This window comes from Lissotriton vulgaris, chromosome 8 (genome assembly GCF_964263255.1).
Source record: "Lissotriton vulgaris chromosome 8, aLisVul1.2, whole genome shotgun sequence".
In the NCBI taxonomy this organism is placed as follows: Eukaryota; Metazoa; Chordata; class Amphibia; order Caudata; family Salamandridae; genus Lissotriton; species Lissotriton vulgaris.
Window position 1 is genome coordinate 1420736735 of NC_141696.1, and position 72089 is coordinate 1420808823.

Below are 72089 nucleotides of genomic sequence, written 5' to 3' on the forward strand. Positions count from 1 at the left end.
CGCACCGCATCTGTAGTGCCCAAGGACTGGGGGAAGGTTCCACATCGAGAGTACAGTTGGTGGTTGAGCTGATTCAAGGAAAGAGTGGACCACGTGATCCCTGATATTTTTCGCTCTTCTGAAGAAGTGAAGGGGAAGGGAAATCATCTCCAAGTCGTCGGCTATCAGGCCCCAGTATTTATTTACAAGTTTTTTGATAGCATTGCTCATTGTGGAAAACGTAGTCACGCATATCATGCGGTTAAGGGTGGACTCCCATCTCCACAGATCTTGCCGAAACGTGTGACGGCATCGTGTTAACCAAGGAGCGATTGTCTGACAATCCACATGCGAGTTATTTAGGGGCCACCCTGACTAGAGGTATTTCTCTCCCCACCAGTGGCGTCACGCGGGGGGTGCGGACCGCACCGGGTGACACCATCAAAAGGGGTGACACCATGGTCCGTGTCAACAATAATCTTGGCCGGCGGCCGGGTAAGGTTCGCCAGACTGTAATATTATTTTGCATTTTGGTGTCACGGAGTCCGTGATACCAAAATGCAAAATAATATTTCTGTCTGTCGAACCTTACCTGGCTGCCGGCCAAGATTATTGTCACAATTAGGCTACGACTTCGGCATCCGGTCCGGACGTCAATGACGTTGGAAACGTCACTCACGTCGTAACGTGACTCCCGGACCTGACGTTTTAAAAATACATCTGCTTCCACGTTCTCGAAAGTCCACAGCAAGTTCCACGAAGGACTGTATTATTCTGGTTGTTTACCTCCTATTAGAGTGGGACTCCACTTTATATGTCGATAGAGCTGATGAAGGGAAGCGAGGTAAGACTGTTTTGAAAAGTTTCCCGAAGTGCTTGTATTTGAGTGCAGATATCAAGTTTGGGCTGAAGTCGTTACAGAGTCTACATCCTCCTACACCCAGTTATCTGCCTCCATGCCATGCCCTTGTACAATCAGTTGTTAATTGGGTAATCAGATTGGCAGACACTGAGCAGAGGATTCTGGGATATTACGAGGAGTCAATTTCTGGAAGCAGCAATCGAGCCTAAAGTTTCCTCCCACCTTACTGAAAACTGCAACACACTAATTTGCAACATATACGTTTCGCGGTCTACAGTCAGTAAAGTATGGTGCTGGAGGTCCCGGCGCCAACAGAAGAAAGAGAAGGGCAGCCTCCTCCGGGGACTGGTCGCAACCATCGGACAAAAGAAACTACGAGAACATGGCTCTGTGTCTTGAGATGCCTCACAACTGTTGCATGTAATCTGACACAAATATGCACACCAGGTCATGAATTAGCAAAACACTAGCACTTTAGATGAGAAATAGCTCCATACGAAAGGAACAGCAACAAAAGCAGTCCTGGATCCCCGAACATCCTGGGTGGTGATTCTCTTCCATGAGATTAGCCACAGTTGGGTAATTGCCGATCGGAACTGATGCTTGCAGACTGAAACTACAACCAGAGAGGCTGGAGCACAATTTCCCTCCTCAAAGAGGTTTCTGAGAGGGGCTGGCTCCCTTTACGCTCTTACCACATGCAGCAGGCCAGGTAGAATCTACAGGGTCTGCTCTTGTTGCAAACCAAGTATATTTCCCTTAGAAAAGTCCCTGACACAAACTACGCGGAAAAGGAAGACGTTGGGAAAGGCGGTGCTTGTTCTTCAGGGGCGGCAGGTTTGCTCTAACTTGCAAATGGCATTCATACATACAGACAGCTGTCATCCCTCAGTAAACCACAAATCTATTTTTATTCTCACATTGTGGTTCCTGGTGATGGTCCCTGTTTCTGTCAGAGCTTATGTCCATTTTCTAGATAGCCGACTTCAGCAAAAACTTGAAGCCATTGGACTTTGCTTCACCAGCCTGCTCCCGAAGCAGTAAGTGTGTAGTTAGGGATATTTAGCAACAGTTCGGTTTTTTTTTGTTTGCGCTACTTCAAAAATTCCATTACTTGATGAAGTGATCAAGTGAACTCAAGATCATGTTCTGATGAAGATATTTAAGTGGGGCATTGGTATAGTCCTTCCCTGACGAATGAAACTTGAATGTTGGCACTTCTGAAGTACGTTATTTTCTTGTCATGAATTTTTCCCGAACTTTCCACTCTTTAACACTGTCCGATTCCATTCTAATATACATATAGATGCAATACAATGTAGATGCCAGGGCGAAGATAAAAACAAGCATTTTTCAATGCAATAGGTCTCGCATTAAAGAGAGTTAGAGCTATTGGCATTGTAAATGACAATGCCTTTTATTTTATGTGTTGTTTTCAAAAAAGATAAAAGGCATTGTCATTTACAATGCCAATAGATTAAACTCTCGCAAATGTGTGCTATCAAAATTTTAAAAAAAGCGTTAGGAGAGAGCGTGTCCTGCCTGCAACAGCAGGCAGGGCAAAGCTATTTGAGAAAACAGTGCTTGGATGCTGTAATTAACGCCTACCAAGCAACAACACACGTAACAGGGGGTGTCGCCATGGGAGGTTAGAAAATTAGACTAGGCAGTACTAAGGAGGGACCCACTAAACATTTTGACTAACTAACAGCCACAGTTTACAGTGGACAATGACACAAGCTGATGGAAAGTGTGGGCAGAGAGTGGGTGGAGCTTCAAGTCCCTAACTCAATACAGAATGCCCCGCAGAGCAGCACATGCGCTGGCCAGGATTGACCTAAAGATCAGCCTTAAAGAGAGTATTCACAATCTAACTGGAGCCTGACTTCTGCAAATGGACCAGTGTGATGCGGGAAAGAGGAATCATTTCAGGAAAACCAAAGGAAAAAGAAGTCCCTGCAGGCTGAACTCTGGCTAACCGACCCGGGGAAGTGAACCAGGGTTTTGCAGCGCCAGGTGCACGCTTGTCTTCCTCTGCAGCTGGTAAGTGGCATCCCCATTCTTCCCTTCGCTGTGTTTGAAAGTATGCCCTTTAGCGATTACAACCTGTGCTCCTTGTGTCTGAGCGTGCAATATACCCAGTAAACTGCTTTGGTCTGTAGTTGCGCTATTGTGTGCAAGTGTAACGTACTGCCCACTGACTATGAGTTGCACGTGGGTGTCATGTTTCCATAAGTTACTGTGCGCATCTTTCTGAGTCCGTGCAGACGTAACATGCTATGCCCGGAAACAGTGTAGCCCTGAACGGGCATGTAGGGTTCTTGTGCTTCCAGTAAACCTGTGTCTAACTGGGCAAGGGTAGACTGGTGCCATGCAAAGTGTGTGTGTACTTGTTAGAACCGGCTGTCTCTAGTTGGCAGAGGTATACACTTCTGACAAATAGGGACACTCCTTTTCTAGTCAGGGCAAGGGGATCACACCCTTTGATAACCCCTGCTCACCCCCTTGGTAGCTTGTCAGAGCAGAACAGGCTTATCTCAGAGGCTGTGCGTTAAGCATTTATGACCACATACAGTAATAAAGTGAATACACTACAAATGGACACGACACAGTAGTATTATAAAAATAAGGATTTTTATATAAGGCTTAGCACAAGACCAAATAACGACAAAAATATACACAATCTGAATAAATACTTTTGGAAGGGAAAAATAGTTCAAAGGTAGTTTCTTCTTTAGCACAAAGTCTTTAGTATCAAAGCAAATCTTCTTCTTGGAAACACAGTTCTTAGCAACAATGTAACCCACACGGGAGCTACACGACGTCGAGGTAAAGTTAATCCAAAGGTTCGGCGTCGACCGCGAGGAGCGCTACGTCGGGCCCGGAGTCACACGGACCCCCAACAACACAGTACCTTGGAAAATGAAGCACACGATGATCAGCGGCGTCGAGCAATCCGGCGTCGCGTCTTCGGTGTCGATCAGGCCTCAGCAGTCGTTGATGATGACGTTGCAAAGAGTGAGCAGCGCTCACGGCGTCGAGAGGGCACGAGGGCGATGCGATCAGCAGCGGTGCAGACACGAGGTCCCTTGGAGCTGGAGCCGTACTCACTACTCACTGGCGTTGCTGCTGGCGTCGATCGGGCCCGGCGGCCGGCGTCGAGGAAGCGGGACACTGGGGCCGTTACCCACTATGTCGAGCTGGATTCGGCGACGTCCGTCGGCGTCGAGGTTGCTGGTTCTTTCAGAGGTGCTGGATTCACAAGTTCCAGCGAATAGCACTTGAAGCAGATGAAGTCTTTTAGCCCTGTGACTTCAGCAGGAGACTGGCACTCTTCCAGTCCTTGGAGATTTTCTTAGCAAGCGTGAGAGTACACACACAGTTCCTCTCTCCTGGTTTCTTTGGCAAAAATAAAGAAGCACTGCAGGATTCCCCCCCAACAAACAGCACACTGGCAGAAGGGGTAGGCAAGTCCTCAGATCAGCAGGCCTCTTGTCCTTGGTTACAGGGTTCCTTGTCAGAAGTGATCTGATTTCTTATTTCAGGGGTCCTACTCTTATACCCCTTTTCGGCTTTGATCCCTTTGTCCATGCAGGGGACTTTCCCAACATCCTGGGTCTGTTGTGGGTGGAGCCAGGCAGAAGCACCTGGCCTATTCACTGAGCAGGGCTGGGTCCTCAGACGCCCAGCAGGAGGTGGAGCCAGCATTGTCACGGGCTGGAGCAGAGCTATCGGCCTCCTGGCAGGAGGTGGGGCTAGGATCGTCCATGGCAGGCACAGAGCCATCCGTCGCTTGGCAGGAGGTGGAGCCAGCATTGTATCAGGCAGGGCAAGCTATCAGCAACTACTCTCCCCCCTACTCTCAACGCAAATGTCCCACTCATCCCATACTGACTCGTCCAGACCTCTGGAGCCACCCAGCTCCTGTCACACACACGCAAGACCAGCAGAAACCAGAAATGGTTAGACAAGAAAATAGACACTTTCTAAAAGTGCTATTTTCAAACCCAGAGTCCAAAAACCATCCATACCAACGGATACGTAATTAAACCCCGAATTCAGGGATACCAAACTCGACATTGCACCATGCTCCCCGAGCCAACTAGGATCATAGCATTAATAATCCCGGCGACCCATTCTAACTAATGGAGAGCAGGCTACCTCGCAATAGTGAAGAACGAAGATGGTTGTAGTTCACTATCAGGACATGCCAACTTGGTCAGGCGTGTCCTACCTTAGACTTACAATGCACCCTGCCCGTGGGCCTACCATAGGGGTGACTAACATGAAGTTAAGGGAAGGTGTGAGGGACTGGCAAGTAAGTATACTCGCGCAGCCCGCGTGACAGTACCAGACTGCACGTTGGTCTCGCAATGACCGACCCGTAGACATTCTTTGACGAGGCCGCTCTTGTGGGTGGCACAACACGTGCTGCAAGCCCACGAGCGGCATTTGTATTTACAAGCCCCGGCACTCCTGGTGCACTAGACTGGGGACTGATAGTAAACCAAATAAGCCAAACATGGATACAATCGATACATCAATTTAACATCGGGAGCACTTGCGCTGTGGCACTGATCAGCAGTGGCACGGCGCCCAAAGCATTATCCAGCAAAACATCGAAAAACAGTGGAGGCAAACAGAAAAAATGGAGGAGAGACTCAAGCCAATGATGTCAGGTCTAACAGTACTGTACTGTCCAGGACATGTGTGTAGCTGCACATGACACGCGGGTGCCATGTGCATTTTAGTCCCTGTGTAAAGTCGTGTGAGGGTATCTGGGGGGCATCATGGATTCATGATGTAAGTCGTGAGGGGGTGACACCATGAGTTACCCGCACTGTGTGACACCAACCCTAGTGACGCCACTGCTCCCCACTATCTTCCCGAGATTAATGTAGTTTCCTCCACGTTGGTTTTTATTTCTTGCAGCCATACAACCGACCTTCATGGCGGCCATAACCACTTCTATTATTCATTTATGTGTGGTGATTATTTTGTATTAAGCCCAGTGAGTATTTATTTGTTAGGTCACTGAGCGTGTTAGTGATATCACCGTTCCACACTGTACATAGATATTACACTGTACCCTTTTATGTTTTGTAGACTAATTTGCGTCCGCTGGGATTGGAGCCGGCTGACCCAACCTTTGATGCTTCCTACATGGTAAATGCTTTCGGGCCACTTATCTTTCGATTCAGACCATTTTGTCAGAGGTGACAACCACTTTTTCATTTTTCTTAGAGCTACCTGCCCCGCCCCACCCCTCACGTTCTAATGAAGACCCCGCTTTAAGGCCCTACGGTTGCCTACGTATTTTTCTGGGGTCAAAATGTCAACAGACCTTACAACCTGCCATCAGCCTGCGCACTAATATACAAGATATATCTACAAGCGCGAGTAGCATGGTGTCGTATCTAATGATATATGAACATTGGATGTTTCTCTTTGTAGCTGGCTCTATGGTGAAGCCAGGTTTTATTAATTGCATGCATGTTTAGTCTTTAAACTGTGTAACTTTATTTACTGTGTTCTAAACTCGCACAACTTTTTCCCCACTTCACTACCCATCCCTCCTCACCCTCTCATCTCCTGGGGCACCAATCTTTTATAAGGATGTTGAAACGATATATTCATGACATTCTGTATTCCTAAACACACTGTGATTAAATAACAAGTGTGCTGATGCAATATGTGTATTTTTGTTTATATTTGCACAATTTAGACTTAACACTGTCCATTACGTACTGGGACCCCTCTCCTCCGGTTCTACAAAAAAAGAAAGCACTCAATTGGCCAAAAGCAGGTGCTTGTCCCACTTCTCTTACAATTTTTACTCCTATGGTGTTTTTGCTGTTGTGAGCAAGCAGCGGGGCGCAGGGTGCTATCGGTTGTATGTCGCTTTCACTTTCGCGGCCGCGCTTGTTAAGGGCGGGGGCTTGTTTTGAGTGCAAAAGTGTGTATGTTTTTGTGATGCCTCTTTCAGGCGTTTGCTTGTGCTGGTCGCTTTCCTAGGTCTTTTGGTGCAGGCGACGTGTTAATTTTGTGAGGTTGCAGTGTGTATTTACACTGTAGTGTGCTTCGCTGTGGCGCACGCGTCTATCACTGGAGATTTTTTGTTGCTGGTGGTGTGAGATTGGGGTGTTTGCTGATGGTGAGCGAATAGATGGGTAGTCCTGTTGCAGGTTGTGCGAGAGAGGTGGTAGAGGCGCGGTGTGTGTTTTAGCGCATGCAGCCTCCTCCTCACTACTGCTCTGGGTGTCAGTGAGGGAGATTTAAAAAGGTGCTGCGCTGTGTTGCTGTTCGCACGAAGCGGCGGGGTGGGTGTTGCACTCCATGCGGTTGGACGCTCACCCTGTCCCCGCTTCCCTTGTTTGGGACTCCAGCCATGCTGCCCCTGGTATCTTTAGTATTGTGGGGATTGTGGCCGTACAGGGTGCGCGGCCTCCGCCATGTTGGGGAAACAGGAGGCAGGCAGTGCTTGAGGGGCAGTGTCACCAGGATCATCTCCTACGGCTTCCCTCCCGCTCTGCTCTAAATTCTCGCGTCTGTTGTTATCGCTTGCAGGTTCTCATTTCCTCTGCATTTTCTACCCTCCTTTCACAGGCTTGTTGCTTGCTTATTCCCCTAAATGACTCTCCTAGAAGTGGTTTGCCTGGTTTCATAACCGTTCCAGGAAGTGAACAATTATAATAGTGAGAACAGGTAGGATAACTTTCGCCATCCTGTCTTGAGGTCTAGTCTCAGAGTTTTATTGATTTTATTTTGCAAAGCATTTTTATTACTTCACTTTCAGCATAATTTATTTAAAGTCTCGCCTGTGTTTTGAAGAATAAATCCGCAGGCGCGGTTCGTCCATTGGGGCGTGGGGGCGTAGCCCCCCCTGCCCGACGACGCCCGCAGCTCCCTCATGACAATCATGTCAATGAATCAACATGACGTCAGACCGCGGGCGGGCGTCATGTTGATTCATTGACATGATTGTACTGACGGCAACACAAGTACACATGCGTGGGGACAGAGGGTGAATTTTTACCCGTGCCCACGCATGCGTACTTGTGTTTTGGCGGCGTTGCGCATGCCCATCAGGAGCCCTAATGGGCGTGCTGCGGGCGAGAGGGTACCTGTGCCCCTTGCGCCAGGATTGGCCAGGGGCGCTGTGAGCCTGTGACGTGTGCGGGACCGGCAGCAAGGTAAGAGTGTGTGTTTTTCGGTGTTCCAGTAAACTAGCTTGCACAAATGACTTGAGATAGTTCAGTGTGTTAAAGCATCTGCTGCAGAAATGTGTGCACCTATTCCAGGTCACCCGTTTATTTCACGGCATGGGGTTTTTGAAATGTAAAAATTCTCAGAATTTCTTTTTTGATAGTTGCAACAACAGCCTTCAACAGATTTCATTTTATAAACATTTTCCAGAAAATGAGTTAACAACTGTCACCACAAATATAATGTACTCTTTGAATTAAGGTTATAACATTTCAAAATGTTAACAAACGGTAGAGGCGGAATAGCAGGATATATGCATTTATTATTGCATGCATGTTGGTGTATGTTTGTATGTGAATTTGTATAGCACATACCTAGGGCTTACTGGATGGCAAATACATGGGCGGTAGAAGGTTTCCAGCATAAAAAGGTAGGGGTGATGTACTATGTAAACTGGCCATCCTTCAACATCGATCCTAAAGGCTTGTTAGAGTCCATAATTTATTTTTATATGGTCATAAAAATACATGAATGATGGATGGATGCAGGGTGGGTGCATTAATGATTGTTTGGTGGATGGGTGGGTGGATGGGTGCATGGATGGATGCATGCATGCATGCATGATGGGTGGATGGATGCATGAATGATGGATGCAGGATGGATGGGTGGGTGGATGGGTGGATGCATGAATGAATGATGTATGGATGCAGGGTGGATGGATAGATGCATGGATGCATGCATGATGGGTGGATGCATGATGGATGGGTGGATGGATGCATGATTGATGTATCGATGGATGCATGGATGCATGCATGATGGGTGGCTGCATGATGGATGGATGGATGGATGGGTGCATGAATGAATGATGTATGGATGCAGGATGGGTGGGTGGATGGATGCATGAATGATGTATGGATGGATGCATGCATGATGGGTGGATGCATGATGGATGGATGGGTGGGTGCATGAATGAATGATGTATGGATGCAGGATGGTTGGGTGGATGGATGGGTGGATGCATGAATGATGTATGGATGCATGCATGATGGGCGGATGCATGATGGATGGATGGATGGATGGGTGGATGGGTGCATGAATGAATGATGTATGGATGCAGGATGGGTGGGTGGGTGGATGGATGGGTGGATGCATGAATGATGTATGGATGGATGCATGCATGATGGGTGGATGCATGATGGATGGATGGGTGGATGGACGGATGGGTGGGTGCATGAATGAATGATGTATGGATGGTGGATGGATGGGTGGATGCATGAATGATGTATGGATGGATGCATGCATGATGGGTGGATGCATGATGGATGGATGGGTGGATGCATGAATGTTGTATGGATGCAGGGTGGATGGGTGGATGCATGAATAATGTATGGATGTATGGGTGGGTGCATGCATGATGGATGGGTGGATGCATGAATGATGTATGGATGGATGCATGCATGATGGGTGGATGGATGGATGGGTGGGTGCATGAATGAATGATGTATGGATGCAGGATGGTTGGGTGGATGGATGGGTGGATGCATGAATGATGTATGGATGCATGCATGATGGGCGGATGCATGATGGATGGATGGGTGGATGCATGAATGAATGATGTATGCAGGGTGGGTGGGTGGATGGATGGGTGGATGCATGCATGATGGGTGGATGCATGATGGATGGATGGGTGGGTGCATGAATGAATGATGTATGGATGCAGGATGGGTGGGTGGATGTATGGGTGGATGTATGAATGATGTATGGATGCATGATGGATGGATGGGTGGATGCATGAATGAATGAATGATGTATGGATGCAGGGTGGGTGGATAGATGGGTGGATGTATGAATGATGCATGCATGCATGATGGGTGGATGCATGAATGATGTATGGATGGATGCAAGGTGGTTCGGGCTCGCTCGCTGCGCTCGATGGTTGCGGTGCAATATGCAAATTAGTTTATGCCTCACCACTTTCAAATGTCACCAGCCGCCCCTGTAAATCCGTATACGTTTACAAATATTGGATTGCATAGTGGAAAGTTTTTAATAAAGTCCTTGGGCAGTTGATTAAGGCTGTTTCCCCTGCGAGCCACTGGCACCAAAGGCTCGTCTTCTCTTACCCATTTCTTTTCCCTCTTTACATCTTGTCTTTTAGAGCAATTTAATCTACTGCTATATATTTAGCCTTCATCTTTACATCCTTCCAACTCCCCCCACCCGCTGCACTCATATTACGAAGAACCTAAACTCGCTTTCTCAAACCCTAAATCCCATTGCCCCTCGTTTCCCTGGTTTAACCCCACTTTAAGATTTGCCTTTGTTCCAACTACCTCATAATGTGGCGCTCCAAGTTTTGTTTTTTCCTTACTCTGGCCTTCCTGCAGTTCTGGTTCATTACCTTTGAAACTTTGCACATTTGACAGAATTTACCAATTTTCTGTAGTTATCAAGCCATTTAGTCACCACTTTGCCAGTCAACTCTACGTAAACGTGTCTTGCGTCGCTCTGCACAGTGCACTTCACAAAAACGTGAAAAAACAAATAAATAAATCGCTTTCTAACTACAGCTGTATTGTTCAAAAGTGGGCTACTATTAAGCAGTGTAAATGCATTTGCATAACTATTCCAACATAAGAAACAATAGATTCAAAAGAAACAAATGTACATTTATTAAATTATACAAATTCACAGTCAACAATAAAATAAAGGCAATTCTGCGTAATAGAAAGCTTACTACAAAAAGATACAGCGTAACATTACACAAATGTATAATGTGTTTCATCTAGATTGGAATTTCAGTGTTAAAAAAGTAAAACTGAATATCAAATTAAAACTGATGTACTGTAACAAGAAATATACTTAAGTTATAATATATTCATCATTGGCGTAAAAATTCAAATTTTTCCTAATTTTGTATGTGAAACGGTTGGGAAATTAAATAATTCCAAGCAAGTTCAATATTTAGGAGAACAAGCATTTGGTGGGTTGGAATAGTGTTTATTTTACATGTAGGGTTGATGTGAGATTGCCTTGTAAACAGAGAATATTTTCCCATATACGGTTTATATTTTAAGTATTTTTTAAAAAACCAGAAGACTAGTATTCTCAGTTTCCAATTGTAAGTCATGCACAAAAAAGGTTGTAAAAAGCATTTACATCAACATAATCAATGTAAGTATAATTAGTAGGCATTACCAATGCATCAGTCAAACCTTTTAGTTTTAATTTCTAAATCATCCCATCATTTGATCCTTTACAATCTTGAAATATAAAACAGTGGTGCTGAGCGGCACAGTAAGTAACCTAAAACTGCACTTATATTAAACAAGAAATGTTATAAGGAAAAAACCCATTAAATAGAACCATATTAAATACTTAACAGCTTCTAAAAAAACACAACCCATTTGTCAATTAAAATTCGCGGCCGTTTTGGCAGTTTTTTTAAATCATTTTATGTTCAATAGGTACATATGGAGGTCATGTTTATTCTCCAATTAAACATTATTGCCCTTTGCTAATATCAACCGATATTAAGTGCCCATCACACAAGTGGAGACCTAAGCCTAAAGGACCCACAACAAGGGGAAAGGGGAACTCACAACAATGCATGTGCCACAATAAGGCTTTGAGTGCATATCTGCCAGACACCCACTATTTTAGGACTAGTTTGGTAACAGCTAATTCCCTAAATTCTTGAGTGAGGGGAAAATCTTAAAGAGAAAACATTGGTGTAATGTTCCCCACTACACAGTCATGTACTACAGAAAATCCCACTGTTGGATTATCTTCTGGATTTAGCACCACTTCCATAAATTGAAGATTTTCTAATGACATGTCACTGTGCCGCGTTTTTAAACCTACAATGCAGGCAAACAGTAGTAGTTGTGTCAGCATATTCCTGTCAAATGGTGTGCCATTCTTAGCCTTCCTTGAGGGTGCTCAAAAATTAATGTTTGGCTGCACCAGGTAGAGAATGATCCCATTTTGCAAATGAGGACGCACCAGTTGTTCTCCATTTTTAACACAGAATATCAACTGGCTGTGCTATTAAGGTAAAAAAAATGGAAAAAGATGTACCACATGTACACCAAACAATTGTGAAAACGCATATTGAACACATTAAATGACATGCATCTGTTTTACCATTTAAGTTAATTACATAACTGTACAATTATGTTTTGTTAACCTTAAACTATTAATATACATAGGAGTTGTACACATTTTTGTTGTCCGTTTAGAAAATATGCTAAGAGTTAATTTTACAAAAGATTATTTTAAAATATCTCTGAATGTACTCTTTCCATACGAAAAGATGTAGAATCAAGCAAATACAAAATCTACCTTTCAACTTTAATGCATTTGGCTATGAATGCAGTTCACACTAGTTGCCCACCAACAAAATGTAATCAATGCATTCAGTAATACAATACGATGTACATAAAATATCAATTGCAAAGATTACTTTGTTGCAGTCTTGATGAAATATACTCACCCTCTGGCTCAGGGATTCGTAAACATGATGCACTCACATGCAATCCTGTTTTGGTTCACAAACCATCTATTAAGTATGGAATGCAAAAAAGTTAACTTGCTACTCTGGTGTGCTACCAAAGTTACATAATAGAAAAAAACACAAACAAAAGCAATTAAATCCAATTTAGAGCAAAGGTAGTAGCACAAATAATTAGTAAAACCTCAGTGTTTCCCAAAAAAGGGATACAGCTTATGCTAAAGAACAATAATTGAAATCAAGTGCTAAAAACATGTCCCACTTATCAATGTTTCGGTCAAAATCAAAAATGTAATATATTATGAAAACAGTGTTTAAATAAAATTGGTTATTATTTTGATACTTTGGCAAATATTTTATCTCATTATTACATTTATCATCCTGAGTGAATGTTCCATTCGCAGAGAAATAGGCATCAAAAAAATACCACCATTTCTGCAAATGAAAGACAACACAGGTTGTTTGAGATTTTAAACTGTGATGTTAAAAAAGTTGCTAACTTTAGAAGAGTTTAAGCTTAAGGTGCTTGAAGTTACCTAATACTTGTAATTTGTGAGATATGCTCCAAAGCCATTTAAAAAAAGTATGGTATGGGTACATGTGCATACAGCCTTAGGACAAACTTCAGTTATGATAATATGTGGATGGATGAATAAACATGTTCCCAGGGCAGAGCCCTGGAGCCAATGCTGACCAGAAAAAGGGGACAACCTGAAAAAAGTTACTGTGATGGAGAAATTGAATAAGACAGATCAAAATAAGGGATCAAGCAAAAAATAAAGGGGGTACAGGGATAAGGTAAGGATGAATTGCTCATGCAGGTATGGAAATATTGAGCAGAATTGGCCTTCTGGACCTGATCTGCCACCAGATTATAGTTTGCACTAGTACTATAATATTGGCCTTAATGAACATCAACAATTGTACTGGCATATAGAGAGTTGAAGAAAGATTACAACAATTAGAAGTTTAATCTTTAAGGTTAGGAATAATTGGGACAATGTTTGCCCTTCTTTGTAGATCACACATTTCTAGGGCTATGCGAGGAATCATTTTAGTCCTTCATTCATCACTCAAACCACTTGCAGCATGTTTTCTAGAACAATGATGGCACTCTTTATACAATGTCCTACGCTAAAAAAAGGTATAGAAAGATGTTTGTTCAGCAGACTCAATATTATAAGCAGTCATTTCTTTTATTACCTGGCTCCATGTGATCGTGCGGTCCAAAAGGCAAGCAGACACTATCAACAACTGTTGAAAAAGGGACTTTTGTGACTATGAAGATTCCAGGGTCCTCTAGAGTAGGGCTGGTGAAGACTTTTGGATGGTAGCATTGTTAGACTTAGTACTGAATATTGCCAAATAAACTCCAGCATTAGAGCGGTGGAGTCAAGTAGAGGGGAAACTTATGATTTAAAGAGAAGCTGGATTTATATTCTTCTTTTAGCTCTCTTCCTGGTTTGCTTGCTCTGTCCTAAATCACTCTATAAAGTGAAAAAATGCATGATCAAGTTTAAGACTGATGACCATTGCTTTTGCAAACTAATGGCTGTATCCTCACAACAGGTAAAATCATTAGACCTACTTAAATATCAGTAAAACATGTTATAATGCTCGAAAGCATGATATACTGCTTTAATTTAAGGAAAAGGACTCTTCGATTTGCTGCAATAAGTTTGAAAATAATGGAATGTTATTTCCTGAAAATTATAGCAGTAGCAGAGTTGTTCTAAACTATGAATACCATGAACTAAAGAAAATTACTATCCACAAGCTGTGCTGTTTGTGGAGATATATTAGGATTAAGAAAACGAGGAAGCATCAAACAAATTCATAGGTGGAAATGGTAACTTAACTGCACCAATGATTACAATCTTGTGAGTAAAACCAAAACATGGAGAGGATTTGGGGTGTATCTTTGGTATGAACAGGTGGCAGGAATATGCATGTAGTTCATAACTCATGTATGTTCATTGTTGCAATCTAGCCAAAATTCCCAGAATCTACAGAGCCAGAGGACGCTCATTTTCGTACAATGTATCCAAACTCTGGAACACCCTCCCTCTGCAGTTGAGAAATAACCCCAACCTAACCCAAACAGCTAAAAACCCTCCTGTTTAATAAATAGTAACCTTATGAGGGCTTCTTCTGTTTCTTTTCAGCGCCTGGACGCCTCAGGGCAGCTGCAGCGCTCTACAAATCCCATTTTTATTTCATTTCATTTCATTTCATTTAAACTGTCCTACTCTAACTCATTTACACATGTGCGCAAATGAAGTGTAAAGTAGTAATTACCCCATAAGACTTAAAAACTATCAATACCAATTTTCAAATTTGATACACCGTGTTCTCATTCGTGCTAGATTTCACAGAAAAGAGTGAAGTCTGGTCATGGTGAAATCGGGGAGACTTAATTTGTGACTGAGGTGTGTTTAGCTATGAAAAACCTACGGGTCACAATTATGTGACATGCAAATTATCACCTAAAACATGGGTTGCCATTGCTGTAAATATCTTTGTATCCAACATATAAATACTTCAAATTTTCCTTAAAATCATAAAACAAACCATTTCTGAACAATAATGACTCTTCTTAGTCCTAACTGTCCTTACAGACCCACAAATATACAGCGTTTTAATTGCAGACATTACTATAGATGTACAATATTCGTTGCATACAATGTAACAGCCTAGAACTTTATTAGGGATATTCTGTGCAGCAAAGTAAGTACCCAATATTTGGTATAATTTACATAAAAGGAAGGAAAACAAAACAATTTGCCAAACTGTATCTTCAATTTATAAAAAGATGTGCAGGAAAAAACACTTAAAAAAGGCAGTTTTTAATATTCATTTATTCACAATGCATTTTGTTTTGGAAAGAAACTAATTCTCACCAAATTAACTAAATCTGAATAAAGCAGATGAAAATGAAGCACTGGCTGGATTTACCAAAAATAAAATGTGATGTAATTAATACATTTTAAGGGAGAGTAGACAGTCCTTATTTTGAATGATAGTTGTTTTTTTAAGCACCCAGTTCAGTGTGTGTAATTTTGTTCAGAACTAGAAAATGACCAACTGCATTTAAGCCTGTTTTTACACCCAACCAATTCCTAAAACTTTTTTGGGGGTATACGTAGAGGCAAAACTATATATATATATATATATATATATATAATTTGTTAAGGTTTTTCATACTTTAAATGAGACGCTCAGTTAATTTTTTCCCTGGAACTGGTTATTGTGTTGTCATTAAACAAAATAGAAACATTTCCTCTAAAATATATGACTACATTCCCTCTTTTGTTGGTGCCCTATACTCTCTAATTATATCACTTTATTAATTATAAAATGGGGTAACGTCACCTTGTGTTTGAATTAGTAGCACTGACGAGTAGAAGATGAAAGGCAACTAAACCAATAAAGAAAAAATATTTTATTTCAATAACAACACTGTAGAAAAACAAACTAATCCAAATAACCACAACATGGGGCAAAATGGGTTTATAATACGTACCTGGACAAAAATATCTCAGCTGTTTATTTTATAATCCAATTAAAATGTGTAGGTTCAGTAGTGCCATTATATTTAGTGTATTAGCTCAACGTATAGCTCTTAGAAATGCAAATGAAAGCACAAGAAAGGAATCACTGACAGCATATAAATGCAAAGGTAGTGAACTAAAAACTCAGGGCTTCCAATCTTCTAATCGTAAATGCTGTATGCAGTCAAAATCTAATTTGTAAAATGATCCTGAACACATACCAATATTAATTACTCTTGTCCAAAACAAGATCTTTACCGTGTGTGTTGGCTTCTCAATTTCTAACAACTATTGTAGAAGTTTATATTCATCTTCAAAGGAGCAGTTATTATAAACCACAAAATCCGTTTAATAGCACATGGCTTAACCCATAAAAAACAGAACGCTTACACATTTGTTTTAGGTTATCCTTTCAAACTTGAAATAAACTTGAAAATCTGCCAGCATTCGTTAAAACCATAACACAAATAGAAAAAAGTAAATGTTTGTAAGTTTATGCACAAAGTCTTTTTCCAGGTCATAAAATAATCATTGAAAGTATAATGTAAAATAAGTACTTTACACAAAGGCAAATGCATTTTCCCTCAAGAAGTTGGTAATTCTTGAAAATACAGGCAAGAATATGACGTTTCTGCACCATTTGTTGATATAGAAAAAAGGGTTTAATATATATTTCTATTTAGCACTAGCTGCAAAATGATTGAGTGAAATTATAAATGCCTTCTTTTTGCAGCTTCTTAATGACAAAAATTGAAAGATTTAATTTTTACCAGTTGACCTGACATGGCTGTACCAATTCCCGTGTATCTATATATTAATTCCACTACTTTAATGTGTTGAAAAGAAATTCAGTTCAAAACCCATTTACCTTAAAAAGTTGATTGTTCTTTTGGACCCACATTTTACAGTTTATCACGTACTCTAAAACAAAAATACAATCTGATTTGGAAAGTAGAAGCATACACCTTTTTAAGAATTAAAAACTAAAAATAATTTGAATGTGGCCAGAATTTGTAGAAAATGTGCATGTATTTAACTGCAAAAAGGAAAACAAAAATTAGGTTAGGTGCTCACCACCAACTCATATTTCTGAGGTCCGTACACTCATTTCAAAATGTTCAAAGTAAAGTTGAATTTCGTTGTACATGAAATATACCTCTACCAACAATAATTGCACCCAAACTTGGATCAAATGAGTTACTAGTGCAATTAAGTTTAAAATGGAAACCCTGTGCTACCAACTTCTTCTTAATTCCTATGGTCTTGCTTTTTACATACACATTTTCATAAATTCACTTAAATACAGCTACTTACAGATCAATAGGAAGCCAAAAGATACAAGAAAAAAGTGCACCAGTGAACACACGTTCTGAGCAATGAAGTTTTGTAGTTTACATTATCCCATAATTCAACCCTGCTATTTACAAATGCAGTAAATTAGACTTCAGATATATTAACCAAGGAGCCAGCATAATCATCAGATGCATACAATCCCTCAGTGCTGTACTCTGTATAAAAACAACAAATATTGCTGCTCTCATTTTCATTACACTTCGGGCCGGCAAAAGGATAAAATAACTTCTTTCTTCTTAACAGTTCATCAACATGTGTCAGGTTAATACTTAGTTGAGGTTCGTGTTCATTCATTATTGCTAAAGAATACTAAAATCTAAATAAATATAACAATATACAACCCCCACTTCTTAACTGATCAGTTGACTTAAATGGAACATTTAAGATAGTGTTCATGGTATTCCAAACAAGAAGTTTATTACGTTATTTCACTAATTTAAAGGCATCAATTCATACTTTTACCGACACCATGGGATGAACATACATGCGTTTCTCTAAGATGCGCTCTAATTCCAACATCAATGAAACTACTATTACGTCCTAGAACATGCAACTCCAAATTGTTTAAAGTTGTTACAGTTCCATCTGATGACACCATAGTTCATTTATATTAATCTTCAAATCTAAACATCACTGTTCCTATCAAAAACGCTTGCGAGGTGTGTTGTCTTTGTATCCAAGGCTTCTTATGAAAGTGTTCAACATGATATTTATATATATGTACATTTCTTGTCAATTGTTTACATTTTTGTTACCATTTAAACCATGTGCTGAAAGTCACTAAGACTCAAAGTTTCTAATTATGAGTTTGTTCATGACTCCACAAACTAAAAGCAGTTTTGAATGTCCTATGGCAAAGTTTGCACATATATTGTCGTTTAAAGGTAATTGCTGAAAGTGGAGGTGCATGATAAAAGAGTGTGTCTGATTCTTGTGGAACAAATAACTTCTCAGAAGTATTTGGACTTTCAGGGAAAGATGTAGGACTCTCAGGCTTGACAGTCTGAATTTTGGGTATCAATGGTGGTGGTGGTGGAGGAGGTGGTGGTGGAAGTGGAGGGGGTGATGGAGACTTTGCTGGCAGACATGGCTCAGGCTCATTACATGGTGCTTCTTCCTCAGCATGAGGCATGTGTGACTGAAAGTGGCTCCAAAGACGAAAGTTTGTGCGGAAAGCTTTGTTGCAAACATGACAAATGAAAGGTTTTACAGAACACAAAAGCTCCTGGTGACGTTCTAACTGCTTGTGCACTGTAAACATTTTCCCACATTTTTCACATGACCATATGCCACTTTCTTTATCAGAGATTTCCTCCTTAGGCTCCAAACTGCCTTCACACATTTCATCTTCTAAATCATCGGGAATATCATCAGGAGGTTCTTCTTTAATTTTGATGTTAAAGTGTTTGGAAATACTTAAATCTTCAGGAAGGTATGACGAATCCTCAGAGTCAAAATTTAATTGCTCTGAAGAGTCACTGAAAGTACTATCATCTTTTATAGAAGCATAGTTATTCATTTTAATAGACTCAGGTAGAGACTGCGCTCTGGGAATATATGATGTCACAGAGCTACTTATTTCACCATTATGATCAAGACCTGGTAAAGAAAAATTTTCAGTTGGGGCCATTGTGTTCTGATTATGAACTTCAACCTGGTGGCGCCAAATACTGAAGGAGGATTTAAAAGTACGCATGCACTCAAGGCATGTTAGCTTCTTGTACTCACAGCGGTTTTCATGGTCATGCTTCATATCTGGGGAAGAGAATCTAAGACTGCAGTATGGACAAACAGTGATATTTCTACAAAGTCGTTCATGATTACCCAGTTCTATTAGTGAGTAGAGCTTAGCGTTGCAATGGCGACACTGGTATGTTTCCTTGTTTTGAAAAGGAGTCTCGTTATGAGCAAGTTCTTTCGGTTTAATAGGTTTGTTCCCATTTGGTTTTTCCCCTGGGTGCATCTTGATATGTTGTTTAAACTGTGAAAGAAACCTATATGCTTTGCCACAGTAGGAACAAATGTAAGATCCCTTGTTTCTTGATCTAAAGTTCCTTTTCATGACTTGTACTTGGGAATTTGATGGTCCTGGGAAGCCTTGCTTGCCACGTCGTAATTTACCAATCAGTGCTTTCTTAATTTCTCTCTCTCTTGCTTTTTTTATTTCACGCTCTCTCACAATGTCAATCAATTTTCTTTGGAACTTTTCATCCAAGACAGCATGAGAGCTTGTCGCAGGTGATGGGTTCTTTACAATGCCATGCTGTGTCTGGCAATGAGTCCATACTTTGAAGTTTGTGTGAAATCTCTTATGGCAAATGTCACATGCATATGGTTTTTCTGGGTTATGATACATATTCATATGCCGATGAAGACCTGCAGTAGATCTAAAAATTTTAAGGCAATGTTTGCATTTAAATTTTTTATTTGGTCTCATATCTTCCAGCTCAATAAAATCCAATTTATCATCATCTGACTCTGCAAAATCATCATTTAGACGGGAAGGGCTTGAACCTTCTGCAATATGTCCTTGTGACATCATAAGGCTGCTTTCTTTGATCTTGAACCTTTTAGATACTTGTCTTCTGATGTCTGCTTGAAACCTTCGCTTCAATGAAAATTTACCAAGGTTCCTATGGCTTTCTTCTGTTTTCAAAAGAAAATCTCTAGTAGTAGATGTTGAAGAATCACCTACAGTGACTCTTAATATTTCTGAAGGATCAGAAGGCTCTGAGAGTGGGCTGTTCGGCTCAGTTTTTATTTGTACTTCTGTAACAGGTGAGGCATCGTCCTCATTGGTTGAGTGAGAAGCACTGAAGGACCTGAGACGATGGGGCTGCCTTACTTGTGCTTTATCCATAATACTCAATTTCTCTATATTGTCACTGGTAGATGGCTTTCTTTCATCACGGAGGGACTCTGCTGAACGATTATCAGGTAGTGAATCACTTACAGGCTGAAAATCAACAGAAGATAAATAAGTTGGAACTTGACTATCCATAGACAATGATCTTCGCAGGAGGCTCTTAACAAGTGGACCACTTCTGTCAACATTTTGGTTATCTGACACAGACCCACCTGCTGGAACAACAAGTCCCAATTTTGAGAAATACAGGAGGTTCCTATCATCTTTTTGATCCAAATGGGTTTCTTTACCTGTGTGGCGGAATAAATATGGGGATTCCAAAGAACCACGGAGAGATGCAGTAGTAGCGGAGTCCTGCCTTTTTGAAGGATTGTCCATTGTTTTTCCCTTTACATACGGACTACCCTTTTCATCCGGTGTTTCTTTATCTTTCTGAGACCTGGGTTCCACAGTGTCATCCCCTCTCACCCAGCAGCTCTTGTTTTGGTTGTCTATTGATCTAGGGGGGTCAAGAAGTTTAGTGTAGCCAGCAGAACTATTCTCTTGTAGCTCTCTTCGTTCAACAGATGGTGAACTGAGCAGAGGTTCCATTGTTCTAGTTGCATGCGGTCTATTGGTATTTGATTTGACTGTAAAAGTGGGTGATAGTTTAGAAGAACAACCAATGTCATGTTGAGTATTATTTAAATGTTTCTCTAGTATTTCATTCCGGCTTTGGCGGACAATTACACTTCTTTTCTGAGAACTACTTTCATCATCATCTTGAAAATATTTCTTCTTATTTGAACACGAGGAAAATGGGGCTTGTGGTGTCTTTGATAGTATGTTAGTAAGAAAGGAAATACCCAGGCTGTAGCCTAGTTCTTGCACAGCTGCAAGGCTACTTTTCTCCACAAACAAAGATGAAGAATAAATGTAGTTCAAAACGTTATCAAATGCATCTGGTTCACAGAAATCGAGCTGAAAAACAGTCTGAACGTCATTGTCCTTATTTGTGAATAAAGCATGAAAGTATTCACTACTGGCTGCCAATACATTTTTATGGGCTCGAAATTTCTGGTCTCCAACAATAAGATGTACATCGCAGAGCTGTCCTTTCAGTCGTTCCTCATTCAAAGCACTTAGCAGAGAAATTGCATGTGCTGGATTTATGTAATGTACCAGACTCTCCATGATTTGCAAAAGTCTGCAAGGAAAAACAAATTTTTCTTAGGTTTACTTTTCTTATGAAAAACTATTAATATTTCTTAAATTACTGTCATACAGAATATAAAGCAGATCTTGGAGTATCAGCGATTAAAAAACAGTACACTGAAATCCTTCACTAAACATTTAAAATGGCTTCTTTAAAATATATATTTGTGTTTTAAGCCAGTGGTTCTTAACCTTTTGACTTTTGTGGGCCCCCCTTTAATCATTACTGGAAACCAGGGTCCCCCACTGAATCATTATTAGAATCCAGGACCCCCACTGAGTCATTACTGCTAATAATATTTAGTTTTATGAGCTGGCGAGGACCCCCTAATTAGCCGTAGCAGACCCCCAAGGGTCCCTGGACCAAAGGTTAAGAACCGCTGCTTTAAGATACTTCAGTGGCCAATTGCTAACCTACTTAGACAAACAAAACATGAAAGTGATTAAATGTTTTTATTTTTCAACATTTCGTGGTACTTGTTCCCGCTGGCATGTCGCAGTGCAAGTGCTGTACCGATTACCCAACTACAACATTTTAATTTGAATAGACACCAAATACAAGTTATAACGAAACAAGGACATTAGGGTATGTTTATCTACTTATGAACCACCCATGAGTTTTTATGCAGTAACATGATTTTTGATCCTATGAAAAACCTTTACAGTCACATTCCTTCTACTACTAGCACCTGCAATGTCTATAGTTTATATCTTACGACTGTAGGATAACCCAGGGTGCATCAATAATCATAAAGAAAAAATATTTACTTGTAATGGTAATTATCCAGGCAGAGTGTTGTCCGAGGAACCATAGACTTTTGTTATGTTATGTGAATTTGTAGAGTGCAGCTGATCACCTGTGACTGCCACTCCTGAAGCTTAGGTCTCAATGTCAAGGGCAGATAATAAAGGATATTTAGTGGGTTGGGTCCCTGCCTAGGCAGTCATCTTAGCCAGTGTTTGGCTATGTCCCGCTGGTGCCAGCTCTTGTTGATGCTGTGGTCACTATTGTTATTAAAGTGTGGTTGCTAATGCACTTGCAGTTGCTAAATCACCTTAGTCAGTGTTTGGCTATGTCCCGCTGGTGGCAGCTCTTATTATTGATGCTGTGGTCACTATTGTTATTAAAGTGTGGTTGCTGATGCACTTGCAGTTGCTAAATCACCAGGAGGTCCCTCGTGGCATCTTTCTGCTACAATGGATTAGCAATGCATGACCAAATTTCCTACATGCAGTGGCTAAATCTGAACACAGGTCAAATTCTAGCTGTCAAAATTTTGCAGGCTCTTTAGTCCACTGGAACCCCTTCCTGTGTGTATTTTTCGACTATTACATTTGTGCTCTCATGACCTCTGGAAAAGATTTACAATTTGCAACTGTGTTTTCAACGTGCGGTGGACAATCCCTAACACCCAGGTACCAGCCTCTGTCTGGTTCTCATAGCTGGTTTACCAATAAGGAGCAGTAAGAAACTGGATTACTCTTTGAGGGGGTGAAACCCCACTAAAGCAGAAGACAAAAGCCACAAGGAAAAATCATGAGCAATCCCCAAATTACCCTGTGCTCCAACCCTCTGGTAGCTTAGCACAGAGTAGTCAGGCTTAAGTTAGGTAATGTGTACATTATTTATGAAGAACTTTAAACAGTAATAAAGTAAAAACACAGCATAAGAAAAATCCCACACCACTTTAGAAAATTAGAGCATATTAAAACAAATAATATGACACCAAACATTTAAAACCTCAATCAGTAGAACTGGAGTTATGAGTTTTTAAAGAATTCAGTGAAAATAGCACCAAAAAGCCCAAAGAGCCAGTGGCTATCGGGTCATGCGAGACTATGAAAAAGTCACTATTTCAGGCTGATGGAGCAAGGCTCGAATATATGGACCAGGTTAGTCCAGCTGAGTTACCTTCTCAGTCCAGCCCCAATAGCTCTGTTAGCAGCGTAAGGGGTCACGAACGACAGGGAGAGCGCTGCGGGTGTCTGCCAAACTAGCGCACAGAGCCGGCCGGGCATCGCCGCAGGTGTCCGTCAAAGTAGAGCGAAGAATTAGCAGAGCATTCTAGATGGGCTATGCTATAGCATTAGTGATGGGCACAGACTGCAAGGTTTTGACTCCAATGGGCCCAATCGGAAAGGGCCCAAAAAATTCAGGGAAGCTCACTGAGCCAGACCAAGGGTCCACGACCTCAGTGGCATCACTTGAGGGTCAGGAACTCACTTCAGCAGAGGTCAGTAGGACTCAGGCAGGTCCAGTTGCAGGTGCAGGCAGAAGGGCAGTTGCAGGGACTCTCTAGAACGTATTATGTCCCTGTAACTAAGAACAGGAGGCCACCTGCCTGACCCTCCGAGTCACTTCATCCTGGGATGAAGGGTGCAGGTCCAATCTTGCTTCTCAGCATACAGGGCAGCAGAGTGGCATTCCGTCTGGCAGCAAAGCAGCATTGCAGTCCTTATTCTTTAGCATACACAGTTAAAGTTAAAGTTAAGGGTTGTGTAGAGCGCTCGTAGACCCAGCGGTTTCTTGGCGCTAAGGACGAACGTACAGGGGGGCAGAGATGCAGACTACTCAGCAAAAGCTTGCAGGAAGAGCCAGGTCTTCGGCTACCTGCGAAAATCCATATAAGAAGCAGAGACCCTAATGGTGAGGGGTAAAGAGTTCCAGAAGGAAGGGGCCAGAAAAGAAAAACTCATGCCACCATGTTTCTTCATTCTGCAACGGGGAATGCACAAGAGGTGTTTGGAAGAGGACCGAAGGTCACGGGTGGGGATGTAGGCCTTGAGTTTAGAGGCTATGAAGAATAGGAGCAGTGCCGGTTAAAGCTTTAAAAATCAAGCAGCCGAGTTTAAAATGAGAGCGCTCAAAGAGAGGTAACCAGTTTAGTGCTTTTAAAAGTGGGCTGACATGATGGTGTTTGGGGAATTTGTAGACTAACCTAGCCGCCTGGTTCTGGATTAATTGAAGACGGCGAAGCTCGTACGCCGGAATACCGACGTACAGAGCATTGCCGTAATCAAGGAGTGATACGACCATGGCTAACAGGATTAGTTTCAATGCCGCATTGGAAAAGAAACGAGCAATTTTACGTATAATACGTAAATTGAGCAAGCAAGATGAGACCACCGCACTGACTTGAGAGTGCATGGAGAGATCACTGCTAACTCTGATGCCAAGGCTCTTGACAGAAACTGAAGGGGAAGGTGATGGACCGAGGGAAGAAGGGCAAAAAAGAAGGGGACCAGGGACTGGAGACACCCCCAGTAAACACTAGCTCGGTCTTATCAGGATTGAGCTTAAGTTGGTTGGCACTCATCCAGTCACTGATAAAAATCATAACTGATTGAAAGTTAAAAACAGAAATGGAAGAAGAAGAAATATTGAAAATAAGTTGGAGGTCATCAGCGTAATTAAATACTGTGACGTCCAATTTTTGAAGAGCGGAGATGAGAGGAAGGATGTACAGGTTAAAAAGAAGAGGAGAGAGAGAAGACCCTTGGGGGACGTGATAGGACAGGCAACAGCAGAGAAGCCGGCCAGCTGGAGGGCCTGCTGACGATTCTCCAGAAACAAGGAGACCCAGGCCAGGGAAGGGCCCCGAAGGCCAGCGCCCTTGACACGATCGATCAGAATGGTATGATTGACCGTGTCAAAGGCAGCTGACAGGTCCAGAAGGACCAAGGCCTGGGAAGAATTGGCATTGGCTCCGCATCCGAGTTCATCCAACACGGAGAGGATGACAGACTCAGTGGAATGCGCAAGACGAAAGCCTGCCTGGTGGGGATCTAAGAAGTGTGTATTTTCGATGAAGGAGCTGAGGCAGGCTGTCACATGACTCTCCAGGATTTTTTGCCGAAAAGGGAAGCAGAGAGATGGGATGAAAGTTACAAGGAGAGGATGGATCAGCTCCAGCCTTATTCAAAATGGGAATGATTTTAGCCGATTTGAAAAAAATCGGGGACCGTCCCTAATGAACGAGAGTCATTAAGAAGTGAGAGAGGGGGGTCCAAACAAACAGAGAAGACCTCTTTTAATATGTGAACAGGACAGCTATCGGAGGGGGAACCAGATTTAACCTTATTGAGTAGGGAAAGGAAAGTTTCCCTAGATATATGAGGGAAGTTTTCCAGGCAGCAAGAGTTAGAGGGGAGATCCGGGCATCGAAAGTTGGGAGAGGGAAGGGGAATATTAACTTTGATTGTGCTGATTTTGTCAATAAAGTACTGCTAAGAGAATTGCAGAGGACTTGTGAGGGGAAAGGCTTGAGAGTGACTCTTGCAGAGGTGGACAAATCGTGAATAATCGAAAAAATGTTTTTAGACTGATTGGCCGAGAGAAGAATTTTTGACGTAAAGTGATCTTATTTGGCCTGGAGAATGGATTTCTTGTAATCCTGTAGTAACGAAAGGTACAGAGATTTTAAGATGGAACAGTACCTAAGCCTCCAATGACGTTAAGCCGGCCTAATAGCCAACTTTTTGGATTTTAACTTGGGGGTAAAGCATCTGTTGGCATCATGAAGGTGGCGGGTCCTAAGGCATTTTAGAGGGGCCAAATGATTGCTGGCTGAAGAAAGCCAGTTATTAATTGCAGTAGCCTGAGAGTGGGGAGAAAGATCAAGTAGGTTAGGACGTGAAGAGGAGAGGGAGGAGCAGAGAAGAGGTATATCTACTCGTCCCCAATTACGGACCCAGGTGTTAGAAGGGAGTGAGAGTTTACAAGCCTCTACAAGCTCAAAGGAAAATGAAATAACGAAGTGATCAGACCAAGGACATGAGCTAATGGTAGGGGTAGCAACATGCAAATTGACTGACCAGACCTGGTCCAGGATGTGACCATGAATATGTGTTGGGAATGCAAGTGCTGGGAGAGATTCATGTTACAAAGCAGGTCAGTAAATTCCTTAGAATGAGAATCCTCCTGTGGGTCAGAGGGCCAAAAATGTTAATCGCCCAACACCAATAAACGAGAATTATTAACGACCAGCGTAGCCAGCAATTCCTCGACTGCCTGAAGGAAGAGGGGCATGGACTGCGGTGGGTGATAAAAAAGCACACGTTAGAGGAGCAGTGGTGGAAGTAGAGCGAACAACAAAAAAATCCACCGCTGCAATAGCGGGGAAAGGCATGGGCAAAAACTGAAATTTGGAATGGATAATTATTGCAACACCACCACCAACTTTCCCATCCGGACGGTCAGAGCGTAGGATATAATAAGGCTTGGGAATTGCCGCTAATATGTCCGGGGAAGAATCAGATGAGAGCCATGTTTCAGTAACAGGTCAGGCTTAACAGTGTCCAAAAATGTAAAAAGTTCCAGCTGATGTTTAACTGCTGAGCGAGTATTGATAAGATAAGCTGACACTGTGGTGGGGGGGGACTGGACCGAAGAGGGTTGAGAAGGCACAGAGGCCGTGTCATGGGGCGAGGCGTGAGCATACTTGCCCATGTAAGGTGGAAGGAACGCAATGGGACTGGAGTTTTAAATGCCAATACCTTTGATGCATAAAAGGACTTGGCCAGGAAGAGTCCAGTTGCCATGAAGTGAGACTAGCTCTTGGGCAGTATACGCAAAAAAAACAGCATAGTGCCTGGCCCCTAGCCACGGCCGGCCGCAGACGGGCTTGCCTTTGGCACGCCCGCTACACGCGTCCGCTGCGCATCGACCAACACATCCGTTTTAAAGGGTGAGAGCGGATAAACAACTAGACCGCTCACCCTTCCGCCGGAAGTGTATGTTTTCCAGGAGCAAAGAGATAGAAAGAATCTCCCTCCACGACAAACGAGCGGAGCTCGCGGTGGAACGGGGAGAGTTAAACCACTGCAGGTAGGATGTTAAAATTGATTAAGAAGCCGTAATACTCAGAGTGTCAGGTTAAAAATATTGTGCAAAACGAAGCAAATCAGAAATCTAAAATGTTCGTACCCTCATAGTTCGAGCGTGTCCGCTGCGCGTCGCCTAACACATCCGTTTTAAATGGTGAGAGCGGATAAACAACTAGACCGCTCACCCTTCCGCAGGAAGTGTTTGTTTTCCAGAAGCAAAGAGATAGAAAGAATCTCCCTCCACGACAAACGAGCAGAGCTCGCAGTGGAAATGGGAGAGTTAAACCACTGCAGGTAGGATGTTAAAATTGATTAAGAAGCCGTAATTCTCAGAGTGTCAGGTTAAAAATATCGTGCAAAACAAAGCAAATCACAAATCTAAAATGTTTGTGCCCCCATAGTTGGAGCGCGTCCGCCGCGCGTCGCCCAACACATCCGTTTTAAAGGGTGAGAGCGGATAAACAACTAGACCGCTCACCCTTCCGCCGGAAGGCGATGATTTCCAGGAGCAAAGAGATAGAAAGAATCTCCCTCCACGACAAACGAGCGGAGCTCGTGGTGGAACGGGGAGAGTTAAACCACTGCAGGTAGGATGTTAAAATTGATTGAGAAGCCGTAATTCTCAGAGTGTCAGGTTAAAAATATCGTGCAAAACGAAGCAAATCACAAATCTAAAATGTTCGTACCCCATAGATGGAGCGCGTCCCGGGGTCCAGGGTTTTAAGGGTTGGTGTAGGAGGTCCAATATTTATACCTGGTGCATCATTTAAAGTGGGAGAAGCTTCTACAAGTGTCCCTTTGCAGTGTACAGGTTTCCTGCCTCCCCTGCCCTGTCTCCAGAATTAACTACCGGGGGTATGCAATCCTTTGTTCTTAAAGCAGGACACAGCCTATTTAATTGTAATTTATTTATTTATTTAGAGATTTATAGAGCGCCTGGTGACACGAAGGCATCCCCGCGCTATAAAGTCAAAAGTCAGAAACGGGCAGAAGGAAGCAAAAGGACCTATTTAGGAAAAAGAAAGGTTTTAAGCTGCTTGCGAAAGCGTAAATGGCAAGATTCCAGCCGCAGGCCACGGGGAAGCGAATTCCAGCGTGCGGCTGCCCTCACAGAAAAGCGACGGCCTCCCGTGCGTACCTTCCTAAACTTGGGGACGGTTGCCAGTCGCTCACTATCCGAGCGCAGAGATCTCGAGGCTTTGTACGGGGTGACCAGACCCGCTAAAATCGGAGGGCCTTGCCCATTCAGAAGCTTGTGGGCGATACACATAGCCTTAAAATTGATCCTCTCTCGCACAGGAAGCCAGTGGAGGGCTTTGAGCGCTGGTCTAGCAGAGGCTTGGGATGAAAGGCCCAACAACATCCTGGCTGCCGCGTTTTGTGTTCGTTGAAGTTTGCCAAGAGTGTCTTCAGGGGCCCCTAAGTAAATCACATTGCTGTAGTCCAGTCGTGAAAGTACCAATCCTTGGACTAGAAGCTTCCTGGACAGAGGGGGAAGCAGAGGGAGAATCTTACGGACAGAGAGTAAAAGTCCAAAACAAGTTCCTGCTGTTTTTTTTGCCTGGATTTTTATGGATAAGTCCTGATCGAGCCAGACCCCCAGGCTCTTGATTTCTGTTTTGGGAGCGGGAACCTCACCCATAGTATCGGGCCAGACAGATGGTGGAATCGCTGTCCATTTTTTTCCCAGCAGCATAATTTCTGTCTTAGACCCGTTAAGTTTGAGTGAGGAATCGCACATCCAAAGATGAATTTCCTGAAGGCAGTGTAGCAGATTGTCTGAGCATTGGTCAAGATGTGAGAGAGAGACGACCAGTTGCGTGTCGTCCGCGTAACTCATAATCTTGATACCAAAGGGGGCAACCACATCTTCCAGAGGGGCCATGTATGCATTAAAAAGAGTGGGACTAAGTGAGGAGCCTTGGGGCACCCCACTTAGAAGGGGAAGATGGTCAGAACGAGAGTTGCCATCCCAGACCTGGAACGTACGGCCCGACAAGAATGACTCTATCCAGGCTAAGGCAGTACCCCCGAGCCCCGCCCTGGCCAGCCGATGGATCAAGACACGGTGATTCACCGTGTCAAAGGCTGCACTTAGGTCCAGGAGGATCACTGCCACTGATCCCCCTGAATCCAAAATGCACCTAGCTTCCTCGATGACAGTGAGGAGGGCAGTGTCCGTGCCCTGGCCAGGGCGAAACCCCGTTTGGGAGCAACGCAGGAGTTTGTTAGATTCCAGGAACTGGGTCAACTAGACAATCAGTTTTTCGGCGATTTTACTAATGCCAGATAAGAGCGAGATCGGCCTATAATTAGCCAGATCGGCCGAATCCAGCTGGGGTTTCTTTAATAGGGCTTTAACTATCGCCCCCTTCCAACTAGGAGGGACGGAATCTTGTGATAGTGAGGAATTGATCAGCTCCAGGACTGAAGGAACAATCACGGGAGCAACTTGTTTCAAAAACCTCATGGGAGTGGGGTCACAAGGAGAGCCACTTTTCATCTTGGCCAGGGTTTTATCAAGTTCATCCAATGATACGGCCCTAAAGGCATTAAGTTGTGGTCGAGGAGGCTCTGCTGAGCAAGTCTCAGGAGTCACGCTATCCCAGCAAAGTAGCTGAGATGGCTGAGGAAGTGAGGTCAAAATATTGGAAATTTTAGAATCAAAGAACTACGCGAGTTCCATACTCCTATCCGATGAAGCCAGGGCCGATGTAGGGGGCTGCGGAATCTTTAAGAGTTCTTTAACTATGAGATAGGTCTCTCTCGAGGAGTTTGTGGCATTTTTGATCCTATCATCATAGTAAGAGGCCTTGGCTACTTTCAGGGCTAGTTTGTAGGCTCTAACAGCCGTCCGATAGGAGTCTTTTTTTGTGTGGAGCCAGTCCTTCCTCCACAGACGTTCCAATTTTTTGCAATCCTTTCGGAGAGCTCTCAGTTCCGAATTGAACCAAGGGGCGGAGCCTATCTTCCCACTCTTATTTTCTCGGGTCTTTATGGGTAGAATGGAATCAAGTGAACCGATAATCCAGTTCCTGAAGTTGCTATCAGCCAAAACAAGGTCCGCAGTAGGAGCGGGAGTCGTCAGTTCCAGTGCTCTAGACCAATCCTCAATCGAGAGTCTAGACCAGGCCCTGTCATGGGTATAAGTAACGGGCTTATAAGGTTTCCTGAAATCCCCTGGCCAGGAGAGGGAGACTAAAAAATGGTCTGTCCAGGGGAGGGGACAAGGGGGTTTTGCCTGGATAGAACGGACATTCGTAAAAACAGGGTCCAACAAATGGCCCTGATTGTGGGTGGGCCCATTATTCACCAATTGAAGACCACATGCGGCCACATTCAACCTCAAATCAGCGGCTGGGGCTGTGCGTGACTCTGCCCTCCCATCCTGCCAGTGATGGCCGAGCCAGGAACACCTCAGCTATTTATTGTGTGTGGCCGTCTAGGGGGAATACAGAACACCAACTGCCAACTACAGTCATGTGACCCAGGGACAGGCTGCAAAAAGAGGAATATGCCAACTTGCAAAAAGTGGCATTTTCAAAATTGAAATCAAAAATCTAACTTCACCATAAAAGATGATGTTTCATTACAATTTCGATGACACCAAACATGAACTGTTTCCTGTTCCAATTTGGAAGTTATAGCTTATTAAGGGCAAAAAGGTAACTACAATGTTATCTACGAGAAATGCTAGCCTTGTGTTAGACTGGGGGTCGCTAGTTGGCTGAGTTAAGTACCTTCGGCCAAATAGGGACCCTTGCTTCCACGTCAGGGAAAGGAAGGACACCTTCTTAGATAGTCCCTGCTCACCTCCTCAGTAGCTTGGCTCGAGTAGCCAGGCTTACCTTCAAGGCAAGTGTGTAAAGTATTTGCAACCACGCTCTCAGTAACCCAATGATGACACCACAAATTGACTCCACACAAGTTTCTTAAAAACAAGTATATATTTATATAAAAAGATATGAGACCACACGATATAAATCCAACATGTGCTTATTTGTAATGTTCCTCCTGGCCGGTTATTAGGCCAGCCAGCCCTTGTAGCTTCTCACAGCATTAATGAGTAATTCTAGATGATCCAATGCAGTCCCAATGCAATGCTACGCAGTTCGTTATGCAACAATCATGCAGTTCGTAATGCCAAAATAATGCAATGCGTAACGGAACAATCATGCAGTTCGTTATGCAAACTAAAGCAAAGCGTAATGCAACAGTCAGGTAGTTCGTTATGCAAAAATAGTGCAATGCCTAATGGAACAATCAGGTAGTTTGTTATGCAAAAATAGTGCAATGCGTAATGCAACAATCAGGCAGTTCGTAATTCAGAAATATTGCAATGCGTAATGCAACAATCAGGCACTTTGTAATGCAGAAATATTGCAATGCGTAATGCAACAATCAGGAAGTTTGAAATGCAGAAATAATGCAATGCGTAATACACTAATCAGGTAGTTCGTAATGCAGAAATAATACAATGCATAATACACTAATCAGGTAGTTTTTAGTAGAAATAATGCAATCTCCATCCCCGATCACGGTGCTTTATACGGTCTCTCCGCCACTCGTACGGACTTGCAGTCAGCTTCCGCCAACAGATGCCCCCAACACGGATATGGTGTAAACCAAAGTGCAGCTCTGACTCCGGCCTCGGTACTGCCACTCCTCTGCAGGTACGGGCCGCGATACAAGCTGAAGCAGAGGCTAGCGCTGCAAAAAGGGGGGGCTCGACCGTCCCTCTCAGAGCCCGCACCCCGCCCCAGCCGGCGACACACGTTACCTTGGGGGTGCAACCTCCCTCTCCTCTCCTCCTCTCGCGACTTGGGCCTCCGATGCGACTTTGTGGATTCCGGGCTGTTGCGATAACGAAGATCTCAGGCTGCAAGAAGCACACGCACACAGCGTCGCTGAAACTCACTTGAGTTCCGGGTGCACACGATCAAAGGGCAATACTCACAAAGGTCTCAGGCTGCACAAAGCACACAGCTTTGCTGAGACTCACTTGGACTCCGGGTGTGCACGATAACAGGGCAATCCTCACGAAGGTCTCAGGCTGCACAAAGCACACTCACACAGCGTCACTGTGACTTACTTGGACTCCGGGAGCACACGATCACAGGACAATCCTCACGAACGGTTCAGGCTGTAAAAAGTACACGCACACAGAGTCGCTGAGACCGGCTTGGAATCCTGGTGCCAACGATAACAGTGCAATTCTTAAGAGGGTCTCAGGCTGCAAAAAGCACATGTACACAGCGTCGCTGAGACTCTCCTGGAAATGTTTGTGTTCCTGAGTTTCCACAACAGGGAGCCAGCTCTCTTCTGACCCATGGGGTTCAGTTACTTCAGGACACAGAACACGTCAAAGTCCTTTGAAGCAGGGTAACAACATACAGCAAAGTACCTTTAGCCTCTCCTTGATTAAATCAGCAAACTGTAGGACAGCCCCAGAACACACAGCAAGAGTCAGTCCTTTCCTTCAGTCTCTTCTGCTGGTTCTTCCTTTTACAGAGGTTCCTCTTGACCACGAAGTCGTTAAAGTCCTTTTCAGTCTTGAGCAATCTAACGTTCAGGGGTTTCAGCTCTCATAGTTGTACCCCTAAATGTCTTTGAAGTCTTTATGTTCAGGAAGGCACTGATCCCTGTCCAAACCAGTTCTGGGTGTCTCCTTGTCAGTGACACCTTCTTCCTTTGATAGTGGGGGTCTGGATCCTTAATCACTCAGCAGGAGATGTCAGTGACACACACCTTCTTCCTTTGATTGTGGGGGTCTGGATCCTTAATCACTCAGCAGGAGATGGAGCCATTGTTTAATGGCGGCAGCCCAGGCCTCATCACCTCTAGGGGCTACTCCTCCCCCTACACTCCAGATGCAGGTCAGCCTGTTGCGGTCTCACCTCCTCCCCTGGGTCAAGACATTTCCTAGATCCTATCACTTTCAGATCCAGACAGTCAATCCACAACCAGGCAGAGACACACAGAAATGTTGGAGCACAAAAATCTAGCCACTTCTAAAAGAGTTTTCTAAACACACAATGCAAAAACCACATTCACAAAAAGATGTGGTATTAAATTGTGATTTCAGGCATACTAAACTTCACCTCTCCATCTTGAGCCTTTGGGAAGATAGTTTGGAAACATATTACACAGCCTCCCGATTCTATCCTATTAGCAAGATGGCCTTTCAATAGTGAAAAACGAAATGGAGATTATATCACTGTCAGTACATGTCCTACCTTTCACATGCACTGCACCCGACCCAGGGGGCTACCTTGGACCTACCATAGGGGTGTCTGATGTGCATAGAAAGGGATGGGTAAGGCCTGGCAAGTGGGTGCACTTGTCAGGATAACATGGCAGCTTAAGAAACTGAGCGCAGGCACTACAGTGGCAGGCCGGAGTTCTCTCTTTTAAGGCTACTTGTGTAGGTAGCACAATTATTGCTGCAGGCCCACTAGTAGCTTTTACATTACCAGCCCTGGCACACATAGTGTGCTTTTTTTTTTTTAACACCTTCACCGCGGGGCTAATTCCCCCGAATCGTTAGGGGCGCGCGCAGCGCCAGGGTGCTCGTGACGAGCTCGGCTCGTCACACTGCATGGTGGCGCTGTGCTCATGACCAGCTGAGCTCGTCATGACCACGCCCATTTCTTAGAACGATCAGCACCGCGCGGGAATTAGTCCCGCGCGTGAGCGCCGCGCGTGTCATGACGAGCTCAGCTCGTCATGAGCACACAGCAACCGTGCCTCATGACGAGCTGAGGTCGTCATGAGCACGGAAGGGGTTGAACAAAGTTGTATTAGCATTTTTTCATTATACACAATACGGCTCCTACTATTTCTTAGAAAGTTGGGATGATACAGTCTGCATTATTGTTATAGTATTCGTGACATTTTAGTAAATCTGTTGAGCAATTCAATATAATGCCATATTATCCCCACATCACGTGAATAATTTGCACTTGCAATATCAAATGTACCCATAACAGTATCCAGTTATTCATGACTACCCAGTCGGTGTGCATCTCTCATCCCAGCATGTCATGGTCTGCGATAATAAACGTAACTTACCCAACTAGATTCCCCTCCCTCCAGTCCTTTATCTCCATAAAAGTAACATTTTAGGGCAGCTGCATGCTCAGAGCCCGGAAGGCATCCTCACTTTCAAATCAACAACAGTTCTGATGCGAAGTATCGCACTAACCGACCCTAGTCAGTGATTTGTAGTCTTGCTAGCACTAGTAACATGTTTGGGATGGGTTTTGGGATCCACTTACATTATTGTGAACTACTACGAGATTCCACTACGTCCACCTCCTGCGTTTTAAGAGTTTCTAACATTGCATCCCACTCCAGTGCTATCAGGGTTTTACGTAATCCTTTGGCCTCCTCCCGTCTTAGGGCCGCACTTTCGGCACTACCCCACCTGATCAATTTGCTATGCCACATATGAGTGGGGGGTGGTTTCTTGGACTTCCATTGCATGATGATGGCCCGTATTGCTAGGATTAACGACAGGTTCGCAAATCTATATTGTACCTTGTGTTTCGAGGGGGACTTATGAAGGCCCAGGATACATTCCTCCATATAGTGTTGGTTATGTCCCTCTGTATAGCTGCAGATATATGTCGTCTGACCGAGTCCCAAAATCCCCCTAGGTGAGAACATGACCACAACATATGAGCTAAATCAGCACCTACTGCGTAGCATCTAGGACAATGGTGTTGTGTTTGCGGGAATATTTTGTCTAACCTATGAGGGGTAGGGAAGGCCCTACATTTTGACTTCCCTATGGAAGTGGCAGTTTAAAACTGCACACACAGGCTTCAGAAGCAGACCTGAGACATAAGTAAAGGGGTGTGGCACAAGTGTGTGGCACAATAAGTGCTGGAGGCCCAATATTAATATTTAATTTACAGGCCCTGGTTACATGTAGTACCACTTTTCTCTGTACTTGTAAGTAAATTTCATTCACTATTAAATTTGGTTTAACAATATCATCTACCAGCTAGGATAGATTTCCAATTTGCAATTAAGTTTCCTACAGAACAATGCTGAAAACTTCTCTGTACAGTTCTGCTTTGGCCTGAAAGTTAAAGGATAATTACTAGGGGTGTGAAATTTTTCTTATGAAACTTCCCCTAATTCTTGTGAATATTTTGTATACTACATGTCTGATTCACAAAGTTTCACTTTAAAGGAAAGTGTTATGTCTCTTTCCTGAGGAAAAAAAAAGGACTGCCAACATCCATCCAGTTTTAAAGAAATGTAACATCTGATTTGAGATCCAGCTAGTGCTCACCAGGAACTGAGAGTTTGAGGAGAAAAGCTATGTAATAGCTTAAATTTAAAAAAAAAGAAAACTGAGAACTACACGTACTCATGTATGTGGGATCCAAACTAGACATCAGTCATGTAACAAAAACTGTGCACACCACTGTGAGGAAGTGCTCACTGATGCGGTCCCGTGGGCCCATAATCTTCATGAACGGACTTCCGAGACAACAACACCCAATCCGGATCCATGTTGTCTTTTCCTCTCCCTACAGAGAGCAGAAAGGCAGAACCCGGAAGAGGATGGCGGCAACCCCGGAAGTGGTCAAAGGAGACCAATGAAAACAGCGGATTGCGAGGACAGGGGCGGGCATCCAGACGAAGCAGGAGAGCGGGAGAAGACATCGGGAGGAGCGGCGCAAGGAGAGAAACTGTACGGAGGAGACTGCGTGGAGAAGCCAAGGAGCGGAGAAACCCAGGACGAGGAATTGGACGAGCCCTGGAGTGAGGAGTGGTGGATCCCACCGGAGGACGCTGAAGAGCGGCCGCGGACTCAGGAGAGTTTGCGGCAGGAGCCGGTGAGTTAGGGGTTACCACGTGAACTGGGTAGCGGGGAGACGTGCTGGAGGGTGGCGGGTGGAGTAATAAGTCCTGTTGAGTGAATACCACCGCTACTTTCGCTGTAAACTGCTGTAAACCTGAACTTGACTCGTGATAGTGGTCATTGAACTCATGTGACTAGACAACCTGAATCTAAGTTCGAATCTTTGTTTGATAAAGTTAAAGACATTTCTTTAAGGTGTGGGCTCCTCACCGGATTCCTGATTTTCCTTTCCCTCTCATGATTCCTTACCCTCACTACTTTCCTACTTGTGAGTTCACGCCCACATTTGCCTTGCACTGAACACAACCGAGGTGCGGTGACGGGTTAAAACTTCCTTGACAAAAGGTAAACTAGTGTGCTGACGGCTCCCTCTCTTTCCTCTTTTATGAGCCTCCGGGGAACACACTTCGATTCCGAAGACTAGGAAGCCGGACCATCGCCGAATACCGAAGAGGATTCACAAGAAGAAGACTATTGTGACGCCCGGACATCTGTTTTACCTGACCCTACTCTTGTTCAAAATAAAACTTTGCCTGTTCGCAAACTCATCCAGCCTCCTCGCCAGTATATTAGACCCGCACTTCCACAACCACCCAATTATTAACCATTCAAAGCCAAACTTTAGAGCTAAAGAAAAAAAAATGAATGTCCTTATTTTGAGATCCTTCGTGTTGCACTGTGCTATAATGGAGTTCCAATTGTCAGCCTTGTTACCAAAATGCAGTAGGCAGGGCATCCCCCGATCCACATACTTTGGGGGATTGGCTCATGGATGTGGTCTTGACAGCTGCCAACAAAGGTCTGATATACAGTTCGAATGACCAAGAACATATTTTCAAAGATATTTGGGAAGCTTTCCTCCGTTCAAGTGAAGTGTTCGATGCTCATCATCCTGCCACTATCCGACAATCCCGACTAGAGACCATGTTCTTGTGATGTGCATGCCTGCTTGACTTACTTTTGCATACTGACTTGCACCTCGTACTTTAGGTCCAGGTGTTCCCACTGAGTTAGCAGTGGGGCCCTCTGAACTCTTATACCTTGTAGTGCTAGTCTAGTTTTGGGGTCTCTCTGTGTGCTTTTTTATTTATTGCCTTTTCCCCTTTCTTTTTTGATACCGTTATACTTTCTTTCCCACTTTTTCTACTTTTCAGTCTGCACCTTCAACAACGCACTTTTAAAGTCGTTATTTGCCTTAACTTTTGCGGGTTTGTGAAACGGACTACCTGTTTGGATTATGAGTATTTGGATCCTCTCTGCGCCATTGTCTGCTGTGTTTCTAAATATAATAAAATGTTTAATCAAAAATGAAATTGACAATCTTGAGTTCAAGTATTAACTGTCGCCCATCTCACCTACCATCAGTCTCATGTTATCTTTTCACCAATCTCTTCTCTACCTTTCAATCCCTCGCCGTCATAATGATTTTACCTCTTCCACTTCTTTTCTAGCCCCTCGTCTTCCTTGCACCCTCGCATCTGCCTTCCATGTCGTCCTATTGCTGTCTACTCACCCCTTTGAACATGCTGATGTTCTTCTGCAACATTCCTTCTGACATTATTCCTCTTGAATGCTTTTTGGTTCTTCTGGTTGGAGACGGCTTGCCAACATCTTGCTTTGCATCATATGTTATAGCTTATATGTTCTTAACTAGCTCATTATGACTGATTCAATGTTTTTGTTTTGATAGACCATTCAGAAGTCATTGATATCTTTTAATGTTGTCCACCCACCGAGTTTTTACACACACGCACCTACCATTGGTTATAAAAACATGACCGCAGTTATTGCTTATTCCAGGTTGGAGGAGCTGAGATTTTAGTTAAAGGTTTGCGTTTCTAAGAGCATTCCCAAATCCGTTCTTAGATAAGAACAAGATGTTAATGCAATGTCTACCTCAAATCAGAATAATACGCTTCTACTAATATTTGACAACTGTTTTTGAAGAGGAAAGGGCTACTGTTGCTAGAATTGCAATCGTCTCTAAAATCTATTATCAGAATGCTCTCCTGGCAAGCACATTGAAATCGGACACTAAGAATTTGCAAACATTGTAAAATGTAGCCGCTGGAGTGGATACAACTTCCCAACTCATGACAGGTTTCAGCTGCTGCAAGAAAGGTTCAGTGGCTTTCAATACCCGCTAGCATTCAGTTAAAAACTCAAATAAATTGCTTATTAGCTCTCTATGGTACAATACTAGCCATTCTTTCGGACTGTTGCTCTTCTATCTATCAGCTAACGAGAATTTACTAATCCCACTAAAATCTGAAAGTATGTGGTACAGCCTATCACAGCTTTTTTTCTATGAAATTCTATGTAGATATTCTCTGCAACTTTACCCATTCAGTAGGGCCTTGAAAACATAATTTTCAGTAATACATCCACCACAGTGTAGTAGCATTTAATCATATGTTAAATATTTGGTGGACGCAGGTGTATGGTGTCCCGCCTACCGGTTTTTAGAGAGGTACCGCCATTCCCCTTGTCTGAGCTATAAGGAAGTTAAGAGTTGTCACCTTCTGCCCCAGCCATGCCGACTACTTGCACCTGCAAACAATGTATACGTATAACTTAGCCGCAGTGTATTTTTGAAAAACCTTCCAACTGGCAACAGCCTATTCATTTGTGAGAAAGGCTCAGCAGGGGGGCAATCTTGAAATCTCTTATCTGAGGAAAAAAAAGAAATTGTTCACTTCATTTAACCTTCTGCTGCCAAATTAACTGCAAATTTTCCATTTGTACTTTGAAGCTGGATAAGAAGAATACCAGCAGAAAACTAACCGGCGTTAACAGAAAATTTCACCACCCACAAAAAACACCCAGTATATTGTTTCCGCTCTAAACAAAGGTCAAAACACACTGCCACATTCCACATCTATTTAAAAACAATGTTGCTTTCAGCCATTTCTGTGCTCAATTACACACTATTATGCAGAAAACGTGTGATGTATCACTAAATACTAGTCTTAGAATGTTATTAATGTAAAATGATGTGTTGTTATTAAACAAATATATACCATGTTTTGTAATGTGCTTTATATAAAGTAAAACAAATCTGTAATTATTTTTGACACCTCACTTGTGATCAGATGGACTATATGGCAGAATAGCCTAATGGGATTTTTGTAAGTGTAAAAATGAGGAGCTGAAGTGAGAGCAAGGGTTTAATTTGGGAGCAGGGCAAAAGTCATACGAAAAATAGTGGGGGCAGTAATTAACATATGTAATTTACAATGATGTCACAGGTAGTGATGTCACAATAAGTGCCATCACAGGAAGCAATGCTATGCCCTTGTAATATTCCTCACTTAAAATGGAACTGGGCAGCTTTACAAAAACAACCATTTAATATAATTAAACAAAAGTGTGAAAAATGATTTCTTGTTTATTTTTTCTGGAAATCTAATTGCACTCAGCACTGACTGTATCATAAAGACCTTTGATCACACAGGTTAACTGGCTATAGGAATGCCATGTTAACAAGATCAAGGGAGCAATAAAGAAATTGATAAATACAACAAATGCAGGTACAAAGAGGGTGATTATCCCGCGCGGAGTATTCACTTCTGAAACTACGCTTGTAGAATTGAAATCTTTGGAACCCTGTGATGCTGACTGTATCAATAACATATACGAGGGGTAACTTTTAAGAGGCAGAAAGCCAAAGGAACACCAATTTTGCATAAGAAGGCAAATCTCCCGCCAAAATATGGAGTTTCAGCTATGAGACACTCTCACCAACACTGAACAGTAGGACGGTAAGGATTAGACTTTTATTTTTACGGTTTCATCTAATCTATACAAGAAATCTGAAACGTTTGGGAGGTGGAAACGTTAAGCTAAATTCGTGGCCGGTGTACTTTTTAAGACCATCTTTCAGGCCCAATGATTCTAGGTCGTTTGGTGGGCAAATGGAGCGAGGCTGGATACACTCCAACTATACCCGCGTGTGTGTTTGCTCAACCACTCCTGACAGCGCCTACCCTTCGATCACGATTAGGGATAGAGGGATGCAGAAAATAGCCCAATATGCATCTCAATGACGTCATGTGCAAACAAAAAAAAAGAATAAATAGAAAGCACGAGCTGTGAAGAATTAAAAAAGACGTGCCCGCGCACCACGTAAACTGTTCTCATGCGTCTTTATCAAGACGAACACATTAGAAAACGTTGCCTGTCCCAATTCGTCACGTGACGGCGTCCTCAAAAAAACCGACGCCGGAGTCGTTCATGCGCAATAACACCCCAAGTGGCCATTGTGAGGATAGCGCATGCGCACTTCATGTTCGACACCAGAAGCTATCCAGGGCAAGTGCTTCGGAGCCGTTTTTTCACACCCGCCTTCTACAGCGCGCGTGCGCAGTATGTGGAACTGGGGCCGCAGAACTGTACGCGGAGATGGGAAAAATCACCTGAGTTACGTCAGGAAAGGACGCCTTTACCGTACAGCTGATATTGGGGTTCCCCGCCCGTTGTCTCCGACTCAGGGCACCGTACAACGCACACTTACCGTCCGTGCGCCGCGGAATCGGCGGTCTGCCACTATCCGCCCTTTTAATCGTCAGAATTGGCTAGCGCGCGGTGCTGCCGTGATTCCATCCATCTTGAATTTGACGTCATCCCACACTGAGGGATGAGGTCATCGCACTGAGCCCTCGTCACGTGCGCAGTGCTGTGATTGGCCAGAAGGGCCGAGGGGCTGGACTGAGGGCGGGAAGCGTGTTTGACCTTTTTTTTGTGTTTCCTCATCACAGATCGGAGACCCTCGGCGTGAACCCAGAGGATGCCGAGGTGTGTCAGCGGAGCTGCACGGCCACTGCTGCTGGCGCCGGGGTGCAACCTGGCACAGTTAATTGAAAGTGGACAATATCTCCAGCTAGAAAAATGACTGTATGGAGGCAGAACATCGACGCTGAGGGTGTAAATAAGGGGCATCTAGAACTGCCAGGGGGTCTAGGCGGGGCAGTCCACGGGAGGAGGGACTACATAGTCCTAGGCTGCAGCGGGGATTGCAGCGTACGCGAGGCTGTGCCCTGCTCCGGCTTGAAGTCGCCGATTAGTTCTAGGTATCAGTTGGAATGTAGCTGCAGGTGTCAGTAGAAATATCACTTCTAACGCAGAGGACTGACGTGTCTGCATACTAATCCTATCCCGGATTGGTACGTGTATAGTGTCTGCGTACTTTGTGTTTACTTGGTGGGTTGTGTGACTTGCAAACTTTTATTTAACATAATTATATGAAATAAAACCTATGGAAACGGCGGAATTCGTGATACGTTTGTTTCTTGGATGTGTGTCCTGTCTCGTTACGGGTGCCTTTTGCTGACTGTTGCAGGTAGCTTTGTATCCCATGCTTTGCGATTACTTTGGACTGTTTTGTGGGATAGCCGTATTGTCCGTTTTGATGGTATTCTGAGGGTGTGCTGCTTTCCTCTCTATTCCGCGTTTCTAACACACGTATGCAATGCGTTATGCCTGACTAGTTTATCCGTCCAATGCAGATGTCATTTTTTTGTAAATACGTGTTTCCCTCCCCTGCTGATAATCTCCTAAATCATGGCGATAGCTGCTTTTGCTAATGCCAGACGCTTTTAAAATATCCAACTTTTTATCAGTTGCGCGCCGCGTCATCCGCTGTTACACATCTCGTCATAGAACAAACACAGCAGCCATCTATGGAAGATCTTCTTTTATTTATTTATTTATTTATTTTTTGGCTCACAAAGTGACTGCCCACTGGAGTGACTATAATAACATTAAGTGCGACAAAGGGGTCTCAGTTTGGGTTCTGAGGTCTGGCCATCTACTTATGAGATGTCTGGTATAAAAAAATAAAAGTTAGGCACTTAGTAAAGTGCCTTGTGCTTGTAGAGAAGCATTACCATTTATCAGAAAACCATTAAAGTAACGAGCGATTTAAAGAATAAAGGGCTTCATATTAGTTGTTTTGTAGGTACCTACAGTTTGTTAATGTACAGGATTATTTTGGTCCACTTAAATATATTAGGTTGTAACAAACTATACATTTCAAGAAATTTAAGACTGCCTTTGCTTAACAGGTTGTAAGCCTGTTTATGTAGTGGGGACATCTTATAAAGGGAGTGGTGTAGAAGAAGGACCTGAGCAGACTTGGAGAAACAAGTTAATAAGGTGCGTCATGCATGTCAGTCAGGAAAGCGTTCAGGTCTGTATGCATGGATTGGGAGAGACGATTAGGTTAACTCAGCTATTTTAGGAAACTATGGTTATTACAACATATGAGGTTCATAATTGAATATTTCATTTTCAGTATGAATAAATATGTATCTAAAATTCTGTACTTCCTTATACTGTACTTTCTATGATGGTCCATCGTACAGCTAGTATACATGTGCATATAAAACACACACATTCTCGTTTAAAATGTATTCTCAAATACATTGCTTGCTAATCAGCAGTGACAATGGTTTCCGGATCTAAACCTGTTGGATTTCCAGTTTGTCAATTCTTGTATTGCCTCGATTCCCTGAAATCCACGTTTGATTGGGTGGTGCCTGTTTTCTAACCATACCCCTGACCAGGCATGCGGAATTTGAGACTGACCACGCCCCCATTTGCAACCCGCTGTTGAGAACTTAGTGGCATCCTTTAGGGGAACTAAAATTCAGCTTTGTGTGAGGGGCAGAAAATGTCTCAGCCTTTATGGCAGTGCTTTAAGTGGGGTGATAATGGTGGCTAGGGGCTGTACAGGAGGCATGGCCTAATACATGTACACTAGAAATCCTATGCTTGACAAGTTCATATATAGAGTTCTACTTGACAGAGAATAACGGAATTCGCCAGGTAACAACATATTTATTTAACATTTAATTGGCAAAGTTTTCCTGAGTCATAAGCAATAAAAAGCATGGTAAGCACCAGTTTAGTTTACAGTTTGACATAACATATCCCATGGCACTTTTTATATGTGAGTCTTCAGACTCTGTAATATAATACTCGTAAAAAATGTGCTATTTATGCTGCGCACTGATAAGCTGCTCTACTCGGGCCATTCTGGAATGAATACACTACCCGAACAAATGTAACTTCACCATGTTGTTTACCTTGTTACATGCTTTCTGAGCACGAGCAGTTTTTGTACTAGTTTATTTATTTTATTAAGTTTTTTATAAAGCGCAACACTCACCCCAGCGGGATATCGCAGTGCTAATATCACTCAGATGTTTCTGAAGGTATTCATTAGTTTGGTCCCCAAAAGCATTAGGTTTTAAACAACCATATTTTTTCCTGAACCCCAAGTGATCTTTGAGATTTAAGTTTAGTGGTAATTTGTTCCACTGTATGGCTGTCTGATATGAAAAAGAGCGACCTCCTGCGCGAACTTTCTTTATTCGTGAAGTTTTTGCTAATGCAAGATTACGGTATCTCAGCTTGTGTGAAGGCAAATATAATTCTACTCTATCTTGCAAGATTACAGAGCCAGTTTTATGAAATGCTTTGTGCGCATGGCACAGTAACTTGAACTTTGCTCTTTGGCGCATTGGCCTCCAGTGCTTTTTGCGAACCCTGGATGGCGGCCAACAACTCTGCCCACGACGGCTTCGTGTCGCCACCCTCTTCCTCCTCGTCGGTCTAGTCGTTTGGCGCTTGTTTCGCTGTGTGGGGTGGTGTGGTGTACTGGGTGTTGGTGTTAGGGGCGACTGCGAGTGCCTTTGTCCTTACCCATGTTGGTTTCTGGTTTAGGCTGCCTGACCATACACTAGCTCTTTTGCCTGACAGGGCTCGAAAAATCCACTCGACCGCTCGCATTTGCGAGCTAAATTTAACGAGGGCGAGCTGTTTTTAGGTCCTATTCGCCCTTTCTGGCAAGTAGGAAAACAAACTAACTTTTGTCCTCTGTCTGGGAAAACAGAGCAAATGTGACAAGATAACACAATTTAAAGGCATTTTTATTGCTCACAAAGTTAATGAGCAATAAAGATGCCTTTAAATCTTATCTAATCATATTTTCTCCACTTTCAGAGACGGAGGTCAAGTAGGTTGCAGACATTTTTCAAGGTAGTAGTCCTGCAGGACTAGTGCAATTTTTTAGATTTTTCGAGCCCTGTCTTCGCCTGCCTGGATCCGCTGGACCGTTCTCGGCTTGTCTGGGGCACGGGTCACCCTCCTCCCATTCAGTCAGACCTCAGCTTGTTGGGCCCCGGTTACCCTCGGTTCTGTGTCTGTTACTTTCGCTGGCCAATGTTAAGGGACACAACTTGCGGTCTCCCCACTCCTTAGTACTGCTGAAGGTGGGCCTGGTATGACGGCAAGATGCAGGGAGGTGAGAGGAACGGCCTAGGCTCAGAACAGTACCCCCAGTCCCAAACACCCATCGGCCGGCAAGACAGCCCAGGCTCACCTCCTCTATGCAATGGAGTTCCTTGATACAGTCACAACGGGCCTGCTGTGTCAGCGCCCCATTTGCTGCCCTCCAGGCTTTCTCAGGATCAGTGCGATACAAAAGGGGATGATGGACGGAGCGTTTGAGCAAATCAAACACTCACCCCCAGTCAACTGATCTGGGTTTAATCCATCACCATTCTTTAGCTCACTCAGCCACCCCAGTTCAGACATGGCCATATGCAAATCAGTCTGACCCTGTGCCTCATGGGAACAGTCCAGCCCGAACTGGCAAGCCATGTCTTCCCTGGACTGAAAAACAAGCATCCTGGGACCGGTTTCGGATTCATAATCCTCATCAGCCAGGCTATCTTGAATCCAGTGGCCAAGTGAGCAAGGGACTCACGTCTAAGCATACCATGCCAACTTAGGGCGAACAAAGCGATACAAAAGGGGATGATGGTCCCCTTTTGTATCGCTTTCTCAGGATCAGTGGCGCTGCCGGTGCCAGTGGCAGTGGTCAGGGCCGTGCCCCCTCCACAAGCAGTCGGGCACCAGCCCAGCCCTACTGCCCCGAAATTGGGAAGACCGCCACCAGCTGCTGACGACTTGACTCCCAGCTGTGTGCCTTGATTCTGCCCCAAAGCGAAGACGGTGAGCGTTCAAGATCCCAGCGGGCGTGCACTCCACCTGCCAGTTGCTCACTATGCTTGGCCTTGTCCCACTCCTTCCGCTGATCAGTGCACAGTCCCGGCTATCCTGTGGAAACAGCAGGGGGGCGCCTCAAGATGCCATAGCCATCTCCACCACCTCAAGTTCATAATGATTCAGTCGCCGGGGGAGGGGGATCCGCAGTTCCCAGCTCGCTGATGCCTCCAGTCAACCAGCAGGCCCGATCACCGGAGACCGCTACCTCCAGGCATCCACCCAGACCGGGCCCCTCCGACTCGCCAGGCCCGGACCGTAGGCTTGTGAGGATGGTCCTGGGGGCAGGTGTGGCGCCCTTGATGCGGCTTCCAAGTCATCACAAAGATCCCGGCACTGTCGCCCCCCCTTTTGCTGGAGCCCATTTTCTGGATCAGCTGGTGTCCTCCTCACTATGCGAGAGGCAGGCCCATATGGGAAGGACCTTGAGGTGGCGGCCCAGGTACAGCAGTCCACAGGGGCAAACAGACGAGCACTGGGCCTCTGTCGTGCTCTCCTCCGCAAGCCACGCCGCTCTGCATACTAGCCACATTTTGCGGCCCGGCACATAATGTACTCGTTCCAGGTATTAACTAGCCGATAGGAAGTGGGTATGAAGCACCACGGTTTGCTTGGTGATTTACGGTGTTCCGATGTGTGTGTCGAGTCTGGGTGACAGGAGTATACGACTGGCCCGCCGGGAGCTGGAAAGCTCACATCCTGTTGGCCTGTTGCTTAGCAAACCCCAATACCCCTACCCTGGCCACACATTACGTATCACTGCTCTGGGCCCTTCTAATTCTGGGGCTATATAGGGTTTATAGAGTCTTCAAGAACCTGAGGTGCCCAGAGCCAACAATTGAACTACACCTTATATTGGTTTTGTATTGTATACAGAGTGTAGAGCAATTCCTATGGAAAAATTTAAAAAGTTAAAAATGGTTATGAATAAAATCTATGTATTTCTGAAATGTGCACCAGATGCTGAGTTTAGGAGAGGTAGTTATTTGTATATCTCTGAATTTTTGCTTACCCATACTAGCATGTGATTTAGAGCGCATTTTGCAAAATATATTTTGACAGTGGCTTACACTTGGAAGGCAAAAGTGCAGAGAAATCCAGTTGGTAATAACAACATATTTTTCTGATAAAGATGGTACTCCACTTGTGTGGCTGGGCTTAGCACCTGCAACACAGTACACTCCAAAATGTGAGCTGGAAGCATCATATTTCATAATCCATGCTTTTTTAACAATATGGGAAGTTGCAGATTTTGGGCACTAGCCCAGATGCCACAGAGATATACCTACCATACTAAGACACATTTGAAAACTAGACACCCAGGGGAGTCCATGTTGGTGTGACTTCCAAGGCTATCTCTAGGGTTTTGTTTCCCCCCAGAAGCCCATACAAACTTCAAACTTAGGCTAAAAACATAAATTTTTCTCACAATTCAGTGAAAAGAGATTTTGGAACCTGTGGGAGCCACAAATTTCCCACATGCCAGCATTCCCTTATATAATGAGCGAAAATGGTGTGGTGCGTGCCGCACCCATCCTCCGCACTGCTGAGTTAAGGGATTGTCCCTTTCAGTGAATCAGACTCTGTCAAGTCTCTAGAATATACGTCTCGTGAACCATTCTTTTCATCCATCTTCATCCAAATTTTAAACCATGTATTTAAAACCACTGCAGAGACTGCATAGTTCACTTGAATGTTTTATTTGCCATATTCAAATGCCACCTGGCGTCATCCTGACTTTTACAAGCAGCACATGTTCACAAAGCATCCGTGTAGAGCAGGTTCTTAACAATCCACCCAATGCATTTCGAACCTTAACTGGTTCTTCGTCAGGAGTTACTACAAGAATGAAAATAAGAAAGGTGACCATACCATCTATGCGATGAGCCATGGTTATTACAAAATTACAAAATCAATCTGTACTCCCTTGGTTACCCGCCCTTATTGTTGTCATAATTATTACTCAAAAAAGCTCCTGGATTTTAAATGTAAATGATAAACAGTAGGTGTTTGCCTTCGTGAATAACTAATCAGTGCGTCTTTCACAGAATACCTCTTAACAAACACAGTTGGAAAAAATCGTGAACACACTATCATTCGCTCCTACAACCCCCTCTGATCTGCCCAAGTGTTCTACTATGTAACGGCCCCTTCAGGTGCTTTTTTGAGTAATAATTATGACAACAATAAGGGCGGGTAACCAAGGGAGTACAGATTGATTTTGTAATAACCATGGCTCATCGCATAGATGGTATAGTCACCTTTCTTATGCATTGGGTGGATTGTTAAGAACCTGCTCTACACGGATGCTTTGTGAACACGTGCTGCTTGTACAAGTCAGGATGACGCCAGGTGGCATTTGAAAATGGCAAATAAAACATTCAAGTGAACTATGCAGTCTCTGCAGTGGCTTTAAATACATGGTTTAAAATTTGGATAAAGATGGATGAAAAGAATGGTTCACGAGACGTATATTCTAGAGACTTGACAGAATCTGATTCACTGAAAGGGACAATCCCTTAACTCAGCAGTGCGGAGGATGGGTGCGGCACGCACCGCACCATTTTCGCTCGTTTTGTAAATATCTGTGAGTTGGGACAGCTCACAGCTCCGACCGCACGCACACAATTGAGTATTTTCCGGTAAACTGTTATAAACGAACAAGAAGGGAAGGTGTGCACTCGTGCATTTTTTCACTTGCTTTGCAATACTGACTGTCCCTCAACGATAGTTTGCACCCCACAGATGACCAGATGAAACAATGATGATAATTAAAGTAAATGGAAATACCACTTCAGAGACAGCAGAACATCACTGGGAAGATCGAGAGCGGATCAGAAAGGGAACTTTATTGACTATGGAATTTACATGAATGACCATGGATTTTATTTTGCACGTTTATTATTCCGCATATATTAATGATACATCGGTTTCCAGTTTTTTTGTTTTTGATTAAGCTGCAAGGTTTTTTGTAGTTTTCGATTTAAGTTGTAAGTCTCAATTAACTTTATGCAAAAGGTCACATTTTATGCAAGCTTGGAATATATTTATAGGGTTCACTTTGTTTTTTCAAAAAAGTTTATGTAAGATGTTATAAAAGAAAGGTGTTTTTTTACGGCGGGTAGATAGTCTGATGCAATTCGATCACTTCATTAGATGCTTTATCTCTTTAAGATCTATGGCCGTGAAAGGGGAGGACGGAGTCAGGGCCCACGTGACACAGATTACGCACAAGTCAACATGATAATACTATATAACGGTGAAAAGGTATTGAGTTCAGTTAGAGCGGAACAGGAAGGAAGAGGACGAAGCGCCGTATGTGGCTTTTAAGGTACAATGTGAGGAGGGTTATGTTTAGAATCACTGAAGGGGCCGTTACTTAGTAGAACACTTGGGCAGATCAGAGGGGGTTGTAGGAGCGAATAATAGTGTGTTCACGATTTTTTCCAACTGTGTTTGTTAAGAGGTATTCTGTGAAAGACGCACTGATTAGTTATTCACGAAGGCGAACACCTACTGTTGGGAAGAACTGTTTATCATTTACATTTAAAATCCAGGTTTTTTTTTTAGTAATAATTATGACAACAATAAGGGCGGGTAACCAAGGGAGTACAGATTGATTTTGTAATAACCATGGCTCATCGCATAAATGGTATAGTCACCTTTCTTATTTTCATTCTTGTAGTAACCCCTGACGAAGAACCAGTTAAGGTTCGAAATGCATTGGGTGGATTGTTAAGTACCTGCTCTACACGGATGCTTTGTGAACACGTGCTGCTTGTAAAAGTCAGGATGACGTTTACAGTGGAGTGGTGTGGCTCACTGGTTAGAGGCGGCAGACCCGTAAGCAGAGAACACCCCGGGTTCAATTCCCGACGCGACAGGGTCAAAACGGACTTGATAATTCTCGCCTCGGCGCCTACTCTAACCAGGGAACACACTTGGCAACTCTGGGCATTAAGCTTGTCTCATCTCTACAACGGCCCCCCACAGACGCCAGGGATGCCTGGTTTCACCTTGGAGATACTCAGAAAGGGACCATCTCACAGGGAAAACCAGGACGGGTTCCCCAGCGGTCTTCAGCGCCAGGATACTCCATGGAGTCGCAGTGCGCTTTACAAGTACACCCACATTTACATTTACGCCAGGCGGCATTTGAAAATGGCAAATAAAACATTCAAGTGAACTATGCAGTCTCTGCAGTGGTTTTAAATACATGGTTTAAAATTTGGATGAAGAAAAGAATGGTTCACGAGACGTATATTCTAGAGACTTGACAGAGTCTGATTCACTGAAAGGGACAATCCCTTAACTCAGCCGTGCGGAGGATGGGTGCGGCACGCACCGCACCATTTTCGCTCGTTTTGTAAATCTGTGAGTTGGGACAGCTCGCAGCTCCGACCGCACGCACACAATTGAGTATTATCCGTTAAACTGTTGTAAACGAACAAGAAGGGAAGGTGTGCACTCGTGCATTTTTTCACTTGCTTAGCATTCCCTTATATGCCTGTCACCTATCAGGATTGGGCTAATATCAATGTCCCTACGTTACTGTAATTACTACTCAGAACTAAAACCGAATCGGCGCCAGATAGCAATTTAGTTGTTGATAGGTTATCCTCTTGGATTAAATCAGCGGCCAACATTGTAGCCCCGACTAAAAGTTTCATCCACAGGAGAAAAAAGCCATCAGAACCGTGGTTCACGAAAAAACTTAGGACACAAAAACAAGTGTGCAGGAGGGCAGAAAGAAAATGGAGAACCAACTATGACTATGACTATGACCAAAGTATGAAAATTGAATTTGCACAAACTTTGGCAGACTACAGAAAACTGGTGTAAGGGGAAAAAAGCAATTACTTTACAAGAAAAATAAGTGGGGCCAAGAACTCTAGTAGGGAGCTCTTTGCGACAGTTAAAAAAAAACTAGCGAATCTATCCACTGTAAAACAGATGGAAAGTAGCACAGAGCTCTGTAAAACACTTGGACAGTTCTTTGTAGATAAAGTCACTTAAGTGTATGAATTTTTTAAGACTATTAATAACATCATTGCCTTAACTAAGCACCCTAAACAGGACATGGATACTTCTAACCCCAAAACTGGTTTTTGCTTCACGCCTCTTTCAGTAGAACAGATCAGCTAGGTAGTAAAGACTATTAGATCCTGGACCCAACGTACCCATGACCACCCAAGGTAATGCACACGTTTCCAGAAATATTAAGCACACAATTAAGCCTTGTGTTCTCAGACATAATCCAGTCAGGCCTCTTTCCGGATGCCTGGAAAACAGTATCAATCCTCCCACTTTAAAAAGAAATCTAACTTGGACCCAAAATAACCTAGCAGTTACAGTCTAATCTCGAGATTTCCTTTCCCAGCCAAGGTGTTGGAAAAACTGCTAAATAAACAACTGTCTGAGTTCATAGCCTCCAGGAACAATCTGGACCAATCACAGTACGGGTTCAGGGAGGAGCATGGAACCGTTTTGGTCATGGCAGCAGAGGGACTCAGGAGTATACTAGACGCAGGAGGGAAGGCCGCCCTGATCCTATTGGATCTATTGGCGGCCTTCGACACCGCGAATCACGAGATACTTTACGCCCGTCTAGTAGAACTGGGGGTCTTAGACCCTGCACTCACGTTATTGGCATTTTTTTTTAAAGGACAGAACATTTTCAGTTAAATTGGGAGATTTTGCATCCAAATCCTTCAGGTCGCCTTGTGGAGTGCCTTAGTGATCCGCCTTGAGCCCACACTTTTTAATATTTACGTTGCTCCCGTAGCATCGATCATCAGGCAGTGTGGGTTTTTGCCGGTTTCATATGCTGACGACACCCAAATAGTGATGTCTGTGCCTAGCGAGGTCAATGAAACAGCAGACCGATTTAATGACTGCATGATAAAGGTTAATCAACGGATGCAGCTTAACTGCTTGAAACTGAACGGTGATAAAACCAAAGTGATGCTACTAGAATCAGATTTCTGGTCTTCTAGTCTGGGTGCTTGCCCAATCCCAGTGGGCAAAGTTAAAAATTTTGGAGTCATATTTGACGACAAGCTGACTTTTAAGGACCTGATAAATAACCTGCCGCCAACTATCTGGTACATTTTAAAAATTATCAGAAGAATACATCCTTTTATTCCCCATGACTCGCGTAAAACATTAGTTACAGCACTGGCCATGTCAAGATTTGATTACGGCAATGCTTTGTACTCAGGGATTCAAGCCCAACACCTAACAAAACTCCAGCGTCTACAGAATGAAGCAGCAAGGTTGGTGCTGGATATTCCCAGAAATGAGCCAGTCTCACAGACTAAGGGCCCTCCATTGGTTACCGGTGGAAAAAAGGATCAGGTTCAAAACTTTGTCTGGCCTATACGGCCCTTCTTGGATCAGGACCACAGTTCCTGAGAAAACACCTAAAATAGTATCTCCCAACAAGAGGCCTGAGATCTGCTCACGCAAAACTTTTACAAGTACCTAAGTTCAAACAGGTGAGATGGGGAGGGAGAAGCTTTCTGCTGCGGACAGCCAAAACGTGGAATCTTTTCCCTATCACAATAAAAAGCAGCCCTTCGCTTTTGTCCTTTAGAAAAGCAGTAAACCTCAGCAGTAATCCAATGCGCATCGAACGTCAGCGCCAAGAGGCCTCTGGGCAATCGCGCGCTTTCTAAATAGATAAATCAAACCAAATGTCTCCTGATAACAAGCATTTACAATGCAATAGCCTCAGCTTTGTTAAAGTTAGAGCTATGGCATTGCAAATGGCATTTTTTCCATTTTGTTTAAGAAAAACACACAAATAAATGGTATTGTCATTTACAATGGAAATAGGTGGGCATTAGAGAGTAGTAGAGAGTATTAGCAGACACAGAGCCACACACACAGAAAGACACACACACACGCATACAGCCACACACAGAGCCACAAACACAGACATCCCTCAGTCTAGGTCAGCCACACGCCCATCTCTGCCCTGTAACGCCCCAGGGAACACAGGCAAGAAAAAAACAATCAGAAGCAGGGAACAGAGGCAAGAAAAAAACGATCAGAAGCAGGGAACAGAGGCAAGAAAAAAACGATCAGAAGCAGGGAACAGAGGCAAGAAAAATCGAGCAAAAGCTCAGGGAACAGAGGCAAGAAAAATCGAGCAAAAGCAGGGAACAGAGGCAAGAAAAATCGCACACAAGCAGGGAACGGAGGCAAGAAAAATCGCGCACAAGCAGGGAACAGAGGCAAGAAAAACACGAGCACAAGCAGGGAACAGAGGCAAGAAAACTTACCGGCTCAGGGGGGGTGGGGTCTCTCTCTGTTGCACAGCCGGTCTCCCTTCCTTGCTGGTAGGCTCCCTCTTCAGAAGTGGCGGGGGCAGACACCGGAGGGTGCCTCACGCCCCCTCCGCAGCAATAGGCGGCGGGGCTCTCTCTTCCGGGGCTTCCTCCAGCCCTTGCCTCGCACCCCTTCTCCCTCCGTGTCCTCCGGCCTCTCCCCTCTTGAACCCCAGCACGCCTCCACTCCCTGCCCCTCGGCGTCCTGTCAGAGGCCTGCGCTCCCCTTCGCCACTCTACCTCCTTCTCCCCTAGAGACGGTCCCACCGCGGGGGCTCTACCCTAATCTCCTGGCGGACCCTTCCCCAGCGGGTCACTCACCGGTAAGTCTCTGAAGCCGTCCGCCAGCTGAAAGCGCTTTATGCATCTTCACAACAACTGAATTCAAACTTTGTTGAAGGGCAAATCCGAAGAACAGACCCTTCCTGTTTTCAAACGTAATGCCTAGTTTGAAATAACATGCAGTAACAGGTCGGCGGGTACAACAACAGACACTTCCGGCCCCACACATCACTCCTGCATCTCACTCTTACAATGCAATGGCCTCAGCTTTGTTAAAGTTAGAGCTATTGGCATTGCAAATGGCATTTTTTTCATTGAAAAAAACATAAATAAATGGTATTGTCATTTACAATGGCAATAGGTGAGCATTAGAGAGTAGTACACCCCCCCACCCCCCAGGGAACAGAGACAAGAAAACACGAGCACAGCTAGGGAACAGAGGCAACAAACACGAACAGAGCTAGGGAACAGAGGCAACGAGCACAGCCAGGGAACAGAGGCAAGAAGAAAACACGAGCATAGCTAGGGAACAGAGGCAAGAAGAAAACACGAGCACAGCCAGGGAACAGAGGCAAGAAGAAAACACGCGCACACAGCCAGGGAACAGAGGCAACAAACAGGAGCACAGCCAGGGAACAGAGGCAACAAACACGAGCACAGCCAGGGAACAGAGGCAAGAAGAAAACACGAGAACAGCCAAGGAACAGAGGCAAGAAGAAAACACGAGCCCAGCCAGGGAACAGAGGCAAGAAGAAAACACGAGCACAGCCAGGGAACAGAGGCAAGAAGAAAACACCGGCACAGCCAGGGAACAGAGGCAAGAAGAAAACACGCACACAGCCAGGGAACAGAGGCAACGAACACGAGCACAGCCAGGGAACAGAGGCAATAAACACAAGCACAACCAGGGAACAGAGGCAATAAACACGAGCACAACCAGGGAACAGAGGCAACAAGCACAGCCAGGGAACAGAGGCAACAAGAAAACACAAGCACAGCTAGGGAACAGAGGCAACAAACACGAGCACAGCCAGGGAACAGAGGCAAGAAGAAAAGACGAGCACAGCCAGAGAACAGAGGCAAGAAGAAAACATGCGCACAGCCAGGGAACAGAGGCAACAAACACGAGCACAGCCAGGGACAGAGGCAACAAACACAAGCACAGCCAGGGACAGAGGCAACAAACACAAGCACAGCCAGGGAACAGAGGCAACAAGAAAACACGAGCACAGTCAGGGAACAGAGGTAACAAACACGAGCACAGCCAGGGAACAGAGGCAAGAAGAAAATACGCGCACAGCCAGGGAACAGAGGCTTGAAGAAAACACGCGCACAGTCAGGGAACAGAGGTAACAAACACGAGCACAGCCAGGGAACAGAGGCAACAAACACGAGCACAGCCAGGGAACCGAGGCAAGAAGAAAACACGAGCACAGCTAGGGAACAGAGGCAACCAACTCGAGCACAGCCAGGGAACAGAGGCAAGAAGAAAACACGAGCACAGCTAGGGAACAGAGGCAACAAACACGAGCACAGCCAGGGAACAGAAGCAACAAAAACAAGCACAGCCAGGGAACAGAGGCAACAAACATGAGCACAGCCAGGGAACAGAGGCAAGAAGAAAACGCGCACACACACAGAGCCCCACACACACACACAGAGCCACGCACACACACACACACAGATCCACACACACACAGAGCCACACACACACACACACACAGAGCCACACACACACAGAAACACACAGGGAACAGAGGCCAGAAAAAACGATCACAACGAGGGAACAGAGGGCAGAAAAGCAAGCACAATGAGGGAACAGGGGGGGCAGAAAAGCAAGCACAACGAGGGAACGGGGGCAGAAAAGCAAGCACAACGAGGGAACTGGGGCAGAAAAGCAAGCACAACGAGGGAACTGGGGGGCAGAAAAGCAAGCACGAGGGAACGGGGGGGCAGAAAAGCAAGCACAACAAGAGAACGGGGGCATAAAAGCAAGCACATTGAGGGAACAGGGTGGCAGAAAAGCAAGCACAACGAGGGAACGGGGGGCAGAAAAGCAAGCACAACGAGGGAATGGGGGCAGAAAAGCAAGCACAACGAGGGAACGGAGGGCAGAAAGACCAGCACAACGGGGGGGACAGAAAAGCAAGCACAACGAGGGAACATTGGGGGGGGGCAGACCACACTCACACAGGTCCGGAGCCCCGGCCGTGTCCTCTGAATCACCCCTGCTTCTGGTGCACCCAAAGTTTGTCAATCGCATGTTACACTATATGAATCATTCACAGGAGACACATTAACTCTCTATTCTACGGTTTCCCAGAGTTTTGGTGTAACAATTCCAGCACTTCATATGTGATATCTCAGCCAGATATGGTACTTTCGTAACAAACTTTACTCTGATGCTCAGTGTTCAGAATAGCGGATCAAAATACAAGAATGTACTGTGATATGCCGAAATGCCATAACTGACAGTGTAAACGACATGGACAACTTTGGCAGTGCTCACATTAATGGCTCTGTACCTACAGTCCTCTCTTTGCAAGGACCACACCCCCGCTCTGCACATATGCAAACATTTAGGAAACTTTAGACTGTGACAGGAGGGAGATATCTATCGCCCGTTGCGTGATAACTGAGTTGAAAACTTTGGCAAAGAAAGAAAAGTTAACTCCTCACCACTGAATTTCAGGTGCTGTCCCTGCCCCTCATTACAAAGGCCACCTCCATTAACTGCTGACGTCCCCGTAATTACTTTATCCTGCTCTCCTTTGAAAACCGACCATGCTTTTAACACCAAACAACTTTCCCACAAACTCACCTTCCTCAGCTCGCTGGTGTGGTCCCTCATGTTGCAGCTACCCCAGGTTCGCCAGATCCTGCGGGTGCAGCGAGGCGGCGGGTGGGTCTTCGGAGGCCTGCCAGGAGTCCGTGCTCTGAGCCCAGGCTTGCCTCTTGTCCATGGCCCTAATCCGCCAGCCGGGCCCCGGCGCCGCCACCAGGTCCGCCGCCTCCTCCTGCATGTGGACCTTTCCGCCGCTGGCCCCCACCAGGAGCTAGAACAGGGCCTCTCTTCCGCCGGGGCCCTCCAGGAGCGGGAACACGGCCTAACTAAATCCTGTTATCTTACAACACAACGGCCACAAGCGAGAGGGGGGGGGGGTGGAGAGTGGGAGGGAGGAAGGAGGGTGTGAGTGCGCGGGGTGATTGATGGTGGCCCTGCCAGCTCAGCCCATGCAGGCAGCTCCTCCTCCTGCCCTCCACGGGCTGGGGCAGCCAGGGTAGGGAAGAGGGAGGGCACCAAGGGGTGAGGAGGAGGGGAGGAGCACGGAAGGGTCAGGGAGAGAGACGGAGGGAAAGAGAAGAGGTGGGAAGAGACTGGGCAGGAGGAGGACACCAGGGGAGGGATTGTGAAGACGTGCGCATTTAAGCCCCGTCCTTTTCAGACTGGGGGGCATGTTTTTTGTTGAGTGACGGATGACGTCACAGAGAGAAAACTGCAAAAAACACGCCCCTCAATCCGAAACGGACGGGGCTTAAAGGGACAGACAGAGCTCTTCTCCAATGGCTGGTCGCCATTTAGGAAGCCAGCCAATGGAGAAGAGCTGGCTCGTTTACCTCCCTACTCTAAGACATAATTTCTCGCCCAGCGAGACTGCGCAAGCACAGCCTACGCAGGCCGAGACCTAAAAATGGTACCCCACTTGTGTGGGTAGGCCTAATGCCTGCAACAGGAAAAGATCCTAAACTCAGCATGGTCACATCACATTTTTCCACCAAAAACTCATCCTATTTTTTTTGCAGTGTGGGTAGCTATGAATTTTGGGCACTAGCTCCGCTGGCGGCAACGTAAACCTAGCAAACCTTAAAACTAGACATCTGGGGGAGTACAGAGTGGGAAGCCCTTGCAAACCCCAAACTTTGGATCAAAACACATTTACCTCGCATTTCCGTGAGGAAAACATATGGCATCTGTCGGGAACCAGTCCAGTATTCCCCCAAATCTACAGATATAAATGTTCCCCAGAGTAGGCCTAGTGCCAGTGACAGGAAAAGGATCCAAAATGCAACATGGTCACATAACATTTTTCCACTGCAAACTGACCCTTTTTTAGAAAAATGGGTAGCTGTGGATTTTGAAGTCTAGACCAGCCTGCGCATTTTTTAAAACTGGACACACTGGGGAATCCAGGGTGGCGAGCCTTGCCTGCCCAGGTTTTATTTTTGTTTTTACCCAGGATCCCTTGCAAACCTCAAACCTTGGCTAAAAATGTTCTAAAAAGTATAAACGGGGGCTGAGGTCAGCTCACTTAAGAATCACGCAGTGTCTTCCACACTGGTGCAGGTAATACCCAGAACAGATGCATCTCTCTTTCTTCCCCCTAATGGGTATGTTAACAGTGTTTTCCATAAAATCTGCCCTCGGGGGACAGAAATGCCACTAAACACCAGGGTAAAAGTATTCCCATCTATGTACAAGCTATGGATGTATGACATCACAACGCATGCTTTTACATCGCAAGTTTTACAACGCATGCCTTTACAACGAATAGTGTTGAGGGGTGCTGGATAGTGAATAGTTTAATTTACTATTCCAACTCCAGTCCCCGTGGATAGTAGGGAAGGTGTTGGTTAGTAAATTAAATCTATTCCCTATCCTAGAGCGCCCCCCAGCGCAATGCGTTGTAATGGTTTGCGTTGTAAAAGTTGCGATGTAAAAGCACTGTGTGGTAAAATTTGCGTTGTAAAGGATGTTTCCCACAAGCTATTGGCATTGTCAATGTGAATGTCTTGTAGCCACATTGTCTAGCAGCACATCTGCTATTCAGCCAAAAGTTTATGAAAGCCCAGAATCACAGGATGTTGAGCCGACACAGAGTCTCTTCGCCCCCACATTTTGAGTCTATTGTCCTGCCACTCCTAACACAAAAAAGCACCATGACACATCCTGTGATGGCCACATCATAGCACTTTTTCAGTGACTTTCAGCCTTTCCGAACAGCAGATGTGCTGTTAGACAACATAGTTAAAAGACTTTCACAATGACCCATGCTTGTTTGGTGGTGACGGGGTCTTTCTGAGCAAATGTGAAAATGTAAAATGTAAATTGATACTTGTATAGCGCACTACTCACCCGCAAGGGTCTCAAGGCGCTTGTACGAATACCGCTGTGGAACCCATCCTGGCTTACCCTGTGAGGCGTCCACTCCTGGGCACCCCCAAGGTGGAGGCCAGACATCCTTAGCGTTGTGGAGATTAAGCAAGCTATTGCCCAGAGTTGCAGAGTGGGACTCCATGATTGGAATAGGCACCGAGGCGAGAATAATCAGGTCCGTGGAATTTTGAGCCCAAGACCCGCCGAGGCGGGGAATTGAACCCTGGTCCCAGACTAGACCTCTGCATCAGGGTCTGCCGCTCTAATCATTGAGCCACACTGATAGTGAATAACAGCTGAGGAGCTTTGAAGTGAAGCGTGGATGCAAAAAAATGAAACAGGTTTGAATCTCTGGTTCGGCTGAATAGTTTATGGTTCTGGGCAAATTACTTCCACTTCCCCCTTTGTACGACAATGAATGTGTTATTGTGTAATGTAACTGATGAGCACTTAAATCGCTCAAATACCATTTGATGGTGTTCGCACTATGGCAAGATGAAGGACGGACAAACGCTCCAATACCATCAGATCGTACAAAAATACTAAGCAGCAGCAACATAGGAGGTAGTGGGAGGACTTGTCAAGCAGGAGCAGTTGGGGAGATGGGCAAGCAACGATGTGAAATAAAACCCCCTAATTAAAGCAGGATCAGTGACAAAAATGAGTGTCGTGTAATATAACTGGTGAGCACTTAAAGCGCTTCAATACCATAGGATTGTGTTCGCACTATGGCAAGACAGATTCTGGAGTGAGTGTTATAATACCATCGGATCCTGCCAAAAAAAAAACAAAGAAGTGCTTTTTGCGTTTTTACAACTTTTTCAGAAGTGCATCCTTTTATGTACAAGCACGTGCATTTTAATGGTATGTGTACAAGAGAGTAAGCTTGAAAACACAAATACTCCAATGGCCCGCCACCAAGAACTCCGCCAACAGAGCTGCTCACAATGTAGAAGCGAGATTCTTATAAATCTCACTGGTGCAGGGACACCCTCTTGTCTACGGGTTCAATAAATGAGGATTGACAAGGGAGTGGGACAAAACACAAGTTTATTATATCTCATGAGATGGCTCCTTCATACAGACACTATAAGTGCCATAGAGGGAACGAACCAGAACGGTTGAGAGTCTCCTTTTAATACAATTCGGATACCACAGGAGTTCACTAGAAAACCCTGTAGTCGTGGTTACATCACTTTTTACATAACCCTCTTATGGCATTTTTACATAACACTTACACAACCCCTTACACAACGCCTACATGCTGTACTGTAGAATCCTGATAAACCCCTACCCATGGCATTTTTGTAGATCGGCAAGGGAGGTTACAGGCGTTGGTGGGCTAACAGATTAAACATCTGTGCACGTAGGCCCTTCAGCAGGGCAGGGCAGGGCTGCTGACTGACACGCAAGCCTTATCAATACAGCCAGCTTTCAGTGAACGCATAACTTCTAACTTCACCAGAGTCCCAGCAGAAACAGAAAATGGGACTGGTAAACAAAATGGCATGAGGGCAGAGGCTTATTTAACAAAATACAATTTTTAGCGCTTAACAGGCCCTCCTTTTAGCCTCTGCTAAATACTTTTTGTCCAATCGAGAGTATATTTTAAATACATATATTGTAATACAGAATACATGAAGAATAAAAAAACAACTCATTATATTGCAACAGTCGAAGGTGTTCTATCTACATCATTCAAGCTTTCTATATCTATTTTTATAAAGTCATCTATTAGTTCTTGAAGCATAAGCTGCTTGTTAGCATCACGAATATCCACTTTATTAGGGATACAGGACATGCATAAAGTAGTACAGAGGGGGCATACATATAATAGGCATACATTGAATACAAAGGCAACATCCTAGAATAGTGCCTACTATACAAGCTGCAAAAATAAGTAATTTCAATCCCCACAACATAACAATGCCCCAAAACCAACTAGACCAGGTCCATGTTCCAGGTCTATGTTCAGTGTCTCGGCCGCTATTTTATGTAATTTAGAAATGGCCTGATAAACGGATGGTGCGTTGTCTGGTATATAAACACAGCAACTGGCACCGATAATTTGGCATGCACCTCCACGATCTGCAAGAATATCATCTAGAACCATACGGATCTACAAAACTACAAGCCTTGCTGACTGGAGTTCCTCAGTGATGTTACCTATAGCTGTCGTAGTTTGATTAACTGCTGCCTTAACTACCCTAGTGAGTCTTCGTATGTCCCTACTGTTAAGGGGTGGCCCAACGAAGAAAAACATACCCAAGTTTACGTTAACATATTCTTTCAATGAGTTGTCAGTCTGATATACTGCTTTGATATCTAACATTCTCCTGGTACGAGTTAATAAAGGATTGAGAGGCGATAATCCAGTCTTGTTATAAGAAGCTGGAGCTAAATAAACGGAGGGGAGGAGGAAAGATACGTAACATATTCCTCACCATCCTGGGGGTAGATAAAAATAACCCTTATCCCCACAAATAAAATATGTATTATGGGATGCTAGAAAACTACTAACAGTCGGACCTTTTATAGTCAATGCAGTGTTACAATCACTATTACCTACAAAAATGGGACCAAAACTTTTTACACATAGGGGAGCTTGTGTGTCTGTTACTGTTATAATAGAGAATCCTTTCTCTAATTTGGTTTGTGTTCTTGTAAAGACATATCTTGTGGCAGCGGTACCTCTAGCATATTCCTCAATTTCCCAATCCGATCCCTTTGCTGGCGGATTACCATCATCGTCTGGATAACATCCTGTATTCAGTTTCTTATTAAGATTCCCCTACATCAGCTCTAGAAAGGCCTCTAACTTCTGCGACCCACAAAAGTGCAAACCACGCACAACAAGAACCATTGTGAGAGAATGGGAGCGGGATGAGAGGAGTTCCCCCTGCACCCTGGTGTGCAGGTAACAATCTGCAAACCCAACAATTAGAAATGTTAGTAATGCTATGAGTGTAATACAACATTCAAATTAATACATTATTCTTGTATGAGAGTATGTTTTTCATCTATCGGTGACAGTGCGAAATGGTATTGTTCAGACGGTAAAGATGTTGGGGGTATAAGTTTATGCAAAGGGAATTTCACATGTACAAACCAAGCTATAGCACAAATTCCTATTATACTAATTAAACTTGCTGCTAAACAAATGAACATCTGTTTTTGGTTTTTCTCTCTCGACGTGAGGTGTTGAGTATCCCGGTGTTCTTCCTCCATTTTTAGCGACCAAAAACCAACAATGTTTTTAACTGTATTGTCTCTTTAAAATGCTGCACAAAATGTTCTTTCTTTGTCTTAAAAAAGAGTCTATGGTTTATGTCCAATGCATGTACCAGTCAAATGGGAATTTTTAGAGGCTAAGCAAACTATTGAATTAAACAACACTTATTCACCTCCTCAAAGTCCAAATAAAAAAATAAAACTAAATTTCGTTGAAGGCTTGCAGTTCAATAATAGTAAAAAAGGAAGCCAGTATTGCAAGTACTCAAGACAAATCGTTCACTAATTCATCCCCTATAGCTTCAAGGATTGTTAGATATTCTGCCTCTTTCAAAGGATGCAATTTAGGTCCCCTATAAAATCCTGTCGGGAAAAGCCAGGGAACTGAAGCTCTGGGCCAAGGCAAACAACAGCTATTTTACTCTTGACCGGATTCCTTGGCTAGGAAGTGGAAAGTTCTGACTCTACTTCCAGTCCTGGGCATAGCAGATTGATAATCACTTGAATAGTTTCAGGGGTTTTCTGCACCAAAACCCCTCAAATTCTCTCCATTCGAATACTGTAGATGGATGATTGTGACACAACTCAATTCATAGTCCAAAAATTTGGATTCAGAATATCCACGCCACAAACCGCACCAAATCTAGTTTGGCTGCCTCTGCAGCACAGAGTCTCCTGCCAAGTAGACCCTCGTACCGGACCAGACTCGCTGCACCCTTTTTTTTTAAAGCACTCCGTTCAGGTTAAGTAGGTAATGCGAGATCTCTGTTTGTACCTCTCTTTTCCATTTATCGTTTGATCAGTGAAAAGCAATTCTTCAGGTGTGGTAAAGTAATGATCCGTCTTTTCTTTGTTGCTGAAAATATTGTGTGCAGTTCCTGTGTTCTCGTTTTCTGTAATCTGAGTCAGATCGGCTGGCCTTTTTTGCAGTGCGAGCTGTGGATCCAACTCTTTCTGTTCGTAACTCGGACCACTGTTTGCGTTGCCAAGAGGACCTGCTCCGGCCCCCTCCTACGAGGTCCAAAGTTCTTCGAAAGCTGGAAATTGCCGGTCAGGACCCAATCACTGGGTTGTAACAAGTACCCAGGACCTTCAGAATTGTCGGGAAGTGAGTCTTGAACCTCTTGATGAATCAAAGAGAGATTGTAAGTTCCTTCATGTAATCTAACAAAATAGGATACTCAAGTTCTCAAATTTTTTTAGGATTTGGGGGACCCCATATATTCATTGGCCTTCCAAATACCACTTCATAAGGTGTTAGGCCGGACTTGCTTTGTGCCACTGCTCGTGTGGACATGAGGGCTATTGGCAGAGCATCAGCCACTTAAGCCCCGTTGAGGCCTGCACTTTAGCTAATTTAAGCTTCAAAGTCTCATTATAACATTCCACCAACCCAGCAGATTGTGGATGATTAACAGCATGACATTGCTGAAGTATGCACAAACTCTCAGTAATTAATTTAATAACATGCAATAAAATGAGGTCCATTATCACTCCATAACATTCTACAAATCCCAAACCTAGGGAAATACTCTTTTAAAAGAATCTTAGCTGTAGTGAGTGCAGTATTATCTTTCGTAGGATATGCCTCCACTCACTTACTGAAGGCACATACGATAACCAGGGCATACCTAAGATTATTGCACCTTTCTAGTTCTATGAAATCCATCTACAGGACTTCAAATGGCGCACTAGATGGAGAGAACCCTCCTTTTGGGGTAGCCACTCCCTTCCCCGGATTGTGTTGCAATCAGATAATGCAGTGTCTAACATGATGCTCAGCTGTTTTTCTTATATCTAGATGTTCCCATACTTGCTCAAACTGTGTGGTTACACTTTTTGCGCTAACATGTGCTAGGCCATGTGCCATAGTGACAAACGGTAATACATAAGAACTGGGCAATTTCCATCTGTCCCCATCTGGCCCTTTTCTCCAACAATTTTCACTGTCTAATATTCCTGTCTTTTCCCATTGTTCTTTTTCCTCCTTTTTTACCATCTGTTGAATCTCTCTAATCTCTTCATTGATATCCCACATTTTTTCTGCTGAGGAATACATTACATACATTTTGCCTTGTTGGCTTCGTGCTGTTTCTTTGCAAGTACTGTCTGCAAAAGCATTGCCTTTCCTCACATCATCTACTACTTTCTGATGTGCACTAAACATACCAGCCACCTGCTTTGGTAACGTTAACGCAGTCAACAAATTCTGACTTAATTTTCCATGTTGGATTTTTGTTCCGTGTGACGTCAGAAACCCCCTTTCCTGCCACAATCGTCCAAAGTTATGTGCAACTCCAAAGGCATACTGACAGTCTGTATAGATATTTACAGACAGTCCTTGGCTAAGCTCACAAGCTCTCAGGAGTGCAATAAGTTTGGCAGCTTGTGCAGACTTATAGGGCATTCGAGCCGTCTCCACAATTGAGTACAGCTTAGTAAGTGCATAAGCTGCAGTCGTGGTGCGATCAGGCAATTTAAAGCATGACCAATCTATGTACAAATCGCCCTGGGCATCAGACAAAGGAGTATCAGTAAGGTCCACTCGACCTTTAGTTTGTTCTTTAGTGGTGAAAATACAATTGTGTATATCATTAGGCTGTTCAGAAGGCAATGGTAACAACGTGGCTGGATTTAGGGTCAAACATCGTTTAAGAGTAATATGTGGTGCTAACAGAGTGAGTTTGTACCCTGTAAGACGAGCACTCTTCAAATGTTGTGTATTAGTTTGATTCAATAATACATCGACTGAGTGGGGAACTAAAAACATCAATTTGTGGTCCAATACAAGTCCTGCTGATAGTTTGATCGAAATGGCAGTTCCTGCCACAGTTTTTAGTCAACCAGGGAGTGCCGTGGCCACAGGATCCAGAACTGCAGAAAAGTATGCACATGGGCGTTGTTTGTCCCGTGTGAATGTGTTAGGACAGACAATGCACAACCTTTTCATTTGTGTACATAAAGAGAAAATAGTTTTGTGTAATCAGGTGTTCCCAATACAGGTATAGAACATAACGCTGCTCGAAGTTGCTGATATGCATACTGACACTCAAAAGACCAAGGCAAAGGAAATGGGGTATCTGTAGTTGTAAGGGCAAGGAGAGCTTTAATAATGAGTGGAAAATTAGGGATCTAATGACGACAATAGGACACCATGCCAATCGATGCTCTAACGTCGATTGTGTGTGTGTATGATAGCCTGAATTCTATCTTTGGTCAGCATCCATCCTTCCTTCGACAAGAGGTGACCTAAATAGGTAACCTCTGGTCGACAAACATGCAACTACTTTCTCAATACTTTGTGGCCCAATTTCGCAAGGTGTGTCAGTAAAAAGCAAGGTAGCCTCAATACAAACCTCAGTGGTGTCGGCTGCTATCAGCAGATAATCCACATATTGCAACAATGAAGTGTGAAGTGCCCGGAGGTAACTGCAAGGTATCAAGTTGTTGTTTAAGGGCCTGACTATAAATGCTCAGACTTTCTGTATACCCCTGCGGAGAACAACAAAATTGGAATGAGCGCCCATATATAGAGAAACCAAACTAATACCTGCTAGAGGGAGCAATGGATTGGATAAGAACACATTCTTGAGGTCAACTACTGAAAAAACACGAGCCATGGCTGGAATCATTGTCAATAAAGTAGTAATATCTGGAAGTACGGGAAACTGTGGCACTACGATTTTATTAATTTCACGCAAATCGATTACAAAGCGAGAATCTTTTTCTTTATCTTCAGAAATGGAACGCTTCAAAACAGGCAATATAGGGCTGTTACAAACATTGCTATCAGTCTCCTCCACTACTCCTTTTACAATAAGATCCTCTATAATCTGAACTAAGGCGCTTTCACCGTTCTGCAATATTTTATACTGAGGTATGCGGGGCAAGACAGCATTCTGTTTAACCTGAATATGTACTGGTTCAATAGTTAATAAACCCACATTAGTATTGCCCTCCGCCCACACAGAAGGCAGGACAGTGGATAATGCATGTGAGACTTCATGAATAACATACTGCTTATTACGCATCAGCTTCCTAAACGTAACATATACACTATCCGGTGAACAATAGATGCATGCATGAAAATGTTTGAGTAAGTCGAGACCCAGCAAAATATCAGGATAATTTGTTGCAAGAAGGAACGGTGAACTAACAGTTAACGGTCCTATAGTAAGAACCAGAGGTTTAGACACAGGACTAAGAATAGGCTTTCCAGCAAAGCCTATGGACAGGTTATTATAGCCAGACGGGGGAGTCCCAGGGATCAGTTTTTTAGAAAGCGCACTTCGTGTAGCCACAGTATCCACTAGAACCTTCTGCGAGGTACCCAATATTTCAGCAGTAACATATGGGCCTGTCTGATCTATCGATATGGAAACTGATCCCTCCCCTCGTCCTACGCTGTCCTAGTTAAAAATGCACACCTGTGATATCAGATGCACTAAAATCATCTGCATAATAGGCTTTCGTCAGGGCAGGATTGTCAAAATAATTCTGTCTATTACTATGACCAAGACGCTGCTGAGGGCCCCTGGTCACTCCCCGTCCCATACCTCTACCTTGTTCGTGAAGCAATAGGCAGTCGGATCGCCAATGTCTGTCCTGTTTACAATATGCACATTGATTCCAACCCAACAAACCAAACGTCCGAGAGTCTTGATTAGTCCTCCTTGGGAGGTCAGTTCTAAATACTCCACGACCTCTACCTCTCTGTGGGCCATAAACCTGTTGCAACAATATTTTAGTTTTTAATTCCTTCGTTTTACCCTCTTTCTTTTCTTTTTCATCGTTTACTTGATACTCATAATACTGGGCCATGTCCAAAATCTTAAGCAGAGTAGAAGAATCCCACGTACTTTCAGCTATTCGTAATTTCTGCGAAATCTCAGGTAACAAGTTAGCTACAAATTTGTCCCAAAATAAATGTTGACCTGTATCAGAAGTTGTGCCTTGACCACCGTAATCATGAAATGTCGTTTCAAACTTTGTGAAGAAATCAGGGACCAACTCATCTTTCCTTTGTTTGCAAGCTACCAATTTTGCCCATGATATTTTGTTTGGTGGCACTATCTCTTTCAAATAAGTAATGATATGACCCAGTAATTCTAATATAAGCTCCCCCGCTTTCCTATCAATATCAGCTGCTTGTAATTGCACCCAAGTACCACCAAAAGCCGCATGGCCCTGTTTGGGGACCATACGCCAATGGTCAGGGGACAATATCAATCCAAAAAACATATCAATATCAACTAAAGTCATAACACAAGAAGTCACAGCAGCATTCAGTTCCTCATAAAATGCACTCAGGTTTTTTCTAGGGTCATGTAAAGAATTTTTAAGGGCCAAGACGTCCGATCGCTTCCAAGGTGAATAAATCCATTGGAACCGGAACCCAGCCGCGTTAACAACCTGACCGTCATCTACGGCTGCTTGAAACACAGGGGTCGCTTCTCGCATAGGAAAAACTTTAGCTGAGGGTGACGTGAGCCTCTTAAGTTTTCTTTTCTGAGTAAATATCTCTTCTACCGCTAGGAGCAGTGGTCAGCGCTCCTTCATTTGTCCTTTTAAATATCCTAATTAATCCATGAGGAGCTTCCTCATCCATATTAGTCCGCCAGTCCTCCATCAGTGCATTATCCATTTCCCCTACAACATACTGCTGAGACATTTGTGGCTATTGTGTAAAAGTTGTGAAAATCTCATCCAATCGTATATCGTCATCCCGAACCCATTCACAAGCCCTAACCAATAATACCACTTTGTCATCTTCAATAAGAGTAGATCTATGACGCCGTTTAGAAATTGTGGGTGTACGGGCTTCAGTCTTTCTATCAAGGACAGGAGTTGCAGCAGAGACAGCAGGCGATGGAGGATACATTTGAACTACTGGAGGTGTAACGGGGGAAGCGCCGTCAGGACTGTATTATTCCCGACAAGGTTTGGTGCATAAGGAGGCAGGGCTGGCCTGCAAAGCATTTTTTCCAGTTCTGAATCCACCTCCTCTAAACCCTTAGACACTGTTTCTTCCTTAGTCACATATGCTTCCTGCAATTGAAGTTTAAATCATCTCTCATCACTTTCTACACTTTCTTCTTGCATTTTTAATTGTAACTCTTTCAATTTTTACACAATAGTTTGCTCTTCAGCTTTCTTCCTCTCTTTGTCTTCTTTAACCTGTTTCTGTTTAATATATTTGTTCCATAGTGCTAAAGCATCAAACATACTCTGCATACTTTTCTCTCTAAAAAGTTGCTCTTCTATATATTGCAATTGATTTGAATCAAAGGTACCTTGAAGTGGCCATTGTAAACTAGCATCTGATTTTGTATATTTATTCCATAATGCACTAAACAGTATGGAAGAAATACCATATTTAATGTACATTTCATGATTCGGAGGGCCTTCTAAAGGCTCTGGCTGTCTTTCTTCTAACAGACAGTTTCTCAGGGTCCGTCGCAATTGCAGCGAACTAAATAATTATAAGCAAGAATCTGCAATCCTGTCCAAGAATCTATTGGACAGAGGTTACCCCAAGAGAGAGGTCACCAGAGCTCAAAAACGAGCCAGAAATAATCATCGTGAGGCCCTTCTTGAACCACGGGAGGCGGTACCGATTGAGAACCAACCCATAACCTGTGTAACAACCTTCACCCCTGGGTCCAGTAAAATCAAAAGTGTGATCAAGCGGCACTGGGACATTTTGAACACAGGCAACCTCAGCCTCGGAACGCCAAGGCTAACCACACTGCAGACTGACTCAAATGGCTAGTATTAGAATCCAGCCCTAATTATCCTAAACAAGCTTTGTTCCGGAAAGAACAAAGGTGGGTTCACCGATTAGCTACTGACAGTAGAGGTCTTAATGAGGATATCCCCTGGCACTCTCTCTAATATAACCTGTCGCTACAATTGTAACTGCTACACTATATACTTTTACTGAACACAAGGAATGGAAATCCACATTCCATGTGTGTTCCTACTCCCAACATGCCCCCCTCACACAATTGCATTATAATATATAATGGGTCCAAGGTGATGCCACTCCACGCTCACAGTCGCTGTTCTGATATTACCTCCCGTGATTATTATTTTATCTCACAATACACGGCAGACCACATCTTCATGCGGGGATGTTGACATTGCAGTTACACTCCCTCTGGGTACAGTCTATACTTAATACTCCACTCTGTAATGGCCGCCACCCTGTGAGGCAGCTCACTTGAAATATTCCCGACCTTCTGTGTCCATGCAATCCATACATCTAACACGCTATTAACCAAAACCCTTGATTTGTTGGAATATCTATCCAACTCTCCAGATTAGATCGTTTGCACCCTGCCGGCTATTTCGAAGGCGTGTACATTCTATTTGGTTGCACGATAACCTGAATCTATCCATTCAAAGATGGCGGCCGTCACAACCAGACGTACCACCTGATCTCCACGGAGGGGCGGGGCCAGACGCCATATCCAAGGGCGCTCACGACTAGATATGGCGCCCGCCGCCGAGCTTCACTATCTATCCGAGCTCGGCGGCGATGAGTAGGTCGTACTGCAGGAACACAGGAAGCTTGAGGTAAGGCGATCTCTGGTTGCGTATCGGGGGATTCCACCATTACTCCTGTTAAACATTTACCGATCTCGGCCCCACAATGTACAGTGGGCTGTGATTTACCTGCTCCTTGCCTTCCTTTGACAAATATACATGCCTCCTCCTCCCGCAGCCACACCTGAAGGTTCTCCCCTGATGTTCACAAACCGCCGAACACTCATGTAGTATATAATTCCTGACCCTGAGGTGAGATGGATGTGTGCCTGCTATGTCACTTTCCATATCGAGTGAGCACTTTTAACAATAGATGTGCACCAAATAAGAAGTGTATTGTGTTTCTTATTGGACTGCTGCTGTAATCGTTTTTATTCTATAGTTTTTACAATACTGTTTTTAACATAGAGCACCTTTTCGAGCACATATGGTTGGTGTGTTGTGTTTACAGCACGCTGCCAATACGCGGCCACGGTTCACTGAAGCTAGTTGATATTTCACCATCACTAGCATGACACACTTTGTGTATTTCTGGCCTTGATCATTCTTGTGTTTTGGCTAAAACTCAATGTTATTAACCCTGTACCATTATTCTTATTCCCTAATGTAGGCATAGGACAATACTACAGAGGTAACCAAGACCCATAATGCTTGTATTTCACACATGACACTAGCATGCTGTTGAATGACTGCATTTTCTATAATCTCCACACCTGATAGGTCCTGATGAATCGCGGGGAATTTCCTGATGCGAGAAACATGTTGACCAATCTCTTTTCCAACCTCATCTAGGGCCACTGTACCTAACTAGGTGGCACCCAGTGAGTTGGATTCACGTTTTTAACCGTAGCGGGATACCCCCAGAATAAAGGAGTGTTTTTGGTACTCCCTACTACATTTTGTCACTTTCTAGGCTATCTGCTCTATTTCCCACATACCCGCACTTCACCATAAGGCAGTTGGACTCAAAAGATCTCCGCTAAAGAGCCCCTTTTTGAGGTGAGCCCGTCGGGGATTGCACCGCCTCCCCGACGAGGAGCAACGCCAATGATGAAGCATGACACCCATTCGGGTGTGTGAGGCAAATACATCCAACAAAATGGATGCCCAAGGGTGTCATATTTACACCCCCGGTCACGCCAAATACACATAATTTCTTCACTCAGGAACGGTTCAGCAACCCACTTTGTTTCCCTGTCTTTCTTCTAAACCATTATTTTTGTTGCAACAACAACATAGTACACGAAGAGTGCTTAAAACATGCATGTTTACCAAATACTTCGTAACAAATAGCGTTAAGAGACTCTAATACCAAAACCAAAAGATGAGAAAAAATTCTCACATTACCTGTCAAAGGCATTTGTGTAAATTACTTTTATTAACCAAAATCCAAGAAGACAACCAATTTGATCCTACCTGATCGCAGTACTCCAACTCCCACCTGCCGATCCTCGGACATCTCCAAAAATGACAACCGAAAAGCCCCAGTTGAGACACACAGCCGCCACAAAAGACAGGTCGATAAGCTGAAAACCACCTTGGCCACAAGTCTCAGTCTGCGGGTGCCCCTTAGTGTTTCTGTCCCGTCGAGACAACCTCCTTCTGGTCCAGCTGGGCGCCAATTGTAGAAGCGAGATTCTTATCAATCTCACGGGCCAGGAACACCCTCTTGTCTACGGGTTCAATAAATGAGGATTGACAATGGAGTGGGACAAAACACAAGTTTATTATATCTCATGAGATGGCATCGTCATACAGACACTACAAGTGCCTGAGAGGGAACGAACTAGAACGGTTGAGAATTTCCTTTTTATACAATTCGGGTACCATAGGAATTCACTAGAAAACCACTTAGTCATGGTTACATCACATAAAAATCTACCTCCGGGGAACAGAAAGGCCATTCGACACTAGGTAAAAAATAGGCCTAAAGATGAAAAGGGGTGCAGGCGCCTCACCCAAGCATCATGCTTGGCCCCTAGTCCAGAATGGGAACATCAGTTTTTCTGACCCCCCTGGGGCAGGGTATGGTTAAACACCCAACCCCTTTTTTATGTGGCAAAGGAAAAGCCCCCTAGGGCACATGTTGGAGGTAAAGACCTTCCTGCTACCAGGGGTGGGTGGTTGCAGAAATGGTGTTGAGATCATTTTGGGGGTGGGGGTATGGCATGATGTCTGAGCAGGCCGCTTTCATCACTTGCAGCAATAAAAAAAATTTAAAAAGCCACCTATAGGACGTAAATATTTTCTATTTGCCCAGGAGGGGGCAGAAGGACTGTGGGGATCATTGTGGGGTTGGGAGTTCGACCTGATGCCTGGGCAGTTCGCCCCCAACCATCACAGGAATACAAAAAAATTATCTCCTTGGTGTCTATTGGTAGTTGGTTGGTGCAGATTGGAGGTAACAACAGCGTAGTTACCCCCCAAGAGTCAGAAAGACTGTTGGGTTCATATTGGTGGTGGGGGCTCGGTCTGAAGGCTGAGCAGGCCGCTCCCATCACCGATACTAAGAAAATAAATAACCTCAGTTCATCACTGGGCTAAACATCAAGAGATCAGACCCCTTTTGGATCAATTTTATTATAGCCTTATAGCCCACTGCTGAGGGCTATCCGGATTGTTTTTTAAAATATTTTTATTGGTACTGTTTGGCTAAAGTACATTGTATGGTATGTAGTGAGTGGGTGTCTTGTTGCCTCTCCGCTCTCTGGCTAGACCATGTGAGCGAGTTCCTTACTAAAAAAAACCCAACATTCCCGAAGTCCCCTCCCCGTCCAGCCTCTTGGTGTCTCGGTCTGCTCTCCCCCTCTCTGATTGCCACTGTCTGTTGACCCCTCCCCTGACCAATCTCCAGGTGTTCCTAAGTTACCAATATCTCTGTCCATAAGTCTGGGGCGGGCCCGTACTCCTCTAGCCTCCTCTCTAGTCAATGCCCTCTTCTCAGCTTTTGCTTACCTGGTGACATCCTCCCTCCAGGTCTGTACTCCAGGACCACTGGCTGAATTCCAAGTCATGGCTATTTGTCTCTTAGACAGCACCAGCGCTAAGTCCATGAACCTAGTGCCAACTTTTCGCGAGACTGGTCGGGGGAATAATCCCAAGAGACATGCCTCCAGGGTGCAGGCAGGAGTCCGCCTGAGAGTAGTCTTCAGGGCTTTAATTATGTCCTCCCAATAGGGCTTCAAATCATGGCAATACCATACCATGTGTACAAAGTTGGCATCTAAATGACTGCATCTGTGGCA

At 44.2% G+C, this 72089-nt stretch overlaps 1 protein-coding gene across 1 annotated transcript; it reads right to left on the reverse strand.

Annotated features, from left to right (window-relative positions):
• Positions 1-15987: 15987 nt before the first annotated feature.
• Positions 15988-40907, reverse strand: ZBTB21 (zinc finger and BTB domain containing 21). Its single transcript, XM_086935446.1, has 2 exons — positions 40742-40907; positions 15988-21516 (listed from the first exon to the last, which is right to left on the reverse strand). Exon 2 carries the CDS (start codon positions 21501-21503, stop codon positions 18261-18263), a length of 3243 nt encoding a protein of 1080 aa, XP_086791572.1. The 5' UTR covers positions 21504-21516; positions 40742-40907; the 3' UTR covers positions 15988-18260.
• Positions 40908-72089: the final 31182 nt, after the last annotated feature.

Excerpts from the sequence above, each read along its gene's own strand:
- ZBTB21 (XM_086935446.1), bottom strand. The coding sequence starts at position 21,503 with ATGGAGAGTCTGGTACATTACATAAATCCAGCACATGCAATTTCTCTG.